Source organism: Chroicocephalus ridibundus, chromosome 6 (assembly GCF_963924245.1).
Source record: "Chroicocephalus ridibundus chromosome 6, bChrRid1.1, whole genome shotgun sequence".
Classification (NCBI taxonomy): domain Eukaryota; kingdom Metazoa; phylum Chordata; class Aves; order Charadriiformes; family Laridae; genus Chroicocephalus; species Chroicocephalus ridibundus.
In genome coordinates this window covers 69843376-69906435 of record NC_086289.1, presented here as the reverse complement: position 1 = coordinate 69906435, position 63060 = coordinate 69843376, and the positions used below count along the sequence as shown (strand labels likewise).

Sequence of the window (63060 nt, the reverse complement as noted above, 5' to 3'; positions counted from 1 at the left end):
TTCACCCTACCTTTCTCTGTTTGAGCAACCTGATCTAGTGGAAGATGTCTCTGCTCATTGCAGGGAAGGTTGGACTAGATGGCGTTTAAAGGTCCCTTCCAACTCAAACTGTTCTATGATTTCTATCATTTGGTGTTATATGCCAGCAGGTTGCTTCTTCAAAAATCGCAGACAAAATAAGACAGATGTGTCAAATGCAAAGATATTAAGAGACCAGTTTCCATAGCAATTGTAACCATGGTCTAAGATCTTCGTTCCTGGGTTTGGAGTTATGTTGTAACAGCTGAGCAGATAGAAGGTGCTAGCTATTAGTGAATCAGTACTTGGTAACATACAGGCTGCCATCTAGTCCCATGTGTGGAATAAATACTAAATTGGCTAAAAAATACAAAAGTACAGCATTGTTCACACATTAAGGAAAAGTATAAAATCAAGAGGCTTCTGAGGTAGAAAATAGCCGCAGCTGGCATGAAGGACACAACATCTGTGGTTCCCTGATAAGCTACATGAGGTACGGGACGGGATGCAATTATTCCGTGGCTTTACCTTATGATGTATAGCGGATACAGGAATGGGATGATACCATGAAACAGATAAGCTGCCAATTAGCTGCCCGCTAGATGCTCAGAGCCAACATTTTGTCAAATTTTGATGAAATGCTGTCCTTTGTGCGAACTTTGCTCATTATAATGTCATTATAATACCAAAACACACCTCCATCCCGAAGGCTACCCGCCTCCAAGGTGCGACCACTCCTTCTTGAGTCTGCGCCCTGAATTTCTCGTAAACTATACCTTTAATTGTGAAGCGAGAGAAATTTACACCAATCGTGATAAAAGTATGTATGACTAAAGTCACTCAAACTCCACCTTGAAGATAACAAATAGTATAAAAATAGCCCAAGAGAGGGGGGATACCCAGGGAAGACACCATCATAAAGAATTACATCACTGACTTCTGGGATCAGTCGACGGGCTGAGCCTCTCTTCCCCCCCATAGGGACGCCTTTGGGTAAGACTTAGATTATACCGAGTGCTTCCTCGGGAAACTTAGAAACTTCTCTAGAGACTCTCTTTTTTCTACATTTAAAGCCAGGCTGTATCTTTATAACTTTGTCGCGCGTTTTGTATATGTAACAATACTTTCATTTGCACGTGCTTTGCAGACAGTGTATTTATCACCGGCAATCCTAAGAACCTATATATCTGTTGTTTAAATAAACTGCACTTTTTTAAGTAGCTAGTCGTTTTGGTTTCTCACTGAACGCGACCAAAGACTCGAGAGTGGCCGTGCTAGTTCATGAGCACGACTAGGCTGAAGGTGCAGTCCACTATTAGTGTATCCAAATCGTAATAGTTTAATACATATTAAACGCGATTGGACTGATAGTGCTGAATTGGGCATCACTCAGAATTTAAACCTAGCCGCACCTAGCCTCCCACCTCGGTGAGGAGTGTTAGAACGCAAGGGGGTTTATCTTCTGCTAAAACCGCTTTGCCCCTTTTCACGCAACACCATGTTAGTTTGAATGGAGATGATCAAGTTCAGATTTCTGAAATTCCCACTAATTTTTATGGCATTCATAGAATCATAGAATTGTTAGGGTTGGAAGGGACCTTAAAGATCATCTAGTTCCAACCCCCCTGCCCTGGGCAGGGACACCTCCCACTAGATCAGGTTGCTCAGAGCCCCGTCCAGCCTGGCCTTAAAAACTTCCAGGGATGGGGCTTCCACCACCTCTCTGGGCAACCTGTTCCAGTGTCTCACCACCCTCATGGTGGAGAACTTCTTCCTCACGTCCAATCTGAATTGACCCATCTCTAGTTTTAATCCATTCCCTGTAGTCCTACCATTACCCAACATCCTAAAAAGTCCTTCATTCCATTCTATAATATAGCTCCAAAAAGGCTATCTCATGAAGATTGTCTAAGGCTAAGTTAAGGCTATTGACTAAGTTAAGAGCTTAGAAAATATTATATTTATCATTTTGTATAATATGATTCATACATATGTCATACATAGGGAATATAATATATAATAATATTTTATATATATATATACACCATAAATTAGAATATAGTATATAACAATATATTATATATATACACATACCATATAGGTATATGTATGTATATGTATAACAATACATATTATTATATACATATAACAATATATATTATTTATGTATTGCACAATATTAATATACAAAAGACATGTTAGATTGCCTAGAAAAGTACTGTTTCAGAATTCAGGGCTTCATTTGGAAAAAGAAAACAATATAGAAGCTTTCCTGGTATATTTTTACATTCACTTGCATTATAAACTCTTTGTGACAATGATTCGGAAATTGTCTATATAGAAGTATGCTCGCATACATCCACCTTCTGTAATGTGGATGTTACATAAACAAAAATAGGAATAGATAAAAGTAGCAGCCTCTTCACTGTAGCGAAGTCTGGGAGTAGATGAATTGTTAATTCAAATTAAATTGCTTTTATGAACTTCCTGTTCATTTATATTAATTGCTTGTACTGACCTGACCTAACCTACTTAGGTGGAACTGCAGAAATTAAAGATGCTTCCATTTTGCATGCACAAAATGCACAGAGATTTACTTGCTTAAATGCACTCCCATACACTTTCTACATAAAAATTAACAAAACTCATTGATATTGTGGCCCAATAAGAGCAGAAGTGCCTTTGGGCTTTCTTCCTATCAGGATTTGGGTTGTGCTTCATAGTGTGGTAGGCTGGAATGCTTTTGCCTTGGGGTTTGAGGTTTGATCGTCTGATGGATTCAGAAGTATTCCCACTACTTGTCCCAGGTGTGCTGGAAGAAAGACCAAACTTCAGAGATGTGGTTTAATCAGGTTGCCACTTTATTAACTTAGGTCAGTAGGGAATTATGCAGCAATAACTCATACAGTATTAATTCTCATCCTTCCTCATCTCCGTATATTTATTTGAAGGCTTTCATCATTGCTCTTGAATTTGATTTGTGCTGGTTGGTCTCACAGTATTACAGGAAGAGGTTTCGTTCTTGAGAATGGTTAGGATGAGGAGGGAGTGGAAGAACTTAGCCAAAGGCACAGAAGGACTCGCAATGTATTATGTGAGCAACTAAGACTAGCTCAGCTGCCTGGAAGTGTTTTTATCTCTGCTTCTACATAATGTCTCCTTTCTCTAAGGCTGGGCCTATATAGTAGTGTCCGTAAAGAACCGAGGGAAGCTGTCATATATATTATGAAATTTTGCTCAGTTATATAAACTTAAAAAATTAATTTAAGAATGTTCTAAGGTACTTGGAGAGGAGAGGGAGCACATATTGCAGCAAAGCCCAATATCCTTAAGAGTTCTGTGTTTTCATATCTGGAGTTAGAATAGTTCCTGTGTTTTGTATTGGGCATAAGGCTTCGTGTATTATTGCCTTAATTGTGAGTCTGATCAATTCTGTGATAACTTCAGGAGAATAAAGATTGAGTGGCTTCTGTAAGTAGGTCTGAGGTAAGTAATGAATATTCTGTATTTTACTTTTGTATTCTATCTCCTTTGGACTTGTATCCAATCCACAAATAAAAAGGAGAGGGGGAAAAAAATTATTTGGAGTCTTTCATCAGATAGCTCAACATTTTTTAATCTCAGAATACCTTTATGCAGCATTTAAGGAATAAAACTATTATTAATTTTTTAACCATATTCTGTGTGGTAGTTGGCTATTTTCTCAAAGTATCAGTCTGTAGAGCCCCATGAACCAGTTTTATTTCACACTGAAGTACACTTCTAGCCATTTTGGCTTCAGAATCAGTGTGGCAGCCTTCATCCCTTGTAGGATCAAAAACCAGAAAGCAAATACAATAAGACTGATAGTAATATTTATGATTCTCAGGTTTAGAGTCACTCTCTCCATTTTTCTGAAGCAGGGAAATTCTCACTGGAGACTTGCTTGTTTAACCCCTTGTGTATGGTTAAGGTTTCTGAAAGGCTATGGACCTTCCAAATAAATATTTGTAAAAGAACTACTAGTGCTTAGAGGGAGCAGTGTTGAAAAGCTAGTGAGATGACAACTTAGCTGAATACACAGGAATTATAGATCTTCTTTCCAAGACTTCTGTCACACAGATGGCTAGTTTGCCAGGGGGGAAAAAAAACCCCAACAACAACTCTTCTTCCCCCCCCACCCCCCCCCCCCCCCGCAAATATCATGGTGTTAGTGTGTTTTTCTATTAGTCAAAGAAAGTTGCAAGTGAAGAGCATGACGAGGTGCAAAGAGAGTTGGTAGAGAACGGATATAGGCTTTAGTAAGCAAAGCTCACAGGTTCTATAAATGCCTGTCATCCTTTGTGCTTATGGGTTAATAGGTGCTCTCTGTAGATTTTTCTGGTAGGCATTGTGATTTTTGATTCTGTGATGAAAGCCCTGTAACTACAGAAATGAATTTGTGTTTAGTCTGCCCTATCCTTGAATAACAACTCTTTGCTCTTCTGTCCAGCTGATAACACCCATTCTGAAACTTCAGGGAAAAAGCTGCTGTTGTAAAGTCATCTCCAGAGACCGGTGAGCAGTGCAGAACAAAGACTGTCACTGTTCTTCAGTCTGATTACTTCCATACCTTCAATAATGCAAATTCTTGGCCAGGATCTGGATTCTAAATAACTAACAAGCGTCAGAGGGTGTCTCTTACTTTCATAGCCTGGAATGATTTCCAGAGTCTGGCATTTGGAAGTCAGTACCTTGGAAAGGGAGAGAGCTCTGCTTTGTTGTATAATTGATGCATTGAACATATCAGGTGCATGCTAATTTGATGGCCGCTCTTTTATTTTTTCCACGTAACTCTGGACACAGATGATTAGCCAAAGCAATACTTAAAAGACTGCAGTAATCCAAGGGTGTTAGCTCTTTTTTCTTCAGCCAGCAATATAGGAAACTAACAAGTAGATGGCATTCTATCTCTATTTTTAAATAAAGAAACAACTGCTTAGGATGTCATATAGTCTATTCCTTTCACTTGTTATGTTACATTGTTAGTCTGAACAAAGTAATGTGTGTTTATTTAATTTACAGTTATAGTTTCTGATTCTAAAAATATAATGATCAATATAAACATCAAATTAAAATTGATCCAATATGAAATAAATTCACTTTTATGTTGAAGAACTCTGGTTTTGTTAAAATACCTGACAAGAAATGACCTCGTGTTGGAAATGGCCAAGTAATGAAATACCAATTTCCTGAAAATGAAAAGTATCAATGGGGCTTAAAACTGACAAGGAGAAAAAGGGCTAATCTTTTCTGGCTGTAGTTTGCATCTTCAGGTTTAGCATCAAGGAAGGAATCTTTCTCCCTTCAAAAGTCAAAGGAAAATGTGAACTAAAATGAGACTATCAGGATTTAGGTAACAGTAGCTGAGTCCAGCTGTGGTTTCAAAAACAGACGGGTAAGAGAAAAAAACAAAAATATTTGAGATATTGGAAAAATTGCTATCGTGATGCGAAGAAAAGTCAAATACTTTCAGTTTGTCTTAAAAATTCAGTGAAACCAAAGAACAGATATTTCACTTTTCAAGTGTTTATTGCTGTCTTTGAAAATGCTTTATTTATTTATCTTAATTAGTTAATTAGGTATAATGTAATTTTCCAGATATTTTTCCTGTTGAAAAATTTTTGGTCTTTTGTGTATGTTCAGGTTTTTAATAAAATATCGGTTTTGAAAAATGTCATGATCTGTTTCAGAAAATTCCATCCGAGTTCCTAATAGCTACCCAATACTTGCAGTTTTTTTACTTTTCTTTTTCTTTCCTTTACCTTCTCTCCTTTGAGTTTATTCAATATTTGTCAAGAGATTATTTCTTTATTCATGATCTTGTATTTATTTCTGTTGTACTGGAACTAGAAATCTCACACCAGGACAAAGGGAAATTAAACCTGGAAGAAATATGAGTAATTGAATCCAGGTGCCTTCCCATTCATTTATCTGTCAAATTTCACCTTAAATCTTGCTCCTCAAACTTTCCCTGCTTACTCCTATTTGTAATTTTGTGTACTGTTTGCCATCGTTGTTGACCTGTATAGATTTTTGATGGAGCAATGAATGTATTTAGGAAGTTGTACCTATCTTTTTTGTGTCCCTGCCACTCCTTTGTTGCCTGCTAATTCAGCCCACTACACACGAGGGAAGTAGCTGCATATTTTCTTACTAGAAGATAAAACATGTAAGGCATGCAAACCGACCTGGATCCCCAAGTTGCTGTTGTTAATAGTATGGCCACGTGAGTAACACAAACTGACATGAGACTGTACATTATGTAGCCTGAAATGCAATTGCAAGCGCAAGGCGTAATGGATCTGGCTGGCTGGCAGCCAAAGGTGTTTGTGCAGTTTAGGTGGTTCAAGTGGGTGTGGAGCCAGCTATATATAATACGTATACACATATAGATATAAATATACACATATAGAGATAAAGATGTTTTGCTTCTTTAAAAACCTTCCTTCTACAAAAGTAACATAGTGAGTAACTGTAAACAGTTTCCATGTCTCCTGAATAGTACAGCAATCCCTACTTATTCTGCAAAGCTTTGCCCTCCTTTCAAGGAGTTAGCAATGGTGGACCACTAAAGGTTCAAGGTCGCTGGGGTTTATTTGAACTTTGATAGGAAAAAGTCATTTTAGATATTGAACTGAATTTGGCAACAGATAAATACCTCATGCACCTTGCAGCACTTCATGTTTCTGGCCAAGAAACCAGTCAAAGCCTTTCTTATAACAGAGCATTAGTTGTTGTTGTTTTTCTCAGGAAAGGGCTGAAAAAACCCTGTTGTAATACTCTAATACTTTATTCCACACATACTGCTAATGACATGCTCTCTATGACACCTTGGAATAGAAACTTGAGGTTAAAGTTGTCCCAAGTTCAAGTTACAAGATACAAGTTGTCCCAGTTCAAACTCTTACCTTGACAAAAAGGTTTCCATAGTGTGTGATGGGTCAAGGACACAACGGTACTTGAGGAGTGCTGCAGTGTTGCTAGATGATCCTGGTTGCTATTATCAGCTAAGTCTTGCAGAGAACATTCCCATCCTCTATCCCAATCAATTCACCTACCCAACCCATTTATTTTGCCTTTACAGTAATGATGTTCTCATTTTTAATAATCATTACCATTTGAGAGAGCAAATCTAAAGTTAGCAAATCAGATAAGCATTGTGAGTTGCAGTCTTCTTTTTGCAAAGTAGCCTACTTTCATTTGAAAGGAAAAGGTGTTCCTTCTTCGAATATCATCAAAATATAAATCCATGAATTTCCAGAGAAGTGTAAAAAGACAAAAAGCACAGCACAAATGGAGTGTTGAAATTACAGGCTGGTTAAGCATGACACAGAGACTTGTTTAAGTCAGGGAATAACCTGGGATGAACTATTTTCAGCCAGCTCCTATTTACTTGTCATTGTTTCCTTAAGATTTAAATTGTTAGGTATACTTTGAAGAAAAAAACAATTCAGAAGCTCTAAATATTAAGCACTATACAATGGGTAACAGTGGTTGCTGTAAGTATATGGCATTTAATTATGCTCAAACACACAGGAAAAGTTATTAACTTTAAATTTTCTTGTGAAACGTATGTTTCCTTTTTATTTTCCTTTGTAGGCATGCCCAAGGTTGTTTTTATACTTTTTATTTGCATTGCATTAATGTCTAAGACTCCTATATGTTAGTTATTGCAGTCATATATGCAAGTATGGGATATGGCCATAATGACCATGCTCAACTCAGAGAATTTGCTGTCTCTCGTCTCTGACAAGACAGGTAGCAAGAGTAAAGGAAGAACAGAAAAATTAAGACTAAGATCCATACATAGCTCATTTTGTGTGACCCACCACTACCTAAACTCCCTTTTTAATGTGAAGAAACAGTGAGTTCTCACAAAAGCCAACATGTGAGTGCTGAGCAGCTTGAACTTTGCCAATAAGAGTGCAGTGGTAATTCTTGAACCCCAATCCTTATTCTGTTCAAGTGGAAGGTCTGTAGCTTAAGGTCTGATTCTACTCAGAGTGCTTTCAGATCTGAGCCTCCTACTGAAATTTAAATGGCTTTATCACAGAATCACACAGAATCACAGAATGGTTCAGGTTGGAAGGGAACTTAAAGGTCATCTAGTTCCAACCCCCCTGCCCTGGGCAGGGACACCTCCCAATAGACCATACATTACTTTATGTAATAATAAAAGCCATAGTTTGTCCTAGTTACCAGTTAATTCTTGTAACTATGTTTAATGATATTTATTAGATTTTTTTAAAATCTTTATTTTCCAGCTAACATCTCTATGCCTTACCTGTATATAGATTTTACAGAGCAGGTGCTAATTGCAGACTGTCAGGGTCATGACTTGCTGGAGCTGTGAGAGAGAAAGGCATAAAGCCCAAGGCAGCCTCAAGGAGCAGAGAGTCACCTCGAACATAAATCTGTGCAAAGCTTTAGACAACTGATCCACAACCTTTCTGAGCTTTCATGTAAAATTGAATTTAAAAAAGATTGGCTCCTAGATGGTAAATACCGAGGTGAGTGCTTAATCCCACCATTGTTGAAATCAATGACAAAATTAACATTGTAATCAGACCCCAAACCGTACTTAGTGACAATTTTGCACTTTGCTCGGGTCCTGCCTGCTGGAGAAAGAGATGCTTCAGAAATGAAGGTAAAGGTGTTTCCCGTAACTAGATTGCCCTTATTTGCTCTGTCTTAAGCAAGCAGACTGTGTCTGTTTTGATGCCTGTTCTAGCCATCCTTAGCTCTAGCTGGATACAGTGTGCTCATCACAAGGAAGGGCACGGTAAATAAACAAGATACTGATTCAAGTTGTCTAGTTATTCCCAGTAGAATCTAGGGTCAACACCAATTTTTTCTTTAGGCCATAAGTGTGGCCTGAAGTTTCTGACTTTTCTCTGGGGCTCTGAACTGATTAACCCATCCATGAAAGATTGAAATTTATGGACCTTATGAGTAATTTTCTGTGGGACTGTGCCTTTCATAACATTGCTGACTGTAATGGCAAAAAAATAATTGTTGGAAAAAATAACCTTACTCTTTAAAAAAAAAAAGTTAAACTTAGCTTTTTCGTGGTCAAGATTTTCTTGGTATTCTTACCTTTTTGAGAAGATTTGCTTGCCAGAAAGATGACTGCAATTTGAGAGACATGCAGTTCTTGCCTGAGGGCTTTCAAGAAACATTAAAAGGCAAGGTATCTAAATGAGAAACAAAAATGTATTTGAACTATAGTCCCATAGTCTCATTAAAATTGTGTTAAAGTTATGTCTGTATGAAAGATTGTCCAAGCTGCATGGGGATTTGCAGCACTGATAGACACGATTACATCCCTGAATTTGGTAGAAAACCTTTGCCTGGGTAATGCAGTGCTACCATGCCCTGGAAGGAAAGGTAGATTCCAGTGTTCAGAAGGGAAAAATATGATCAACTATAGCTGGAAGTTGCATGATATTTCAAGGCACTGGAGGAAACAGACTCTTCTAAGGATTTCATAAAGCATCCCCTGTCCTCCTCCTCTCTAAAGGGTGAGATTTATAGAGCAGCAATGGGACTGTAATATCAATAGTAAAGTAAGGGAGAAAGGAGCAGTGCAGTGTTTGGACTTTGAGAGGCTACTGTCCTAATTGAATAGGTTAACAGCTCCTCAGCCTTCCTGGTAAATCTCTGAGTGCAGATATATTAGTTTTGCTAAGCCAGCTTTTAATATTATTAAGTGCAGGGCTTTTATGAACTTCATCAGCTGCACTGGCTCTGAAGAACCAGATTCTTTGCTGGATGAGAGGTTTATCTGGACTGAAGCTGCAGCTGGAGCACTGGGTTCCACTGGCCAGAGCTTCAGCAGGTATAAAATTGAGCAACTCTTTCCTAGGGGATGTTGTGTAGAAATTTGTGTCAATGTGGAAGATCTACAGCTTTCATTGCAGGGAAATAAAGAAATCATCAAGAGCAACCTAATTAAATAAGTTCATAATGCAAAGGGATTATAAAATGCTATATAATTAGTAAATAAAATGATGCATTTAAGTTCGGTCTTACAGCCTGTGTCTATAAGCAAATTGAGTTAATATTTAAAAAAAAAACACAAAACCTAAATCCCTATAACAAGTTTTCTAGGATAAGTATGATAAAATATTCAGCAACTGTCACAAACATGATAAATTTTGGATTAAGAAATGCACGTGGTTGGTGACTGTCAGCATTCTGGCATTGTTACAAATAGTGGCCAATTTATTTTCAACTTGTAAATCCTCAGTAGATTATTTAATATTAGCAGTAAGGAACTCTAGGCAGAGAAATGATGGCTGCAATTTTATTAAAATAACACTCTTGTAGATTGCTTCAGTAAATCTAGAAGATCATCAAGATAAATGAAGAAATTAATTAAAAAACCACAAAGGCTATATCCCCAGTGATTCTAGCTATTGTGCAAAGAAGTGGTGCTACTTCAATAAAAAAGTCCACAAGTTGAAGGATTTAGTACAATTTATTGTGAAATAGTCCCCTTTATTCAAATTCTTATCCCAGGAGCAGTCATTTCAGGGGTTATCAGTTTCATGTGATTCCATTCTTTTATTACACAAGTATCAGCAATTATTATAAAACGAACATTTACCAACAGTTGTAGTCATTGATATTTGAGACTGAAAAAAGGAGGAGTATATTTAATGAAAGGAAGATTGAAGTAGCTCAGATCACCTTCCATAATAATAATGGAAAAAAAATAAGAAATCTTAGCAATAACGGCTGCACCCGTATTAGTAGAGGTTGATATTTCCTATATTTGGATACTTTTTCAATGTTACAAGTGCATTAGAGCAACAGGGTCAGTTTGTGAAGTCTAATAACAAAATACACAAATTTAATAATTCTTTTTTGTGCACGAAGCATCACAAACTATATCACCTTACTTCCTTTTTTCTATATGTGCCTGTTTCGAGTTTGTCACAAATACATGTGTTGCTCCAGAAATAGGACTATAATATTTATCCAGCCCTTTAACTAGTGTCCTTTGAGTTTTGGCTTTGATACTAACGCTGAAAACTTCTGGCATTTGACTAACATATGTTTGACATTTGACAGCCACATATTCACTCACCCCTAATGGAATTTACTGCTCTTTCACTGGAATTCAAACTGTGTCTTTTTTCATTCCAGCTGAGAAGGCTACAAGCATTCACACACACGGTCACAGTTGCCACAGCTGCTCTAATATATCCTGAATTTGTAAGCCATTGAAGTGTCTGTTTGAGCCTTCCTTAGACTGATGAAGGATTATGCTTCATCACGTCAAGAAAAAACACGATACCTTCATTATATAACACTTGCTCACTGAAATAAAATTAAATCAACGAATGTGAGTTACGTGACTACATGGATCATCAATCATGTTCTTCATTACTGCTTGCTTTGTAAGAATTTAAATATATAAAACATTCTTCATGGAATGGTCTACAGAAAATACCTTCTTTGGATCATATAAATGTCTCAGTCAGCTAAGTCTAAAGGCTTGCTAGACTCAGTCTACCTCAATCGGCCTAAAATTGCCCGATCTTATAACGTAGAGCACACTGGGCCTACTGGGTGACAAACCACACAGATACCGTTGACAGAAAGTTGAAAGTTGTGTTTGATTACTTGTCACCATAGAACATGAAAATTATATGAACCAGAACTATTAGCTGTTCTCCATCTTTAAATAAACTTAGGGAAGAGAAAATAGAAGGAAGTTCCAATGAGCTAATAAAGACTAGTGATAAGCTAATAAAAGAGAAAAATTAAACTCATAATATAGAACCTAACTTTGTATTTCTTGTAACTCATAAAATCTGCGTGCCAGAGGACACCCCACCTAATCTGCCCATGATTTCTGCTGTCCAATTTTAACCTCATGACTAAAAGCTGGGTGAAGTGTTAGTGTGCTGCGGAGTCCAGGGTGATAAAACATGCCAAACAGAAAAGTTTCTTACCTCAGTTGTGTGGTTTCCACACTGAAACTGGCTTGGGTCTGGTTTACCTGGTGCATAGATTGGAAAATGGAGTATTAAATTTCCATATTGTGTAATTTTAAGGAAAAAAAGAAGTAGCTTCTCCATTTTTGCAGAAATTCTTTTAATGTCATGGTCCATTTTACTAATGTAGTGATCATTAGCGGTGTGTGAACCTGTGGGGAAACTTAGATATTCTCTTGTCTGAAGGAAAAACTAATCACGAAAAAAAAATGAAATTTTTTTTCTTATGATCCAGAAACTATGAGAATTTTCAAAAGAATTAGAAATACAGTACAGCTTACTGATAACGTATACCTAATTTATATTTGAGAATTTTGTTGTCTGCATTTTTCTCCACAAATGCACATGGGATGATAACCTACAACTAGTGTTAGAGATGCTGCAGGCCTTTGATCTCCAATTCTGAAATCTGTAATATAAACTATGGAATTATTGTTATGTTGCTGCAGCTTCATGTTATGAATATAGACGACTATTCCTATTGGAAGCACTTCAATTTAATGGATGTTTTCATATCCCACTAGATTACTTTCTGCTTTTTTTTCTGATTGTATAATCTGCATTTAGATTATATGTGTGTCTTGTGTGTCCCACCCCCGCCTTTTTTTTTTTCCTTTTAAGAATATAATGTAAGCCACAATAATATTTTTCCCCCTTAAGACATGTGTCTTATTTTCTGGCAGGTAACTATTCATAGGTTTTAGTATATATCCAGACAATGTAGATAAAAGGTTGAAGCCCAAATGTTTTACTTGGCTTACATTGGCCATATATGATGGCTTTTGTTAAATGTTTAATTATGAACTAGAAAAAAAACCAACCTGGAAATGACAAGATCAAGCTAAGTTCAAAACTATATTGGATTGTCAAATTCTTAATGTATTTGCCCTGTAGTAAAGCAAGTTTTTCTACAAATTGGAATGTAACTTGGTGCTTGATCTACCTGGTGTAATTTCCTCTATAAGGACTTTTTTGTCCAGGTTATTCTCTTGCTTGTATTTTAAGCATATATACTGCACTTTCTCTTTAGCTATTGTCACTTTGTAAAATCCACTCTAATAGCACTTATTCTTTTTCAACTTGACAGGCGGCCTTCCTTTCCTCGTGCCCTTTGCGTGCTTTGAATACTGATAGATAGGGTATAATTTACCTGGTATGTACAGGAGAGAAAAATCTTAACTTCTTGTTACAATTGTTATTGATATTAAAGGCTACAAAGGTCTCCAGTCCTTAAAGAGGATGCTTCAAAAAGCTGCAGCAAGGTAATGTCTCAAGACTTGACCCTTCATTTTGAATTTCTCAGCAGAGCTATGTGCCCATGTTGTTATTCAGTGCAGACATTTTATCACATCTTATATTTCGGTAACAGAAAGGTATAACTTTCTGTATTTAAGATGCCTAGAATTTTATCTGTAGCTCTTTTGGGTTTGTTATTCAAAAGCATCTCAGTGACTTAGGCATCTAAGTCCCAATGAGAGTCAGTGGAACTTAGATAAATGGATTTTAGAGACAAGATTATAAGCATTTGCTATGAATTTCAGCATGCCACTCTCCACGGAATCTTAATTACTAACTGAGGTTACAACACGCCTCTAACTTCTTTTTGAGCTATAATTATGTTTGAAAGATAACAGTCTTGATAACAGTCAGCTGGGTACCTAGGCTGCGTGGGTGAAAACCTCACTATTTATTTTTTATTCAATCCTCTGACTGCATCTCTGGAAATCTCTGTCACTTGCTTTGGCTGGCATTCTTCTAATTTAATAGACTATGCTTGTCAAGATGGTATATCAAACACTACAGACAATCAGTTAAGTCCTTAGTCATCTGTCAAATAATGGGGTCTTAGGTGCACCGAGAATAAGTTGGCAAAGTAGGGTATGTTGCATTCTGAAGTTTAAACTGGAGCCCTGTTTACTCATAATACAATAAGAGCATTAAGAGATTGATAGTCTATTTGAAATTCCTTTGAAAATATATCCCAGACTGGATCTTTTTTACTGCTTGTCTCTTGTGAGCCTCTTCTTTAAAAAAAGCCATTCTTTTAGATCCACACTGCTATAAAACCAGAAAACTGTCAGAGCCCTGCTGATCCAATTACAACTTTAAAACTTTTAAGCTTTTGATTTACAGTAAGCTCATTCCAGTTAAATACAAAGGAATCTTTTTCTTAAACTCTACATTGTTTAACAGTGTATTTCACAGTACGTTTCACCTCTTCTTCCCTTCAATTATGGAAAAACAAAATACTCGTAGAATCATAGAGTGGTTTGGGTTGGAAGGGACCTTAAAGATCATCTAGTTCCAACTGCCGCGCCGAGGGTGGGAACATCTTTCACTAGTCCTGGTGGTTCAAAGCCCCATCCAGCCTGGCCTTGAACATCTCCAGGGATGGAGCATCCACAGCGTCCCTGGGCAACCTGGGCCAGGGCCTCACCACCCTCACAGTAAAGAATTTCCTCCTTATATCTAATCTAAATCTTCCCTCTTTCAGTTTAAAACCGTTACCCCTTGTTCTATCGCTCCACTCCCTGATCAAGAGTCCCTCGCCATCTTTCCTGTAGGCCCCCTTTAGGGACTGGAAGGGGCTCTAAGGTCTCCCTGGAGCCTTCTCTTCTCCAGGCGGAACATCCCAACTCTCTCAGCCTGTCCACACAGCAGAGGGGCTCCAGCCCTCTGAGCATCTTTGTGGCCTCCTCTGGACCTGCTGCAACAGGTCCATGTCCGTCTTGTGTTGGGGCAGCACTGAAGGGGGGGCTCACCAGAGCAGAGCAGAGGGGGACAACCACCTGCTGGCAACGCTGTTGGGGATGCAGCCCAGGATATGATTGACTTTCTGAACTACAAGCACACATTGCCAGATCATATTCAATTTTTTGTCTGCTTCGTAGGAACTGAAGATAGGGAATAATTCATTTTCCTAACCGAATTAGAGCTGGACTATGAGCCATGCGCTGTTCTTCTGTTGAGATAGACAATGTTCTACTGTTGGTTAGAATATGAATATGACCAGCAGTGTGCCCAGGTGGCCAAGAAAGCCAATGGCATCCTGGCTTGTATTAGAAATAGTGTGACCAGCAGAAGGAGGGAGGTGATTGTCCCCCTGTACTCAGCACTGGTGAGGCCACACCTTGAGTATTGTGTCCAGTTTTGGGCACCTCAATACGAGAGAGATATCGAGGTGCTGGAGCGAGTGCAGAGGAGGGCAACGAAGCTGGTGAAGGGCCTGGAGAATAAATCTTACGAGGAGCGATTGCAGGAGCTGGGACTGTTTAGTTTGAGGAAGAGGAGGCTGAGGGGAGACCTCATCGCTCTCTACAACTACTTGAAAGGCCATTGTAGAGAGGTTGGTGCTGGTCTCTTCTCACAGGTAATTAGTGATAGAACAAGAGGGAATGGGTTCAAGCTGCAGCAGGGTAGGTTTAGGCTGGACATTAGGAAAAAATTCTTCACGGAAAGAGTGGTCAGACACTGGAATAGGCTGCCCAGGGAGGTGGTGGAGTCACCATCCCTGGATGTGTTGTAAGACTTGTTTAGATGTGGTGTTGGGGGATATGGTGTAGGGGAGAACTTTGTAGAGTGGGGTTGATGGTTGGACTCGATGATCCCAAGGGTCTTTTCCAACCTGAAGGATTCTATGATTCTATGAAGGATAAAAGGTTATTTCTGTTTGGTTGGTTTTGTTTTTTTTTTTCTCTTGTTATGTGAAACCATCAGTAAGACCCTGGTAAAGACAGTGTAGGACTGTGTAGTGCAACAGACAGACCAACTTTGCAGTAGGTGATGTGAATATTTCTTTAGGTTTTATTTACGTATAATGCAACTTTTAGACAAAGCATTCAAGATAGTTTAGGCTTGTGCTGCTGTAACTGAACTATGTCATTAATCTCTGTTTTTAGGCTGTCTAGGTTTCTCTTAAACAACACAATTCCCTGTCTCCCCAGTTGTGCATTCAGAGCTTTCTTGCTAAGATATACAGGAGGAGAATGCCAGGAAATTTGTATTTTCCAGTTTTTCCCAATACTCCTCAGCCCACCAGGAGCTACAGAGCCATGAAGCGTGGAGATTTTGTAAAGTGATTTCTGGTGAAGTCTGTTGGAGATATTTGTGTATGTAGGGTTAGTTCTGTTGCAGGGTAGCTGCTTTTCAAAAGCAATGAAATTTCATGCCAAAAAGTAGATATTTGACTATTTCAGCCTCTCAATAACAAAAAGGCTGAGGGGAAGAGATAGTCTCTAATGTGTAAAATGCTTTGTGATTCCTCAGGTGCCAAATGTTAGGCTAAAAATCGTATTTTAAATTTCCTAAATACTTGTTCTTGTTTCTGTGGCAATTGTTTGCAAAATAATAGACCTTTTTTTGCTAGGTCTCAGTGGGAGAGATGGAGCTGAACATGGAGGTAACCTAAAACTTTAGTTCATTACAGTGGTTGGTGTGGGTTGAAAAGAATCCTTTCAAGAAGTTAGTAAAAATGATGACTGACTCTTCTTTTAGTGAGTTTTAGATTAGGAAGTAGAAGAATGGACTGCAGAAAGGATAATTTTTGTTTCTTAGCAGGAGTCCCCTGAAAGCATTATGGAGGACAGAAGAGGTTCAGTAAGTATTTTAGGTAAGCAAAAGACCTGATTACCTACTATTAGCTGGGGAAAAGAGCTCCAGCAAAACCTGGAGTTCAAGTTTCACTGGTTTTGCTGGTTTTTATTTCTTTCAAACTCTGTAAGGGCTCAATGCAGAAAACAGTTATGCATATGAATAAACTGTCTTGCAGTTGATTTAGTACAAAGCCAATGAAATCAATAGGACTACTCATGTGAATTTCTTCACTCATATTTGTGACTTTTTACCAGATCAAGGCTATACTTTGCTTGGTGGCACAGGAGTTGCCTTCTTCCCTAAGTTTGAACTGTGGTAATTGGTTGATCTGTGAAAATTACTACTGAGGAAAGATGCTTAGGGATTGCACAGCTTTTGATTCCCAAGTTTAGGAGACAGAAACCCTATAAAATGTTATATTTTTGTATATATAAAATGTGTGTATATATATATAAGGTTAAAATAAGAAGGTAGATTTCTTAATTCTCAGTTTTTACTGAGATTCAGTTTGGGTCTCAGTAAATGTTCCTCATCACGTCTCAAATATGCTGGTTTTTAAATTCTGTATGCTAGGTTAGTGGTAGGCACTTGTCCTGCTCCTTCCCTATTATTTAAAAGCTGAATAAATCACAGTCCATCCCTTTCTTTGTGGAATATAGTTTTTAGTATTCAGATTGTTTATTTCTTAAAAAGAATTTAGAGTATACAAAGTAAAAATGACTGTGTTTATGAAGTACCGGAGGAGCATTCTCATAGATTATATACCTGCTGTTTAAATGTTTCAGATATAAATGACAGCGTGTATTTTTGTTTACAATGTAATGTTCTTTAAAGCATCTGCTCAGTTTCTCTTAAATAATGATATTGTTCTCAAAAGAAACATTCAGAAAAATACTATTTACTATATCTCATTTATGTAGATAAATTTAGTGAATTAATCCCATTGGATGACAATGGCTACTTTACATATATAAAGTGCCGAAGCTTTACGTGAATGATAATGTTCAGTAAAAGGTGTCTGAAGTGACAATTCCCCTGAGCACTAATGAGACCTTCAATGAAAGCTGTGTTTGTGCTAATCGGTTTTGTGATTGTAGAGAAGCTTGCTGAATAATCATCTCTGAATCTCAAGAGCAATTCTAAAGCATAGTAAAAATGCTCACATGACTGATGCATTGTTTGTATTGATACCCATCCGCGGTTATTTTCATGTTAGACACATCACAGAGGGAACATATCCAAACCTACTCTTTTGTGGGAGTAGTCATGTTGTCACATCTTAGGCAAAATTCCCACAAAGCCCAGAGGATTATGTGTAATGACACATTTGGAACTAAAGGCAGAAATGACAAAATTTCTTCATGTTGTAAGAAATTTTGCTGTTTTGACATCGTTAGTCCTTCCAGTGTGTGTAGGGCTAGGAATATACGTTACACAGTTATGTGATAGGTGCAGATCAGTTTGACAGCTCTCTAATCTCCTTAATCTTCATGAAATGTGACTGTTGAGTAACACTGAGTCCATTTCTCTAGAGGATATCTTCAATTCCATTAACAGATCTCTTCTGCCCATATCTTCCTTGGGCTTACACAGTCAAAAAAAAAAAAGAAAAAAGATTGTTCCTATTTTCCTCTCTTCACCACTGTTTCCTCATCCTACTTCTCTTGGCTGTACAATTTTCTGAACGGTGTTGCCTGTGCACTTCAGAAACATTGTGGTCTCATTGCTTTTATTTTTCCAATGTAATTCTTTCTTGTTATATTCCTTTTAAGATACAGTTTGAAAATGCTTTTGCCCCTGTGATCTATTTCAGTAAATCTTGCTACGGCCATTATTGCTATTGTTATTTGTATCTCATTTGTAATTCCAAACAACTCAGCTGAAGTGCGTGCCCTGTTGTGTTTCGCATTGCGCCTAAATATAGTGAAAGTACAGCAGTTTATAAGGCAATTTGAGTGAAGAGTGGGAGTACAAATGGAGAGCGCTAAAGTGATAGTCCTCATGGTCCTACCACTGAACACAGGATGGAAACGGAAGAGTCCTGAGACATCTGTGTACACTACATCCTAGGTTGTCATCTTCTATTGACTTGTCTGCTCTTTTGACTAGTCTGACAACCATTTCTTCACTGTGCTATCCCACAAATGTGCCTTTGCTCTAAAACCCTATTCCTCTGAAGACCCTGCCATCTGGAACAGCCTTTCTGAATTTCTCTGCCTCATTGACTTGCTGTATCTTTTAAAATCTCATTGGAAAGCAGCTTTTCTCACTTGTCTGAGCATCTTAATACCATATTTCATCTCTTCCATTATAAGCTATTTAATTTAGTGATTACGTTATTTTAATCTGTAAGGCACTTTAGAATACTATCTGGGAGAAAAATGCCCCATGTTTTAATGCTATATTATATTCTACATTTACTTTACAGAAAAAAAAAAAACCACACCACATTTGAAGTTATTGATCACAATTAATTTATTTTAATCTTTTTTTTTGCCCGTATGTCCTTTTTGAATCAGAGTTGTCTCCCAGAAGCTGAAGGGCAGCACAAAATTATCTTTCCTTAGAGACTCATCCATTAATGATGTTAATGACTGTCAGTTGTGTTCAATTTGATACTTATCATCAGAAGTGATTGATAGTAGCTATGCTGCACATGGATATAGTTAGCAAAATGTCCCTCTGCTTTAGTTATCCCTAAAAGATTTTAACTTATTAGCATTATAGTTTGATGGCAAATGTTCTTGTTGATGCTGTACACATTACTCTTATACATCAGGCTGGTTCTTACTTGACATATGCGATGGGAATATTGGACTGTGTTGTGAAGGGAAAGCACTTTGCAAATCTACATTAGTTGGTTTTCTGCCTCTCTCTGAAGCTGGCTTTGTTTCCCAGCTTGAGCTCCATGCCTTATCAATTGTGGAAAATAGGCTACTGGCATCCTCAAGCCTTTCAGGCCACAAAGGCTTCCAGCTTTGTGCCTATAAAGAAAGAAGGAGATACTCGAGCATAAGTGTCAGACTGGATGCCATAGTTTGCCTGGCACATCTGTATGGGGCTGACAGGTATGACTAAAGATCCACAAGAGTCTTGTTCCTCTGGCATGGAGAGGACAGGTTTGTGGAAGCTGAGCAGGAAGCTTCAGCATGTTTACAGCACTGGTAATTTGTGTGTAGGTAACTGAGTCGCTCCTTGGATTTCTCTCGTGGGAATCTTTACTCATCCCGTTATTACTGGTTAAATCTTGGAAGCACTGCTTGGTCACACTGGGCTCAGTTAAGTAATATAATTACCTATTTATGTAAAATCTCAGTCTTCAAGTTCAGAGGGAGACAAATACAGATTCTGGTTTGGCCTATTGCATGGTGAGACACTTGAGGTGGAAAGCTTGAGTTCAGATTAATTTCCATATCCAAACTTCCTTGAAGATTCAGGTCTGGAATTGGGACTCATTATCATAATGCATTGCGTTAATGCTATAGATGACATTCCAATTCAATCTTCTTCATAAGAAAGCCTTTGACATGATATATTAACCATCAGATTAGAAGTAGACTGACTAATTATCATTTAATGCAATTGAATGCCAGGGTTTGTCATTTGATGAGGCTGGCTGGGTGGGGAATATAAATCTGTTAGTACCTATATCGTTATGAACTTCAGATGGAAGGAAGATTAAAATTCCGTGAATGCAATATTTATTCACAGTCATTATTCACAGAGTGACATACCACAATGTCATAAAAATGCTAGCACCTACCTTTTCATTCATATATAGTTTTAGGAAAAAGATAATGTGATCCCAATCAGAGTTTATATGGACCCACATGCTCTTATTTAACAGTAATTCATGGGCAAACATGTCTGCACATCTCTTTATTTACCTGAAAGAATTCTGCAGATGGGGAGTAGTTTCCTATTATAAGAGCATAAAGAATGACAAAGGAATAAACCCTCTGAGTCATTAAGTCTAAATCCTTGCTATCAGAGAGAAATTTAGCTTAAACTCATCAGTCCACTTTTCTGTCTCTTTCAGATAGTTCTCTGGCTATCCTCATTTTTTGTGCTGATCCTCATCTAGACTACTGTAATGAGTAATTTGCAGTGTGACAACCAATCAGATATTTTACTGAAGTCCAGATAGATTAGATTTATCTCATTTTCCCTTCTAAGAAACTAGTTCGTTTGGGGTGGGCGGGAGGAAAAGCCAGTAGGTTGGCATCACTAATCTTTCCTTGGAAACCTAGGCTCCATTGGATCCTGTTTTTTCATTTCCTTCCTAGGTCTTCATTTCCACCCCCCTCTAAGTGCGTTAAAAATCTTACATGCAGTAAAGCTGTAAGAATAGGTCCGTGATTGCACTCATCACTTATTTCTCACTTAAAAAAAAAAAAAAAAAAAAAAAAGTAATTATTTCACTGTTCTCTAGTGTTTGAGGACTAGATGTTCTCAAACCAGGACATCTAGTCACTTGGACAGTCATTTCATGTCCCTTAGCTAAAAAAAAAAAATAAAAATCCACAAGACTTCAGAATTTATATGCCAGTTACTTTAATACTTTAGGACGGTGATTCTCTAATCCTGCTGAGTGATGAAGTTAGTAAGTATTTCATCTCAACTTTGGTCATTTCTGTGACTGTGCTCTCATTCTCACTAGCCATTTACTTTAGCCCCAGGTTCAGTACTACTGCTATTAAAAATTCACTGTATCCATTTACATTTCTTACTGTATCTATTATGTTTTATCTCACTGCCTAACAGCTCCACTGTGTGTTTTCCTGTTCTTCTTTTATTCGCATAATGAAACGTTCTTGTGCTATTTGTTTTCAATTTCATTGTAAAATCATCTTGATTTTGACAGTTTTCACTTTCTAACTTCTAAAATTCAACTTCTTTACTGGTTGAGTTCTTTTTTTCATTCTCTGTGGGCTTTTTCTCAGTACCTTTTCTGAGGTGGTTGTTTCTCCAACTAAATGAGGAGTAGGTGTCCAGTCTGTATCTGCATATTTTAGAATTTTCCATAATTGTATTATTCTCTAACTTATTTATGTCCAAATTCAAATAATGTGTATTGATATGCAAATATGACCATAGGAACTTGTAGGAAACTTCTTAAACTAACCCAACAGAAATTATTGTACAATTACTTCTCAAAATCATTTCAAAGCACTGGTTTACCTGCACTAATGTTTCTATCTCCTCAGAATTTCTTGCATTATTTATGTACAAAGCTAACTACTGTTTGGTTCATTATATTTTTTTTTCTGAATAGCCTTTAAATACTTTTATTTTAGTAAAGATTTGTATACTTTTACTGAAGTTTTTATTTTGTTCTCAGCTTTAAGACCGACAGTAGTTCTGACCCTGCCTTCCCTCCACATCGTCTCACTGATTCCAGATAATATCAGCACAAGAAGGTGAAGAATTAAATGTGGTTGGATTTTGCTAGTGGTAATGTGTATCCTCTGAAATGTGTCACTTGTAAACTGTACCAAGGAATATTATGTGTGCATACTCTATCTTCATATCAAACAGGTCTTTTATTAAGTGGTGTGAACTGCTAGATGATGTGTCACTATTTTTTCCATAGCTGGTTTAACTCCCCATTTCTGGTAGCTTGTAACAAAAGGAGACACCTTTAATTAAAAAAAAAAAAAACACAACCCAAAACAGTCACAAAAAGGTGGTTCAGTATCTGAGGGTGCCTGTCTCGGAACATTGAAAGGATCCTGGTTTTCCAGCAAGGGAAAATTTAACAGTTATTTAGATGGCGGCATCTAAACCAGTTGTTGAAAAAGCTAGAAGCCATTGTTCTTCATTAATAGAATGTGCAATCTGCAGTCAACATTATACACAAATTAGAAATTATTGCAGTTTTAGCAATGTAAGAGTTTTTGACGCAAATACTTTCATAGGTGAATCAGTATTTTTCTTAGCTCAGTATGTATGAACCGCTCTACTGATCTTTGTGAAATTCATATTTAATTATGCAACATTTAGTATAGAGGAAATATTTTGGGATAATAATGTTGTGTAATACTATACAATATGTATATTATGCACCTGGAAGGATATAAATCATACTTCTTCTGTGGGCGATATATGTACAGTTCTTCACAGGCACATATCTGTTTTGGAAGGGAGAGCAACGTTTTAAAGCCAGCTCTGAGCAGTTTAACAAAACGCTCAATATTTCAGCAAATGTCTCATAATTTTGAGACAGTTTTATTGAATGATAAAGGAAGACCCTTTAACAGATTTGAAAAAGTTTAAATTTATAACCTGCTAAATTTTTAACCTAGAAATTATTTACTGCAGAGAGGAGGGAAGGTTTCAGAATGTAAGGGCTAGTCTTCAGCTCCTAATTAGGTATTTGATGGGGGTTTTTTTCCCCTCTTTCCTTCTGACCCCTGATAGCTGCACCTCTGTGTGAAAGAACTCAGGGGTGTCAGCAGCTTTGGCATCTTTCTAGTTTGGCAGCTGTCTTCAAATCTTGTGTGCTGTAGGGCATCTGTGAGGTTCAGAAAAAGAGTTTGGACTCTTTTCCAAATGATATATAATCCAAAAAAGACTTAGCTAAATATGTTTGCCATAGCTCAACAGAGCCACTTCCAGACCTGAATAACCTTCGGTGTCACCAGAGGACTTGCTGAAGTATAGCAGCAAGAATATGAAATATGGTGATGTGGGTTAACAACATGAAAGCATATGCTTTTTGTCTGGTTAAGGGAGAAAAGTCTCTGAAAAAGGACTTTCAGGGCATAAGAACTGAAGCTTTGTTCTCTATAGTGTGATTCTCTGATCCATTCCTTCAGAAAACAGAACTACTGAGGAAAGCAGAACTTTATTCCCATGGAAAAAAATGCATATGGCACGATATGATTGATTTCATTGTTATTTGTTTTGTTGTAGTAGTTTACAGGTAGTAAACTGGCATTATCTATCCACTTTCTCTAGCATTACAAAATTTCCACTATTGTTGGCAGCAGGACCGACTTTTTGTTTAAGCATAATTACCTGATTTCTTTTATATTCTGCAGTGACAGTTCCTATGTGGGCTGGTCTGTGTAGTTAAGTTATTACCAGAAAATTTTTAATGCAACTGTCCATGCTGCCTCCAGTGTTGTCAAACTAGTGCTTCTTTTGAGCACAAAAGGGGGAAAAAGTAAGTTAAAAGCTATATACATTATAATTTACAGGAGTATTTACAGATATTTTAAAATATCTATGATTTTTTTTAATGAATCATATTTGTGTGTAAATGCTAGAACCAAAATGTCCTCTACAAAGTGTTCTATAAAACAACAGTCTCTGAGTAATTAACATGCCACAGGCTTTTGCAAGAGGACATACGAATTTTACGGGAAAAAAACACCCTAGTTTTCATTTATGGCAAAATCTTGCAAATGCTTTTCAGTGAGGTCTATTTTTAGTAACTATCTATATTTCTGGGCATCTCTCTCTAATCTCATGTGTGCTATAATACCACCCAGTGGATTAGGTCCTGTCAAAAGAAAAAGAAAGGCAAAAAATATTGTTATTCTCTGAGCACACGGTGACATATTTTTATAAGCCTTCCTTGAACAATTTAATTTCTGGTAATTAGAGTGGTTGCAATCTTTCAGATTAGAAGGGTTTAGTGTTTATTAAGAGGTTGCCTTCTGTGTTGCAAGATGGTTATCAGCATGGGTCCAATCCGGTATTACCAAAGACATAATATTCAGGGATATGGCTTTTTTTTTCTATCTATCTCTTGCCTTTTTTAACCTCAAGGAAGAAATCAGATATGTAAGGGCTCCTGATCTTATTCATGCTCTGTTGATCACAGATTTCCTCTACAACTTAAATAAGTAGGTAGTGACATACTTTATGGCAATGCAGACCAGATCACCCCAAATCAGTATTCTCCCTCTTTAATGAAACTCAGTGCAAGTTCTGGGAAGCGTGCCAGGCGCGTGAGGGGATTTCACAAGCTGGGATGGGAGGAGGGCAAGGATTTAACAAAAAGGAAGGAGATAGCAGGTTACATGATGTAATCTCTTCTCATATCAATTTTGACATAGTGGAAAAATCGGGTGTATGAGCTCAAGGTGCCCTCAGGCATCTTGACTTGCCAGTGGTACTTACTCAGCACATCACTGACCTTGGCATTGTTACAGAATCACATTTGTTCACAGATGAACTGCTCTTGAAGGGTTTATCCAAATACCAAAGCACAAAGGCACCTGAGTGCCTTACTCTTACTGACTTCCAAAATTGATCAGAATTGACAGTGCTCCACAGAACATTCTGTTTTCAACTGTCTGTCATTTTACTTTGCAAAACCAGCAGGTAGGGAAATCTCACATCAGCTCTAGAGCTTGCTGTCTAATGTTATCTGACTTGTCTAAGGTGGCCCTTGGCAAGCAGAGAATTGATTGTTAGGCTCCCGGGTTTACTATTGGCTTCCTATCCATGGGCCGTTGGTACTGTTATCTTCTCGCAAAGTTTGGTAGTTTATTCAAATTCAACAAATTTCTGAAGTTCTGAGAAGGACATCTCTTAGGCTTTTGTCAAAAAAAAAAAAAAGAAAAGTCTTCCACCTTACAGCGTATTGAAGTTACCTCTGTAAGGAAACTTCTCCTAGTCTTTGTTCTTATGCTTTGTTTGGTGGGCGGATGGGGAAAGTAGCATGGCCCCTGCTATGTGTGAAGTGGTTTAGAAATGTCAACTGCGTATGTGTAGGTATTTTACTGCTAGTTAATAGTTGTCATTTTGATTACTTTCGGAATATCTGAATTTGTAGTTGTGCAATCAAGTGGTATTCAAAAATACATTCAAAACTCTGTTTTTAAAAATAGGATGGAAATTTTTCAGAGCCATTTCTGTGTTTATATCTGTAGTGTTTCGAAATCTTGGTACATTACCTGATCACACTATTGACAACTTCATGGCTATGGGATTGTTGCATAGACAATGTCTCTTTAGGTGAGCTTTAAAAAATATATGATGGTAGTGTTTACTGTCTCATCTCATTAAAAGGAGAGCTTTATAATTTCAGAATCATAGAATGGTTTGGGTTGGAAGGGATCTTAAAGATCATCTAGTTCCAAACCCCCTGCCCTGGGCAGGGACACCTCCCACTAGACCAGGTTGCTCAAAGGCCTATCCAACCTGGCCTTGAACACCTACAGAGAAGATCCAAAACAAATCAACATCCTAAAAATGTTTAAAAATTGTCCTCCCAGATTTAGTTCCCAAGATTTTTTCTTACAGTATATTTCTTATGTTCTTATTACTGAAGTATTATTTTTGATGTCTGGTTATGATCTGAGAATACTAGATATGTAATATCTAGGACATTGATCTAAAAATATTAGCCTTGGTGCCTGCAGGGTGGGTGCCGTGAGGTCTGTGAGACTCGTGGTTGTAACGTGCTACCAAATCTCTGCTCCTTGCCATAATGGTTGTTCTACAACGGTTGTTCAGGATTTATGCAGAATTTCCCCCCACCTCGCAGTGGTCTGGGCGCTATATCTCCCAGATCTGCAAACATTGTTTTGTATTTCCTTTTCTTGCTCGCTGTTTTCTCTAGTCACAAAGTCAGCCAAAGTACTAGGTAATGTTAAGCATCTCATTAGCATTCAAGGGACTGTCTCAGCTCTCACCTAGGGATTCAATTCCAGTCCAGGAGTCACTGACAATACATTTTCTACGGTCTCCTTTCTTGATACTCCCTTTGTTTCAATCGTCAGCTTCAAACTTCTCACATTTCTGTTCTTTGAATAATATTCCCAGCATCTTAAGCTTTTCCATGCATATTATCATTTTCCATATCTCTGTTTTTTTAGTATGAAAAAGTATTTATTGGGTCATAGTAGGCTTTTTCACTAAGGAGTGAGTAAACTGCTTTTGGGGGGGGAAAAAGGTGCCAAGTTGAACCAGAAATCAAAGACAAGAATGAGCCATTTCAAGGAAGGGTAGGGAAAATGTATGTAACCTTTGCAATAAAGGAACGAAAGGGCTCACAGAAGGCTGAGATGCTTTTGATCAGTCATCTACACTGCAGTATTTGGCTTTTTCCAATGGACCTTTGCCAGATAAATATCTTTCTGCTTCTCTCTCTACCTAGGCTGGCAAGGTGTAGGTTTAGGCTTCTAAAAAGTGAGTCCCTTCTTAACCAGCTGCCCATGGATTTTCTTTTGAGTATCTGTTGTTGCTTTTTGAAATTCCCGCAAGTCTTGCTTTCCCTTTAGGTGGCAGACCTGGAAACGTGGCACGGTGTGCAGTGAGGTGCCAGTCTACCAGGCATGCTAACATCCATGCTGGATCCTGTCTGGAGTCTGACATCGGAAGAGCCTGGTCAGGGAGTAGGTAAATCTGGGAGTCTGCCAGATTCCTCCCAGCTGCTGAACTGCATCTTAGAGGCCAGTGTAGACAGAGATAAGTGTTCTCCAGCTTTGGCAATAATTGTCAAACTGAGTGGGGAATTGAGCTTCCTCTATGTAGCCAGTTGACTTTTATGATTTTATATTTTATTTTTAATATTGGCAATATCAGAGCCCCTTTTTCAGTTTTCCTCTGTAGAATTGATGTAACTCTAGAATTTTTCTTACTAGACTGTAGTTTTTATGCACGATATCTGCCCAGATAAATATGTTATTAAAAAACCCCTCACTTTATTCAATAACAAGTACATAATTCTTTATTGAGACAAGTGTTAGTAGAGAGATTCCTGCATGGCATTCATTTAAAAATTGTCAATTCCCTTCCGAGTAATGCCTGTGCATACAGGCACTGTGAGCACCTGACTCACCTTGAGCACTGTGTTTTTAATGAATTAAGAGGTCTGTTCATTAGAATGACATAATACAATGCAGGAGTCTATCTGACTGTGATGGGATGTGATCTTCACCTCTGTGTTATGGAAGCTGTGGCTTTGCTAACCCTCTGTAGTATTTAATTCCTGTTCTTTGGGTAGCTGAAATCCATTCATTACTGCTGGGTCCTTTTTAGAATAACTTCAGAGAATTATCCACTACTAATAAATTCCTGAAAATGTTGCAAATTTGAAGTAATTTTATGTCTTCTGGATAGTATTTCTTCATAGGGATTGGTGCATCAGACAACTGGTGTGCAGACTGCAGACTAACAAAGGTTAAATCACAAAAAGTGTTATGAAAAAGCTAAGATAGTGAGACAGCTTGGAACAACAAAGGACCAAGTGACCTGAGGACCTGGAACAGAAGTGAACCCACCTAACTTCTGGAGGTGCTAGAAATAATGGTGAGTAGGTGCAGAAAAAGTTAGCAACTCCTAGTTATTCTGCCAGTTATTGTAAAACTCTGACTTCTAACTTTTTATAATGTCACTAGAGAAAGCTGGCCAATCTGTCTTCCCTTTTCACCCACACCAGTACTGCTTTTTCCTCTAAGACTTCTCTCCAACTGCGGCTCTTGCAACCTCCTCTTTTTTCACTTTTTTTTTTTTTTTTTTTTTAGAGGACCTTCATTGCCTTCAGTTCTCCTCTTCCTCTTGGCCAGGACTGCCTCCTCCCTTCCATGGGTACAGAAAACACAGATGACAGCTCTATTTGACACAAGTGAGTGTACCCAGAGTCACATAGCCCTCGTTTATTCTTCCTCGGTCCTTCCTTGGTCCTTTTGTTGTTGGCTATTCCCGGCCACCTTGGCCCTTTCTTGGTTTCTGATCTTAGTTGTGTTGATAAGTCAGAGTTTCAAACTCTTGGGAATGAAAGCTAAGATCATGGCTCATCCTTTGACAGTGGAGATGGATAATGGGCACTTCAATGCATTTCTTTCAATGCAAAAACAGCTGAGCTAACTGTTCCCATAAAAGTCCAATTGATTGCTGTAGGCATTATATTCATTCTGACAATGATAAAATGATTGCTTTAGTATCTGGCTGCGTAACCCACTTACAGCATGTGCACCAGTATTATGAGAATGTTTCAATTGTGAAAATCATTGAGATGTAAATGTCATGATTATAATTTATCTTCATTAAAAATTCCATCGGAAGAAGGAAAATTAATACATGTGCTGTATAGAGTACCAGCTACTAAAAAGTAATATGTTATACTGAAAATAGGGACTTAGGAATGTAACTACATCAGAAAATAACTTAGAAGCATATTCTAGTGATGTGACAGGTGGTTATCTCAAGGGCATTGCCAGAAATATTTTATTGGCTCTCAGTTCTAATCTGGAGTGGTGTAACATTTCATCTTTCTCTAATAGCAATCTTAGCACTTCTTTCCCCCTCCCCACCCTGCCAACACAGACAACCAGCCAAACAGAAGGGGCTGTCATTATTGTGTTTTAATGCTTGAAAATGATTGTAGCACCTAAAACTGCCATCATCTTTGAGCACAAAAGCCAGCTCTGAATTTTATTAATGTCACTGGAAAGACTTCCATTAAATTCATTGATCGTTGACTCACGTTTTTTCTCCTGTAGTCATTCATGGTTCTCTTATATTTCACATTTTCATTATTTTATTTACTTGCTGATTTATATGATGACAGTGAAAGTTTTGGTTTTAAGTTCAACATATCTCAGCTCAATCTACTATTACACTTCTATCATAGATCCAGAATTGTCTGACTAAATATTTATTTGATTTTTTTTTTCCTCTTAGCATATATGACTTAAGCTATTCCCTTCTCGTACATACAGTTTTGGGATCATTTTTTCCTTTGCTCACTAGTTGTGTGGTTTTGTGGGGTGGATTTTTTTGTGCTTTTTTTTTGTTGCTTTTTTTCAAATCTAGTCCAAATAAAAATTGTGATTTGTGGTCCTTTGCATTTGACTCCTCTTTTTGATAAAATAAGTTGTGTTTGGTTTAAAATCAAATATTTTTATTAGAAAACAATCGGTAGCCACTGAATATGCATAGATTTAAGCTGATTAAGTGTAATATGTTCTATTACTCTGAGATTTTTTTTTTAATTTTATCTTTTCATGGCATGTAAGCCCCTTCTCTGTGGTTCTCCTATAGATTAAATGTTCCATCTCGGTGAATTTCTTCTCTGCCAGATTTACAAAAAAAAGGAAATATTCATCGTTCATGTTACATATTCTGTAACTGCCAAATCTCTGTAAACACAGAATAGCTGCTGAGTTTGTTATTATTTTATTTGCTTTTAAGCTTTAAGGAGTTCTAATGATTGTCCCAGTATGAACTTTCTTTGGTTGTCTGTCTTTCTACTTCTACAATTGTAGTACCGTTGCCAGTGCATAGTCAGGTCTTGTTGCTAGAGCTGATACCAAAGCTCTGTGATATGGTAAAAGACATTTAATAATTTGAGAAGTTGGTATTCATTGCCATATTCTGGATATTACAGAGTTGAGAGATATACTTTTTTTCTGAGCTGAGTATCACTCTAGTTCATTAGATATCCCACATTTTTGTCTGTGAGATAGGTTTTGCTTCTCTCTTGCATTGGTTCTTTAAAGCAAAGCACAGTGGTGAAAAACGTGTTGAAACAGGAGAGGGAGCTCTCAGCCTGGCTATGAGGGGGCATCGCTCCCCCAGGGCCGAGTGGGAAGGGGAGCTCCCCTCTGCCTTTAACAGCAGAGGGAAGAGGGGTTGGTTTTACCTGCCCTGCTGTGCTTTAGCCATAGTTATCTGTTCCGCTGAAAGGATGGCGAGGACTGAGTTGGAAAATTAAACAAAAACAAATAAAGGTTAGGTAAAAGATGAGGAAAGTTTAGGGTAAATGACTGTGTATGTAATGGAGCAGCTTGGGGTCCCGTCTACTCTCCATCCGCTATAAAAATGGAAATGTTCCCCAAGATGAATGATGGGGAGAAAACATATTTGCAATGAGTGCTATGAAGAGCCTTGACGTTTCAAGTTTTAATTAACAGAACTTTTTCATGTTTCTGCTGTCAGTGATGCACGACTTCAAATTTGCTTTCAGTGGTCTTGTTAGAGCTGTTGCATTCTCTTTCTTACACATGTATACTTACAGATATAGGTACATGAGCCTTTCTTACAGGCAGGCAAACAAAATCTGGTGGCTGCTGGCATAAATTGGCAGTACTTTTTTCAATTGAAAGCACGGTGAAAAAAAAGCTATACAGAAAAGTTTAGGCTGCTTTGTCAGGGCTTCTGATCAAACACTGTCTATGAGGTAGTTTGTCTTCAACTCTCACTGACTATAATTCAGAGGGTGGGGAAATACCTGTCTGCATTGTCTGGCTTGAACTGATTGTGACGGAGTTATTTCACAGTTAAATATTTTACTTTTAACAAAGACTGTGGAGGTTTTGAAGGTTGCCATGAAAATAGGAAAATACACCAGTATTTTTTCAGGAAGCACAGTAAACTGCTTCCGCTGTATTTCAAGTAGAAATATTTGTTCATGGTTAAATTTTTGTTGCTTTTCATACGCTGAAGGTTGAATTGTATCCTGAAGAAGAGTTGTCTTTTAGAACCAGGACTGATACTTTGTAACCTCATAGGATCTGTCATCTTGAGTTTAAAAAAAAATAATAAACTACTCCTAGCTTCTCAGTGGGCTTCATGAGTTGGTTCATATGTTTCCCTAGCAGAAGCTACAGTGCAAAACCAGGGTACTGCTGGCATATAGTCTAGATTTGTGCTGGCTGGGCTATGTGCACATCTGGGCAGCTGATGTGGACACTGTCAGTTCCCACTGGGAATAAGACTGGGGCTGAAAGGCTTCCCTGTGCGAGATGAATGAATAGTTGGAGCTGGGGAACCACCACTTTTTACTTTGGTGGTGCTTATACTATGCAATAAGTTGTTGAACCATACAAAGAGGCTGTTTGGAGCTGTACCTGCAGCCTATTACTTGCAGACTTTGTGTGCCACAGACTAGTAGTTTAGCTTGACCAACTCTTAGACAGCTATCTCAGATTTCAACTATATAGTATGTTGAAATGGTTAAGGTTTTGGCTTTTACATCATACAAAGAAGTAGTAGGATGAGTATCATGAAAATAAGAACAAGGGTTTAAAGACTGTTGAAATTTTAATTACAGAAATGAATATTTTTTTTGTTTTTATTTGCCCCCATGTAGACAAGAAGGAATCCACGAAAGTCAATTGACTTATACAGTTGGAAGCCTAGGGTAAATATTCATGACATAACCTTAGCGAAAGTCTTTCTAAAACATGAAAATTTTTGATGGAATGCTAAAATACTAACATTCGTTATCAAATCTGATGAATGGAACATGATTTTGTCCAAAGGGGCAGGTGACGTATCGTTCTTTATGGTGGTAAAGGTTTTGGAAACATTAACGTGCTTTGGATATGCATAAGATTTTGTTCTTTTTGTTTCCGTGTTAGTCTGTGGCTCACATTTATATCTGAAAATTGTGCAAAAGGTAGCTGTCAACTAAACTAAGATGAGAACATAAATGAAAGCTGCTGCTTCAGAAAATAAGAAAGTCAATATAAAATGTTTTAGAAGGACTCCTAATGATCTGCTTGATCTTTACAAAAAAGTCCCTCAGGATCCACTTGTACAGAGTCAAAAATACCTTACTTGTAACAAGAGGTTTTAAGAATGTTGCTGCATTTGTTGGTATGTTTTACCAAGGAAAGAACAGTTCTTTTTCTGACATTCATGTGAGAAAAGCATGCCAGAGAACCATTTTCAACTTAGTATAAATGCCCATTATTAAAGCTTTAATAGAATAGGGCAGCAAGTAATAAAATCTGTACCTTTCAGCCGTGTTCTTTCACTGCATAGTTCAGGCACTTTTTTTTTTTTTTTCAAAACTGTGTCAGAAGCACATAAAAGTCTGTTTCAAAGGAAAATCATTCAATAATATGAAGTGTTGTTAGTAGCGATGCCCAAATCTAGGGACTGACTGACAGGTTATTGCCTGTCCTTGAAAAGCCTTACACACAAAGTGTAAGAGGAAAAGATGTAACTGAATGAGGTTCAAGAGCCAAACCAAGCTCCTGGATCAAAACCGTAGAAATGCAGAAGTTTAGAACCTCACTGGGACGTGGCAGCCCACATCCCCATGGCATTCCACTTTTTGAGAAAAGGTGCTTTACCTCCCCTTGTATGTTTCGTTGGATTCACCATCTGGACTCCGAGTTTTGTAGAAAGGTTTAAAGATCTGTAGACCACACCCACGCCTTGCAAAATGAGGTGATGTGATGAATGTGCCCTGTGCTAGTAATAATTGGATTATATTAGAGCAGGTGAGGTATTAGGTGTTCTTCTCAAGTGAGACAGCATAAATAAGAATGCATTAAAATCACTCAAACAGCATTTGATTATTATTATGAACAGGTCAATTTTCCACTAATGTGTAATGTAAAATGGGAAGAAAGCACAAATCAGGACTGTAATGCATATGTACAAAAATGTATTTTTTTAAGTAATTACTAAAAGTGAATGTTGCATAGGCTTTTATGCCCTTCTGTGTTCTCTCCACAAAGTAGACTACCTGCTTGTGCCACTTATCTTGATAGGAAATCACACTAATCTGCAATATGAATTTCAATTCTACATGCGTCTGCCTTGAATTAAAGCTTAATCACTCTTTAAAGGGAATGATCCAAACTGAACCCTTGCATAAACGTGCTCAGTTCCTTAGGACAGTTATAAAAGCTGACCCTATTTTTCTGGCTGCATTTTGTCTACTTTCTGTTAAACACCTGTCTTTTGTACTCGAATATCTGTTATATTCTCCTAGAAGAAAAATGAATTGCTAGAAAAATTCTAACCTTGTTCTGTGGAAGTTTAACCACTTACAATAAAGCCTATAATTGCCTTCTTTATCATCATTTTTTGGTCATAAAACCAGCAGTTGTCCTTGAATAAGGAAAAATGTAGATTTTAGAAATGGTGGAAAGTTTAGGAAAGTGAATTATTTTGGAGCTTATTTATTGAAAAATGCGTTGTCCTTCAAAAATGAAGCATTTGGTAATGGTCAGACCATAGCTGTTGCTACCATTAAAAGACAAGCATTTATGAATGAAAAATTTTGGGTCAATAACAAACTGCAATCCTGACACTATACTTGAAAAAGAATATTTTAATCCATTTTGAGGTCTTAATCTCACTTTCAGATAATTTGTGGGTTTAAAGGCAATAAAAAATTGATTCATTAGTATGTTGTACTGTGGCTCATTGTGAATATATAACAATGTATTTTAACAAGTATCCTGTGATAAGTTAAAAATTTCCCTGATGTCCTTATATATTAAAAAAACCCCAAACAAAAAAAGACCGGCTAAATGAGTAAACTGTAAACTGTGGCAGGACATGTTTTCATGCATATAGAAATTATTTTTAATATCTAAAGGTACTAAGTTAATTTACATGTAGATTTATTTGACCAAGTATATTTTAAGTTATCATGTTGGTGGCCATAATAATGATTACTATAACATTGATTTTCAGATCTTTATAATATAAAGAATATAATCATGTTGGAACCCATAGTCTCGATTAATATTGAGAGGTGTTTGCATAGTAAATATCAGGACTGTGTGTGGGTTAGAGGCAGATAAAGTACTGGGAGAAAGCAAAATTGATGTCTTCCTCAAAAAAGCAAAGTACAGGAGCTGTGATTTGCAGACCAGCTGGCTTCATTTCACTTCTCATAGGTATCTATAAGATACCAATATTGATGAGAGCCAACACATGTTTTTAAATAATGATCCATGTCAGAGGGATTTGATTTCTTTATATAAAAGACAGAAGATTTTGTGGGTACAGTACAATCTTTGTTATATACCTTTTGATGCAGTTAATATTAGATATTAAAAAAATATTACAGAAATATTGATTAGGAAACCATGCTAGAGTTGTACAAACGGACGAGAATACAGACTGATCTTAACAAACCATAAAAAACGCCATTCAGCAAGGCAGGAGTGCCTAGGCAGAATTAACTCCCTGTGCAAATACAGTATGGAAAACACCACTGAGACATCAGCTCTATAAAAGAGACCGCAGTATACAAAGAATCTCTGTCGAACCATGTAAACTAAATTTTAAACAACTGGGTCAAAAGATGCAAGAAGGGGCAAACATAGTGTTCTCAGAATATGATAAATAATCCTGTTTCAAAGAAGCTGTACATAAGCATAAATACATGTTCGGTTAAACTTGTTCTGTTCAACACACAGGTCTCAGATTGTGTCCAATTTTGAGCACTCCATTTCAAGGCAGATGAATCAATTGGAAAGTGTGGCGTAGAGAAGCAAGAGTATCAGATTCTAGAAAAGATTTTTTTTTTTGTAAATTTTGTTTGTAAAAGGCTGAAGGGAGGCATAGTAATACTTTTCAAGTGTGCAAAATAGTGACAAAGAAAAGAATAAAATACTCTGTATTTAGATAGAGTGGGTACAGTGGGCTTAAATTGCAGCCAGGGAGATCTGGATTAGACGTTGGAGAAAGTAAGACAAGGCAAGAGATTGCTTAGGGTGCTTGTGGAGTCCCCACTGCTGAAGGTCAGACAATGGTGGAAGGCCAGACGAATGTCAGTCGTGACAGATCCTTCCTTTGGGCACGGGGAACGGACCAGATGATCTCTGAGTGCCTGCCTTCCTCGTGTTCTACAATTCTGTGTAAAATGTGTCCAGGACCTTAGAATAAACAAAAATGAATGCTTATTAACGTGACAGTGGTTGTTAGTGTTAACTAGACTTAATCAGGCCTACTGTCCCTTTCTGCAGAATAATAATGAAATGATACAAGCCGTGCCTGCAGCAGTTACTTATGTTTACAAAGAAGAGAAAGATGATCATGTCATCTACGGAGAGTGTGATTCTTTAAGAAAATGAAGGGTGTAATGAAGACTAGACATCAAACTGACGTTTAATTTTAAATTAAAGCCTCCAAAACGTAACATAATATGCTTTCGGGTAATAAATAGGAATAGTGAAGTTTGAACATTGGCTTTTTTGATTTAGCTGATGGTTGAATGGGGCAGGAGCTACTAGTTACTGAGAGAGTGGTTGAATCCCGTCATTAGTCTGTCTTGCAGAGCAACGCAGCAGCAGCAGCTTAAAACTCGCATGAGGACTCCTCCGAATCCGACCCTTATGCTGCCACGAGCAGAACAGGTTTAATTTTTTCCAAGGTGGAAGTTCTGGCACTAGGCTAACAGTATGAAGGACTATCCATACCCTTTTTATTTATTTATTTTTTCCATTCTAATTTATTTCCAGTTTCAAAAAAACCAAGCCGACAAACCATAATTCTGAAAAAATAACGCGCTTACTTTGCTGATAACTGTATCTTTAAGGCTACGCAATGCAAATGAGCTAAAGCAGATTTGAGAGTCTGTCTGTTGACTAGATTAGCATCTTGATTTTTCATAGATTTTTAAAACAGAAAGGATTTGCCAGACACCATCCATACCAGGGAGAATAGGATAACTTTTTGTAGTGAGCCCATTGTCTGGGTATCATTCTGATTGTTGCAGACTTGACATCTTAATATATGAGAACTTAGGAATTTTAAAATACCAGAGCACTTCTGGCCTTTATTCAAACAGCAAATCCACTCAAAGTCAAACATCTGTGTATAGACAATCTTGATAGAACAGTCTTTCAACATCTTCGAACAATACTTTTTTTTTTTTTTTAAACTTCATTTAATTTTCATCTGTGAATACTCAGGAAAGAGATTCTTAAAGAACGCCTGTTTGCTTTCCTCTTTCATAGGCAAGATTAGGCACTTTTTTATTGTTATGACTGTTTCATTATTACAGAAATGATGCTGTGCTGAATTCATTGACATTTTTAAAGTATGAAGTCTATCCTTGAGAAAACATTTGGATTTCATAAAAAATAAATTAAAAAATAATTTCAAAATAACTTAATAAAAAAAATTAGCCTTTTTAACAAGATATGGTATGTTCTCATATCTTTACTAATATAATATAATTACTTTTTTATCTTGCATTGGAAACTGTAGTTCTTATCTATATCAGAATTTCTTAGAAATCTAGAATGTTTTCGTCGTGCTATTTAGTTTGCTTATAGCGCTACACAAATACAGCCAAACTCCACCTAGATATGAGATGGACTCAGTCTTCTCTCCCTCCTACATTTGCCCGTACCCACCATATAGTGAAGCCCAGAATATTCTAAAGGCAGCATGAAACTGAGACTCAAGTTTTCCACTCTATTTGTTGTGTTAGCTCGATAGTGATGCCTAAGTTCTTGGTGAAGAACTTTGATATGGAAAAATGCTACAGAAAAGTCTCTATTTTATCTCATTCAGCTTTTACAGGTGGATTACAATTGTAATATTTTATTATAACATGTCATGTTTATATCATAATTTTTTCATCTGTACATATGATCTGATTCTGTTCATATATGCTAAATACGAACATGTTTTGTTGGAATTTTCCATATTCTAGAAATTTCTTAAGCTTACCCTAGAAACCACCAATAATGACCTTAAAGTTCCTCAGACTGCATTTCTCTTAGACAAATGTGCCAGCCAGTATGCATTACTTTTGCTCATCAGATAGATGCAATGCTAAGGATAATTGTGACGCAGCACATTCTTTCTACTTTTATAGAACTAAAACATGTAATGGATCCACTATACTAAAGGAACAATATTCTCCACAAGCAAATTTTTAAATTTTCCTTTTATACTTATACAGCAAGGATAGATACCTTTCCTTTTCAAAAAATAATTTAGCTGAAAAGAACCAGCTCACTAGTCACATAGTATCAAAATCTCATGCCAAAATATTAAAAAATGTGTCCCTGAATCTGCTTAGTATGAGACATCGAGAGTTGCTTTAAAGTACCTTTATACAGTCAGGCTCGTATAAAGGGACCTTAACATAGCTGAAAATAGGGCTTTGATCTCAGTAAGTTCGTACTTCCCTAATAAGAAGTTGTTCCTTATATAATTCAAAAGAATTAACAGTGCAGTGGAAAAGAGAAACCCACATATATTTTATGAAAGTCAGAAAGAACCAATATTTCATTGCAAAGAGATGAAGCAAATGTGCTTCATATTGTGCAAAAGCATGAAAAGGTAAATGTTTCAATGAGGCGTCACAGGAGAAGCCTCCCTGAGCTGATCTAATCCAAAATGTCTTTAGGGAGGGATAAGAGGGAAAGGTATATGAGAAATGATGTCCTGATGTTTTAGACCAAAATGTTAAGGGAAGAGTCCTTTGAGTGCAATTCTTGTGGCGATTCACAATTTAAAAGCCCAATGCTGCAGAAAACACAAGGAAAGGAAAAAAAAAAAAAAAAAGAAAAAAATTCTGTTGCATTGTAGGGAAGGATTACTAAAATGGTGGGTAATTACTCCCCATTCTGTCATCTAGTTCATAAGAGAACAGAGTGAAACTCCGCAATATCTAATAATCCGAAATAAACAGCACTAATGGTATTTGCGCAGTAAAAATTACCAAGTCCCCAAAAGAACAACAAAAGAATCCAGGCAAGTTGTCATGTTGAGAAAGTTATTATTGCTGCCAAAGTGACAATAAGTAAATAAAATTAAATTAAAACGGTGAACAAATGTTGCTGCCTTTGAGACTGGGATAACTCTGTGGCGTATTGTAATCACAGAATCATAGGGTTGGAAGGGCCCTCTGGAGATCATCCCAGAGGTCATCCAGAGCAGGCGGCACAGGAACGCGTCCAGGTGGGTTTGGAATGTCTCCAGAGACGGAGACTCCCCCACCTCTCTGGGCAGCCTGTGCCAGCGCTCTGCCACCCTCAAAGGAAAGAAGTTCCTCCTCATGTGTAATGAGGAAGCCAAGCAATATACTTCAATGCCAATTAACGGACATGCACCAAGACCCCCAGTATTCCCTTTCAGTACTTGCTGGCATCACTTGGTGGGCAAGTGCTGCACAAGAATCTTCTGGCTTTAGTGGCTCTGTCCTTATGGAAGAAAGGAAAGTTTGTTTTCTTGTTCCTGCCAGTAATGGGATGTGTGATTTTTGTGAAGTCATGTCATCTTATTCCCACATATTTCAAGCCACTGTTTAGAGTAGCAAATCAATCACAGGCTGTTTCTTCCTATGCATTTGCAAAATACTTAGGAAAATAATAGGTTTTGTGTTATATCATAGTAATAATCACTTACAGACTATTCTCATAAGCTTAAATCCTAAATAAGCACTATAGGACTTGGCCTAATTACCCAATTCTCTCTCTACCATACTCAGCAAAATCTTTGACTTAATTGGAATGAAGCTCAAGTCATGAGTCTTTGTGGAATGCACGGATTTCCCTATGTGGATATAATGTATCTGATTTTGGTTTTATATTCAATTCACAACTGAACAGATTTTTTTTCTATGAAAAATATAGTTTATAGATCAAGATGTCAGGAAAATTTTTAATTCCATCCTGTACAATCTCTAAAGGAAAATCTAGTTCAGTATTTTTGAATAAATGAAATGCCGAAGAGAAATCACACCAATTTCACGCTTAACTTACACAATGGCTCATTTTTTATATATTAGTATTACATAATCTGCATGTGTAAGTGCAATAGATTGATGACATCATTGAACTTGGATGCATTTGTGGAAAAACATTCCAGTTTTTATCCATTGTTAAATGCAATTGTATCCAGTGCTTGATGCATTCCCTTCTGTCTGATATCTGAAAGAATATATTTCATAAAAAGTATGTTGTGTCTTTTCTTCATAGCAAGTCAAAGGAATGGTCACCAGTAGCATACCAGTGTATCTCCAAACGTAATTTTGATTGAGTTTGGAAGTAGTTAATAAAGTTTATTTCTTTCAATGACATTGGATTTAGTTTCTAAGTCTTTGAACATAGATCAAAATAAGGTGGTTTAAAGTCAATATAAATCAAAGCATGGTCTGAAATGTTAATATACTACCCGTGTCACTGGTAGCAATTCTGTCAGAAATTCCCTTAGATATCAAAAGAAAAAAAATGTTCTTGAGTATGTTTCTGGGTGAAACACATAAACTTGATGCAAGGTAGAAGTTCCTCTATATCAGTATCATGCAGCTCGTTATAAAATTGAAATAAAAGTTTGGTATTGGAGTTGTACACGCTCACAGTAGATCTGTCAGTTACTGCTTTAAAATATAGGGAAACCACCATATTTAATTGTTCTGAATTTCAACAAATGTGTTTCTTACTATCTTATGACATAATTAATGGGGAAAAGCCCGTTTGGAGCACAAGAAGTGCATACTTTTTATCCAATGTATTGCTCGGTTAAGTTATTAAGGAAAATGCTTGGTGGAGTCATAAGTAAAATATGTTGATATTCAATGGCAGTTAGTATCTTGGCCAATTTGGATTTGCATTTGGTGGATTACAAAAGGAAGATAGTGACAAAACTAGAAAAAAAAAAAAGGCGGGGGGGTGGGAAGAAGAAAAAGCAACAGTTAAAATGAATAGTGATCATGTAGAATGCTTTTTCCAAGCCATATTCCAAGATTCAGTAACTGTCTTTGCAAAGAGCATTCAGGAAAAAGTATTTCCTTGGAAAGATTCCTACTGACTCTTGCACACTCTGTTATTTGAGCAGGGTAGCTCTGTTATTTGAGCTGATTTTATTATTTTTGTCAGATTTTTTGGTTTTTTGTGCAAACTGTTTTCAAGAGCCTCAGGTGGCTGCAAATATTCTCAGAGTGGTCGAAATTTCGCACATATTTTTCTTCTTTTCTTTGTTGCCGGTTCAATTTAGTGGTGCCTGTTTCTGATTTTGAACTTGTTTTGGTGGGAAGAGTTGTATTCCTTCAGTAATTTCTCTCTCGCCAAGAATGAATTTTGATTCTCTTACTTTTTCTCCTTGAAATCTTTTGGTCTGTCTTGGATTTACAGTCTCATGTTTGTCCACCTAGAATATGTCTGAGACGCATCTACTGGATTAACAGAAAAAAAGAAAACAATAAATTATCAAAGTCTCTTTAAAAAAAGGGATTTCTCCTCTACAGCATACTTTAAATTCTCTGCCTCCTGAACTTGATGCTGCCTTTAGAGATAGCACAGCTGTATAACTCCCAGGTGTAGTGCGTATAGTGCATTTGATCTGTTAAAAATAACATCATGCAGATACCCATTCTGCAGTAAAGTGGGGAAAGTGCCCCACCGCTTTCAACATCCGCAGGAATGCTTTCAGATTGGTGCCAGGTTTCAAATGTGGAAATCTAGCACCAAACAATACACCGTGTTTATTCTGGGCATGTAGGGTTTTGGAGATGTTTGTTTGGTTTTGAAGAGCTGTTCTGCTGCAAGGGAAAAGTCACTGGAAATCCCATTACTCTGAAGTCATAGGCTACATATAGCTTGATAGATAACTTCTCTTTGAGGTACGTAGCGTCCACTAGAAGTGTCCAGGATTATTTATTCCTGGTTCTCTAACAGAATTGCTAACTGGACTTGTGCATAGATCTTAGCTTTATTGCAATTGTTTCTCCAGCTATACAATGCAAAAAAATGAATACATACCTTATGGGGATGCAGGGGAGGTTAATTCATTAATATTTATGTAGCACTTTTAGACACTTTTATAGAAGTGACTATAAAAATGCTTATACAGATGAGGCTATAAAAATGTGAAATTGCATTCCTGCTACTTGTAAATTTTTTGGCAGTAATAGCATGCACCTTGTTTTCAGTACTGGCTCCGTTCTTTTATGCAAAGCCTTCACTTAGATTTGGATAAATTAAATCTAGTTTTAGTCATCTGAAATTTAAGTATGTAGTCCAAGCCAGTAATTGGTATTCCAGCTAGAGCTAGAGGACTGAATTGCCATTGGCTAATTCAGCAAATCTAAGAGGCTAGCTTATTGCTTAATTTTTAGATGCTGAACATTGTAGATAATGAAAGTAAGTCTTATTTCACGTCACTTCATAAATAGAAAATAAAAATGCCCCTATTATGTAGATAACAGAAGTATGTCTTATTCCACGTCATTTAGTGTATAGAATACATGATTGTATGGGCTATTTATCCTTTATATTTTTAAAAACACTTGTGCTTGTTGCCACGCGAAAATAGACTGGAGCTTGCCTGTGCAGAAATGAAAGGATGCAATTTCTTCATGAAACCTGAGGAAATTTCACTACAAGTCTTTGTGTGCTAGCAATATTAAACCTCTTAACTGTCATATTCATCACTGAAATACTTTATAGTGCAGCCTTTTGCATGAGCACTAACTAACGCCTGATTCTAAATCTCTGAGTCAGGGGAGACAGAGGGATGAATTCTATCCCATGGCCTAATGACAAGTATTTTACAATTGTTTGGACTTCTCTGAATGGCAATATTAAAGAATTTGAAGAATTCCAGGAGAATTTTTCTTCTGTTCATTCACAGAACAACTTGTCTTTGTTGCAGAATTTATGATTCATCATTGGGTACCATATAAAAGGTGAATGTGAGTTATAATCATACTGAAAGAAAAACAAACCTTTTCTGTTTGTTTGTATCCGCCATTAGGAAGTTGACTGGGTACCTACCTGGTAAAGGAAGTGCATGATCTTACATTTTAGTTGATGAATTCCCTCAAGTGTGGGACAGAGCTGCTTTAAACCAAAGAACTGTTCTGTAAGCAAATCTAAGTCATAATAAACAACAATTTACTTCTTGGAGGAGTCAGTTTTCTAGTATGATAATGATCTAACTGTAATGAACCGTGTCTTCTTGTTATGAAAAAGAATCAACCACAGTTGCTGCACAGACCTCCTGTGTATCTTGTCTGACAGCATGCTTTCTTTTTTTCCCAGTTGCATGGTTTTGCTTGTAGGGAAATGACAAAGCATATCTCTAGCCTTAGTGTCTTACTGTGATAAACATGTTTTCTTTACACATAGTAGACATAAGTGCATTCCTGCTTTTAGTTTGTTCCAAAAGAAATTCTAGCTTTATAGTAGTTCTCTATCCTTTGGAAATCAATAGCATTTTTCACAAAAAAGTGAACTATACATCTGTTCTGCTGCATTCTGTACCTTTGCTAGGTGAGCACAGCCTGCATGGTGGGTAATTCACATTCCCAGAGGCTTTCATGATTGAGCATGATAGGGATTTCCATAAGTTAAATTGTTTTGGAGAAATAGCGCGTGTATGATGAATGCTATTTACTTGTAATGACTGTAAACTTAAAGAAAAAAGAAAAGGAGACATATTTCTTTTGATATCCTTGAAAGTCTAACACAGAATTTGATATTAGCACTGCGTTCTGGTAACTCTTTTATGAATGTACTGTAATCGTAGCAATAAAATGGTATTTTAAATTTCTATTCTTTTACATCTTTAAAACACTCTTTCTTCATAATGAGTTTATGAATATGTCTGTATTTTAGTAGCCTGAATTGATGAAAAAAGCAATTTAATATTGATTTCCAACCAGAGAACCTCAGTCAGTCAAACAACTAATTCATCGCTTTTCAGTATTAACAGAAAAGCTGTTGTCAGTAGCAGCCAACTCATAGAAATAACTATGGTGCGAATGCAGCTTGGCACGGCCTTAAGCGTACACAGAGTAGAACTCAACAGCAGAATGGCATCTACATTACACCACTATTGGTGAAATTTGTGAAAAAAAAAAGGTGCAAAACGGTAAGAGTGCGAAGAGGTTTTATGCAAGTATTTTCTGAAAATAGAAAGGATGATATGTCTGAGGAGGTCAAAATTCAAGATAGGCTCAAGATGTCAACATTCATGATAGGCTCAAAGATGATGCCTTTTAGCTCGAGATGTGATTTATAAAATCCTGAAAGATACGGGCTGTGTGAAAAGTAGCTTACATCCTCTAGAAAGGAGCATACCCCAATGACATCTGCTAGTGTCTGCTCTCATTTTCCATCCAAATCAATATCTGGATGGAAGGCAGTTATCTCAGGGAAGGCAGTTTGGCTGAACCTGGTGTAAAACTGGTGAATGGTCAGAATCAGTCCCCAAAGTTTAGAACGTCAGTCCCTAGAAATGGTACCGGTGGCAGCAAATGAGTTGCTAGTTAATGAGACTCTTTCAGACAGAATAATCTAACCTTATTCTTGATAATATGAAGGATATATATCGCATAAAGAGTAAGCAGAAGAGGATTGACAGTTTTTATACAAACTTGCCCACCTGGGAATTGTCAATAATACTTTGTAGCTTGCTGACTCATGCCCATAGCTTTCTATCCCACCAAGTTTGTAAATGTGATCAAAGACAAACTTGAGATATCCAAATTGTCAAGAACCCTTGGCAGCTGAGGAAGAGACAGCATTTTCTGAAGAAGAAGCCAAAAGAAAAATACAGAAAATTCCTCTATGTTATCCACATAAGGCCTTCAGTTTGCCTTCTTAGCAAAGACAAATTTTTTCATCCAGAAACTTTTAATTTCTAGGAAAGGAAAATGTATATTTACTTTCCGACATAAAGTTTTGAACTTTAATTAACTTCCTTTCTATAAAGGACTGATGCCTTAGATACCAAACTGAAAGCCTGCGTAAACATATAATGGCTAATAGCATACTTGCTATCATATGTAATCTTTATATCTATGCCAAAAAAAGATTTATGTTCTTGTGAATAAATATTATTTGGTTAGTCTACGAAAATCGACTTCTAAAGGGAGCTAAGTTGAAAACTATAACTCACTTATATTGCTGTTATTCACCTAGTGAAAGTACTGTAGGAAATACATTTCTGGATTATTCAAAAAGTTCAATATGGTGTTCAAAATCTGGTACTGCTTTCTATCAGAAAACACAATATCCTGCCCAAATAATTGAGACCTCTATATAAAGGGGTTAATTTAGTTATATTCTTATGCAGAAGTTATACAGAAAAGCGCCTGCCTTCAGTATGAAAACAATAAATAAGCAGGGACAGGTCCAACACTTGAAATTACGCAGAAGACAATAGAAAATATAAATTAACCAATTCTAAAAAGAGGATCAGTATGACGACTGAATCAACAAAAACTAGTGAGACAATCTGTGGAGAAAATTACTTTCCCTGAACTGAATTCAAGATAACAGAACAATTTGAGAGATTCAAATCCGTTGTAGATATTGGGGCAAGGTGTACTTTAAACATTGAGCTTCTCTACAATTCTGAAAATATTTTCTTCAGTCTTCTGGGAAGGAAGGTTTTCTAGAGCATGAAATGTGAATCAAGACTTGATATGAGCCCCAGACTTTCTTAACTTTAAAAGGTGCTTTTTCTATTAGATAAAAAAAGATGTGATGAGGACATATGGTAAATAGTCACTAAGCAATTTTTACATCCTATAGATAAGATTATTGAGACTTGAGATTCCCACATTTCTGTATTTTTCTCTGTCTCTTTCCTGGAGAAGCACAATGAGCATTAGGCCAAGCCTGTCTCTGTCCCATCTAGCTTTGTGGTAATTTTGACATGAATTTAATTTGATTAAATTAATGACTTTTTGTGATCAGTTTCATAAATATGGTGTCTGTTGGCAAAGGTCTGGGCCAAAACTATTTTTAAGTACTTGTCACGACATATTTCCAGAGCGTATATTTCAGATATGTAATGAAGACTTTGTTCTGGATATTTGATTCTAAGGGTTGATGTTTATCTGCCGAGAGAATAACCCATCTTATGTGCTTTGTGTCTGATAGCTGTGGTTTAACACTTGGAATAGCATTTAATACCAGAGTGTTAATAAATCCTTTCAACAGATTGATTCATACAGCTGATGGGCCAAGGATTATTTGGTGTTCAGTGAAAAAGTATTGAAAATTAATACATTTAGATGATCAAGTTTGATCATCTAATTGTAATTTGATCATCAGTCATGATCGATTGTGGTCAATTCATGAGCTGAAAACGAGGTGAAATTTTTATTACATGTGTTATCCCTGTAGATTATTTGCCATATGCCACAAATAATGCTTCTTCAGTTTCTCTAAATTTAAAACACACATCTTTGGAAAATAATGAGCACATTAGTTATGTACTGACAAAAGACCAGCACTCTGTAGCAATAGGAGTTTCTCTCTCTCGTTACTGATTGCAACTATTCACATGTCTTAATGTAAGCATCAACAAAAGTCTCCAAGAGTACTTGAATTAGTCTTTTATATTGACAGATACAGCAAAAGAGACTCTTGCATATGAAAATGTTCACCAGGTGGCACAGCAGCTTTGCTTGTATTAACGAAAAACTTTGGTATTACTTTGCAGCTAATTTAAGTTCTGTGGTCCTCAGATCACCAACACCACATGGAAGTAAGAGTTGGTGACATTATGAAATTTGCTTTCAGAGCTAGTGCTAGCATTCAGGATTCCAGTGGCTTTTTTTCCCCCCCTTGCTTCACTCTGTGTTGCATTATTCTGAACAGAGATGCATTTTTTGACATTTTTTAACCTACAAGATCAGAAGAGGGTCTGTGCTGAACAGCTCTATGATGAACAATGAGCTATGACTCAGAGCTTGAAATTTAGGTCCTTGGCATTCTCGAAATGTTGAGTCATCTTTTCCTTTGTTTCTTTACACTCAGTAATCATCCCTGTTGTTTGCACAGATATATAAACATAAACCCACCCCTATATACATGAAAGTATAGACAAACCAGTAGAACTGCATTTAAAGTAACTAAACTAGGCTTTTGACTGTTTATTTTTCAAGGGAAAGGCCATCATTGTAGTCACATTAGGGCACCATTGCCAGAGATATTTAGCATTTTTTAGTAACCATTTAAACCACCTGTCCCATTTTGGTGACATACTTTGAGATGAAAAGGATATTAATTATTGTGGCAATTCAAAGGAAAGCTGACAGGCTGCAACTGGGACTTGGCTTTGCTTCTCAGAGTAAATCCAAACTAAGAACCTGCAACTCTTATGATATAATTAACTACTTCTTCTTGCAGTCATAGTATATGCAGGTGTTTATATTATGCAAAATATATTGAAGCCAAAGTATCTTGTTGCAGAGAAACCAGTAGCAAAATTAAAGAGGATGTTACAAGATTTCAGAGTGAAGTGTTGTTTTGCAACCCATTATGTGTCAAAAGGCTTGGTATAGCTCTGGAAGATTTTAAAAGTTATGGAGTCATTGTAAATCTCAAAAGAATTTAGAGAAAATGCAGGTGCTGCATTTCACATAATATAGAGTTAGATTGTCTTCATTAGGCAAGTGACGGAATTTATTAAAAAATCATCTATTAGTAATCTGTCTTCTCTATAATATTAAGTAATAAATCTTCTCCCATCCTGCCATGTGACAAGAATACATAGCACATTGCCTATGTAATATATGTACATATGTGTGTGTGTATGTATACGTATAAACCTCTTGTTATTTAAAAAAAAAAAGTAATTGGCACTCTCACATCAGCACTGATTTGTCATGGTTATGTTGTGTGACATGCATCTTTGAACTAGCAAATATTAAAATGTGCGTACCCAGGACAACTGATATATTTTGATCCAGCACATTTTTAAAGAATGGATGGAATTTCAGGACAATTTCTTTGTGTCCTGAATCCATAGGCTCAGATAAAGTGGTGACTAATATTATATTGCTCCATATTCTTAAGCCCAGCCTTGGAAAAACGAATGCAATGGATGATTGTAAATATCCAGATGACTGTAATCAGTCAGTTCCCAGATGACTGGAATCATTTAGTGAGGTTTCATATCAGCCATGACTGCTTCATATGTAAAGTTCAACCCTGTAGGCTGTGGAAATAGAGTGTCTGGAAAGTTTAATTTCAAGTTTTTACCTGGAAATGAGCATCTGCAACTTTTGGAGTTCTGTCAACTTCTCTGTTAAGGGTTCTGTCCTGTTTATTGCTTCTGTGACTTCAGTGTTAATTTTGCATTGAAGAAAGCCTCATATCATACGGTTGTTTGTTTTTAATTAAATTCAATTTGCTTTTCCAACTATGATGGAGAATCCACCACAGGTAATACTGCGGCATGACCTACCTTCAATTTTTAGCTACAGGAGCAGGAGAAAAGGATTAAAATGTCAGCAGGAAGGGTAACATTTGTTTGGGTGGATTTAAAAATAAAAATACACAAGCAGCCTTCTGCGTCACAGTGCTTTTCCTCTTTAAGGTCTCCTCCGTGTTTTGTTCCTACTGTCTAATAAGTATTTAAGAACTAATCTGGACTTGTATGTAAATAACCATAACAAAAATGAATATGTGTTGACAAAATTAAGCTGAAAACAGGAGTCCTACCCTTTCAGCTAACACTAAATAGTAACTTTATTCTCTATCCATTTTAAGCAAGCCACCCCTCTCTCAACCAGTTACACTGTTAAAACAGTCATTCTCTAACCTATCTTGAACTAAAATGTTAACGCATATGCGATTTAGGAAATATGTCAAAAACTGTGTTCTCCTAGACAGTGTAAGAATTAATAAAGAGTAGACTATAAGAGGTTAGAAATACATTGGAAATGTAAATTTCCCTCCTGCGGGGAGCAGCAATATAAGAAATGAGGGTTGCGGTTGTTTCTTTCCCCAGTTCTCAAATGTAATGCATCTGCGTGGGAATAGTTCAGAAGCCTAACGTGTGCTGAGCTAGCTTTTTGAAGTGTTGAATAGCTAACAGTTATGAACAACTGAGCGCAGGCATAGAGCCAACGAGTGTTTGAAATGGCAGTTCTGGATAGCACACAATGTATTCTGTGTGAGGGAGCGGAGGAAACCTTTCCAATGGGAAAATTGTTCAACACCTGTATACTGCAGCGTGTTTTGTATGTCTGCCTGAAATGCCCCAATGACTGGCCATTCTGATAAATAAGATGCCAAACAAACGAACCATTCATCTCATCAGTTTGTTAATTGATACATTTCTGTGTTCCTTTTTGTCAGTGAAAAAATGCTGGTTGAGATAATTGTGTAATTAAGTAAAATGATTTTCCATACAATTTAAAAGGAAAATATGGTTGGCTTCCCACCTGTTCCTTCAGAACAACTGTGCATATCTTATTAAACCTTTTCTCATTTAAATGCAAATATGATGAAGCATAAGATGCCGAGAATTTTTGCTCTTGAACAATGAGCGTCCTTTTTTCCAGCCTGTGTACTGGGCACAAGAACACAGGAGCTCTAAGGCTGAGATCAGGCCTCCAGAGCCACTCAAGTACACGAACCACTTCCCTTACTCGATACTATTCCATGTTAGTGTTTCATGGGCTGGATTTTGCCGTGGCTTATGCATAGATGATGTTTTTAATTTGTCCAAAAGGAAAAAAAAGATAGTTAATTTGAGTGAATATTATCTTAGAATCATAGAATTACTGAGGTTGGAAGGCACCTTTCAGATCATCTAGTCCAACCACCAGCCTAACTGAGAAAAACCATCACTAAACTATACCTCTAAGCGCTATGTCTACCCGTCTTTTAAATACCCCCAGGGATGGTGACTCAACCACTTCCCTGGGCAGCCTGTTCCAATGCTTAATAACCCTTTTAGTGTAAATATTTTTCCTAATATCCAGTCTAAACCTCCTCTGGCGCAACTTGAGGCCATTTGCTCTTGTCCTATCGCCTGTTACTTGGGAGGAGACCAATCCTCACCTCTCTACACCCTAATTTCAGGTAGTTGTAGGGAGCGATAAGGTCTCCCCTCAGCCTCCTTTTCTCCAGGCTAAACAATTCCAGCTCCCTCAGCCGCTCCTCATCAGACTTACTCTCCGGACCCTTCACCAGCTCTATTGCCCTTCTCTGGCCCTGCTCTTATTCAAAATAAAATCTGAAGACTTAATAGCTCAACAGCAAGACTGACATTGATTTCTTCATCTGACTTACTACATTGAGATTGTATCAGTGGCTTCAAAGCAGTGGTAGAAGTAACATAAGCAACTGGCTTCTAATGACCTTAGGTGAGTGGTAATGATTCTCTACATTTATGATGTTATAGTAGAAAGTTGATCTATAAATACATGTTAATACATAGTTACAGCAATATATTATTATTATGAGTTAGGATACTTTCCTATGTTTAGCATTCAGATTCCAGTCATTATGTTTCTGGTTTCTATAATGCTTTTACGTTAATACTTGGGGTTTTGTGTTTAAGTTAATCCTTCCTTTTCTTTGAAAAGGAAAAAAAAAGGGATGAAAAAATACCCTTGTAAAAAAAATAAAAGAAAATTGGAGAATAACAGCAGGTAGGGAAGAAACATAAAGAGTACAGTGGCACAGATAATGTTTTCTTGTGATATAAAGCTGATACCTCTTATTCTCAAAGCAAACCATCTGGTGAGATATTAAGAGTGTAATGGGAAAGAGTCTCAATTATGACTGGCATAACCATCAGATGCAGACTTGCTGTTAGAGCAGACTGAAATGAATATATATAACATCTGTAACCCCACATAAAGAAGGATATTTAAGGTACTGCTGCTTGTTAATTACCTCTTTAATGAAATATCATCCTTTTTTATCATTGTAAAAATATTTCAAAGAATACTGTAATTATAGACGTGCAACCACTGATGGTGCTGTAAGAAGAATAAAATTGTCTGGAAGAATGCTTCATATTTACATGCATTTAATATTTACCAAGGTGAAGAAAATGTATTATGCTCTTAGGAATTATATTTATCAGCTTATATTTATATCATATTATTTTATTCAGTGGTACGTGTATCTTTATCAGAGACAGCTTTTTTCCTGCTTATCTCAGAAACCGATCCATCAGGTCTGGTGCTCTACACACAGCGTGGCAGACAAATCGCTTGATCTGCAACCAAATATGGTACCAAATATTGTTAAGATGCGTTGAGTATATAAAAAAGAGTTCACAGGTAAAAAGAAAATTGTTATCACTAATTTCATTTTGAGATATTTTTCATTTAATCACATTGCAAGGTATTTTTCTTGTATTTCGTTGGGGTTTTTGTATAAATAAACACAGACGCATAAAAGACAGAAAACAATATATGCATAATTATCCCATTTGAAGAACTATATTACATGTTAATTGGAAAAATTGCCATTTTGATAGATCTTGATTTCCCAAGATGTTTACATTTTCTTTAGTGCAATTCTATACTAAACAGATGACGTTTAATAAAGCAGCAAATCATTATTCATCTGAATGAGCATAAACAAACCTATTATAAAATATAGCATATTGTATACTCAACTGTTTTTTCGCTTGTTTTTCTTTCAAAACAGGCCTGACAAAACCCAAAAGTCCTGAACATCTCTCTGGGAGCAGGACAAACAAGATTTAAAAAAGGAAACCCCTCTCCATGTCACTCACTTTAAGAAGAGATGACCCCTTAAAAGGTGAGTTGAAGTCTGTCACAATGTGAGCCACAGTACAATGGTCACACTTTTCTTCTTTTTTTGATATCTATTTCCTTTTTTCTCTCTTCAGTTACCTGCAGAATCAACAAAAAATGTACGGTCAGAGCCTCATCCAGTTTATACCGAGCAAGGATACATCTCTCGTATTAAGGCTGCGCCAGTAAAATCAGAAATGCAAATATTCAGGTGCTTAAAATGTATGACGAGAACACACAGAATTTTAAATGAAACTGTTGTAAGTTTATCCTCCAAACCTTGATCTGCAACAGGAGTTTATAATTATTATGTCTACCTATGTAACTTTTCAAATGAAAAACTGAGAATGTTCTGCATTTATTAACTTGCTTTTGGCCAAAGTGGCCAAGAAGAAAATGGTTTTCTCCAGAAGAAAAAACCCAGAAGAAGAAACCCATTTTCCTATGTTACACTTAAAAGTGAAGAAATAATCTGATATATATTTTTTCAAGACGCTATCTTGAAAAAGAAGACACAGATAATTAAATGATCACAAACTGTAGTGCAATTAGAAGACTGTGATGAAAGATGTGATTTAAGTAATAGAAGTTTTAATGGCAAAAAGAGCAGTTCACACTCAAATGCATATTAATCATCTCAGTATGTGTGCTTTGTCAGCTGCTGATAAACTTATTACTTCTTTCCTCTGTTCACTCTGAATAAACATCTATTCCCATATGCCACTCATAGCATTGAGTGGAAAGAATGAATCCTTCTAGAGTCTGACAGAATGGCATCTTGTACTTGGCATAGATATCAGTAGTATCTCTTTTTAAAAAATAGTTTCTGGTGGCAAAAGGTTGAAAAATGCTTGGAACCCGTAGACAAAGCTGAGAAATTTATGATCATGGTGATTGCATTTGTATGCAGACTTTAAACCTTTTCCTTTTCCTGCAGCATCCAGTATTTATTTAGTTACTTGTTAAAATGTGATAAGCAAAAGAATTTTTGTTATTACTGCTATTTTAGCAGTTGCTTGAAGTCTGAGGGCAGGGTGCCTTTGTCAGGAGAAACATCTCGTGAGTGGAGATATAGTTGTATGCTAGCGCATTTAAGTGCTCTGAGCAGAAAAGCTGGTCTGAAACCACCAAGTTGGAAGAGATACAACACAGACCGGCTTTGTAGATTTCTCCCAAACCTATAAAGTTTGGCTACTGTGCTTTGGTGTTTAGACAAAGCAATGAGGTTCTGTTCTGTCCAATATTGTCACGTATCAATGAGGAGAATTTCAGTCATCTGTAGACAATTCTCTGAAAATGACATTTTTTTTCCTCTACAGTTTTACACGTTTTCTGAAGTTAGATTTTACTTCTCACTTTCTTACTTGCTTTTCAAAGGACTGTTTTGAATTAACACCTCCATCAATAGTATGTGTTTGAAAGTAAATGTTCCATAGAAATATGAAAAAAATATTTATTGACCTCCCGTAACAAGAGAATAGTCTTAGATCTGGGGGCTGATATTGTAGCCATTACACTATATGAGAGAACAGTCTTAGCTGTGGGGAAAAGACAGAGACATCTGCAGTCTAATACAAGTAACAGAATTAAACACAATGGGAACATAGAGAAACTGGTAAAAATTATGCTGCTGTATGGCTCACTGGAACTAAATGTTGCATAACATGTTTTTTGTTTTTTATTTTTGCAGTGCTTCACCATTCAAATTAATTAAAGAATTTTCCAGAATGAGGTGCAATGTTGCTTTGGAAAATATTGCTTTAGCAAGCTGTAATGGGCAACTCAGCATACTTCTGTAAAATAAGCCTGTAAACTTGTACCAATTATAGTTGCTGTGCTATAAATGAATTTTTGAAGTTCCTTATTTCTAAAAGCCATTTTTAATTCCCCCCATCATTAAAGCTTTTTCACAGAGTTACAGTAGCACATCACTGAAGTACATTTCAGTTTGTTATCAAAGGCTATGAAGAAATAGATGATGAAATTTCACACTGCTTTTCTTTTTCAATACACAGTGTAACGAAGCTATCTTATTTTACTCTCACCATCAGAAGAAAAGGCATTAAATTCACCACATAGCATCATATCTGAAGCTGATGCAAACATCTATTTCATTGAAGATACAGCTAAAGATCTGACTCCAACTTTTAAGGGTGCTGATTTCTAATAATTAGAAATTATATATCCATAAATAATGCAAATGAACTTGTAGTTAAGAAAATATCTCGATTTAGTAACACAAGAGAACAAATCAAGTTACGGTAGCCATTTGGCACCTCCTAAGGCCAGACACTAAAACAAATAGAAGAGTAACATGCCGCTTTGATTTAACCTGAACTGTGGTAAGCATGGAATCATCTGATTATTTTGTTCCAACGGAGAAATAAATGGTATCCTTCATGAGAGGAAGATTCTTTGCTAATTTAAATTGCCAAGGAAACTTTCAATTTACTGAAACAGGGATGTCTTACATCAACTGCACATAAGTTCTCAGACTGATACTGGCATCTTTACCCCATTCTGGGTTGGGCACAGGTAGGGGGAAAAGTAATTTTAAAAAAAAAAAAAAAGCAGCTGCAATTTGTGTACTGGATTCACAGATGTCTGCTTTTCTCAGATAATTGTAATATCTCAGTAAAGAGAGGCTTTCACCATAAATAATCAAGAGGAAAAAAGATATTCATAAGCATTTCAGCATGATTCATTCAAGCGTTCTTAAGCGACTACCCACAAATATTGTGTAAAGAAGCAGAAAAGGAAAGGCCACTTGGTCTGAAATATGCTCAAAGGAATATGTGTGATCACGAAAGATTTGCACTGCATTGGAATTAAAGGAATTTACGACTTACTCTTTAAAAGCTGCACTTTCTTTTTCTTGAGATGTGGGTAAGGCATTTGACAGCACATTGAGGACAGTAAGTCTTTTTTTGTAGTTAGGACACTGAGGACAGTTTAGAAACTCTTAAAGGCCAGCATGGCGGCCAGCATTGAACCTAGAGTTCGTCTTTCAGCAAGTGTCTCAAACTACAATCGTATTACCAAAGTTTAATTAACTGACTGAATGATGAATTTTAAACATTGTTATTTGTCCGTTCACAGAAAGGAGCTTTTACTTGGCATTTGGGATGCTTTTTATTAACTTCTCACTAGGAATAGTATTTGATGCTCTATGCACGACCCCTTTCATGGAGTTGTCTGCCAACAGTTTTGGGGACTCTCTGCTCAGCCAAGCAGGCAGTGTGAACTCCACTTTCAAACTGCTGAAAATGGGAGCATTAACTTGCTTTGTGGTTTCTTCTTACTAAGATTTTTGTAAAGGTTGAGCTGAGAATTGCCATACTTGAGTGACAAAGGCCTTATGGAAAATTTATTTCACTGGACATTTAAAAGTTAGATATCTACATGTAAACTGGTCATTGTGAGCTCCTTTCATTGACTAACGGAGAGGGCTCATCAATGTGAAATTAATGTGCCTCAGACAAGCTTATTTTCCTCTACTGACTATGGCACAGAGCTAGGATGGCTGTTTTAGGTGTAGGTGCCTACAGCTTAGATACTGAAGAAGAATCATACCTTCAACGTCATTGAACCTCTGCTCCTACTTTGTAAAATTTTGATTTCATGTTTTAGTCTGAATTTTTTATATTGTTTTTATTTATCATTTAAATAATTATTTGTTTAAATGTTGTTCTCAGCCATTTATGATAACTTTAGTAGAATTATGGTTCTATACAATCCTGTATTTCATTTTTACTGCTCTGGACCTTCTACCTGAAAGATGTATAACTGATTCCTCATCCCCTGGAAGCTCATTAGCATGAAAAAATACAAGAACAAGAAAACCTACCATGGCATCACAGCTGTGAAAGAGGAATTCAGCTTTTGCATTGTTACTGAATATTTTCAAGCACATCAACATTTCCAGGGTGAGGAACTGGTTTCTCAGCACTTCTAACACAGTCAGACTTTTTGTATGGCATCCTTCCCTGGCTCCACTTGCTGATTTGACTGTTAAATGCCATTCAGAAGACCACACGAGGATTGGAACAAAATTTTTGAATACTTTACATTAATACTAGTGCTTGTAATAGTGCGTCAAGTAAATCTTAGCTAAAGCAAAGGTCCTCTCTTCGCTCTTCTGAGACGTGGCAGCAGAAAATATAGATCTCTCAATCTTCTTGATTGAAGGAATTACTTAAATCACTTCTTTCCTCTCAGTGTCTCTCAATTGTAGTGCACCCTTCAGCACTGAAGTTAAGACGGAAGAGTGCCGCGCTTCTGGTGCCTTTTCAGCCCAAGAGCTGGATCTTATCTCTCTTGCTTTATCTCCTTTTAGTGAATATTTATTTCCGTGCTTTCTTACTAAAATTGGTTGTGACTGTTTTTCAAGGGTGCTAGAGCTCTGTGTCATGCCACTGTAGGCCTGTGTCTGTGTGGTGAAATTAGCCTCCTTTTCTGTATTCTGATAGTGCTACCCTGCTGTCCTTGGTGGACTAAACATGGAACTTTGGAGTGTCTAGGAATTTGTGTATTTTTGTACACTGTTCTACTCAGGATTCAGGGCAATGGCTACTGAATTGCTACTTCTGAAATGTAATTTTCATTTGATTCATTTTCATTTGATCACCACTTACCAAGTTTGCTATTGTGAGATTTGGTGAGTTTCCTTAAGATCATCCAAGACTCCCTCACACTGATGCGTAGTGCTCCACAAAGCTATAAAATAATCTTTCTCAAAGCTTATGTGCAAGAGGGAACAAGTTAATGCGCATCAAAGCAAGCATGCGTTTTATGAATCATTCACCTCTAATGTATGTCATATACAAAATAGTCCAGCTACAAGCCTTAACAGGAGTCTCTTTCTACGAGAAAAGATCGACTTGCCGTGCTTCTTTTGGGCAGCATTTCAGAGAACATCACTAGCAGAGACTCTGTTACATAAGTCTTAGAGAAGATCTGTTGTCGTTTGTTTGTATTCCACAGCCATTACTCTCGTAGCTACAGTTCTTAGTTTTTTACAGGTACTGTTTCTAAAAAGTGGATGTTGAAAGTACTGACTAGCTCCTCTTGTGTAACTTGTTTGGAAAGAAAACTCAACCCAGAAAATCCATAAGGGCACCACAGAGTTTTTGTTTTTGTTAATGAACTGGAATTACAAGTCTTCAGGGGTAGAGAATGAGCACAAAATGTCTTGAAAGCAGAGGCCATTTAGGTGAAATAGAAAATCATTTGTTTATGTAAGAATGTATACCATGTTGGGTTGTATAATCCCAGAATTACAGAACAAATAGATGAAGAAAATCTATACTGTAGTGTATAGTCATGCTGTATTGTATGTTAGGTATAAACCAGACTGAAATATTCAATTTTTTTAATTCATCTTGCCTCGTCAACATCTTATTCATGTTTTGTCCATTTGCTCACTAATCAGTGTCTAGTGTCATTTATCTTCATTTACGTGTTGGTTGAACAATGAGACATTGCTCATCCTAATCTTTTTGGAAATCACTGTTTGACATCGTTCATTATTGTTTGCCTTTCATCATGTCACCATTTCAAGCTGACATTGTTTATCTTTGCTCACCATGCATTTATCTGGCAATCGTTGTCTAATATCATTAGTCTTGGTTCACTCCTGTCCACTTGACAATCATTAGCTGACAGAGTTCACTTCTGGTGGGTCAACTGTCATAATTCAGTGTTAAAATAAGTAGGAAGAACTTTCTTGAATGTTTCAGAAATTTAAACTGGAAGGCCAGACTCACAAAAGGGCTTGGAAAGCATTGTTCTATCAAAAAGAGAGAAGCTGAGGCCCCAGATATAGTTTGAGTTTGCATGTGTGTCTCATGACCGTTTGTATGTTCACACATAGAGATGCAAAGCATAATCTGTCGGCTATGGCTCTGTTTAACTTTCAGCCCTCAAGATGTTCTGTTAAGTCCAGCATGAATATTTACATACCTACCTACCTGAATGATGGCCTTTGAATATAGGCCCATGTTCAAAGAGCTAATTGCTTTGCTAACTGGGGACTAAGAGAATGAAGAAAAAAAAAGAAAAAAAAAAAAAAGAAAAAAAAAAGATGAATGCATCTTGCACCAATCGGACACAACTTAAACATAGAGACGTGTTATTTCTTCTCTGGACTTTCAATGTTATGTATACTTTTCATGATGAGAATGTGTCTATTGCTGGGATCCTTTTGCAAAGTGATTGAAACAAGTGAAGTTTGTTACTCAGAAATATTTTTTTTACAAGATTTTAAGGACTCTAACATCACTTTTTTTGTTGTTTTAAATTCTTTTGGCAACTGATTTGGTTTTACCACCTTAGAAACTGAATGTTGCCAATGTCTTGGTAAAAAGCCTCGATTTCGGAGTTTCCCAACAGGATTTTGTATCTTCAAAGGAATTTGAAATTACTTTGCATCAGTTACAGTGATGGCTGTTGTTGGATAAGAAAGACCTGAAGGCCAACACATTTCAGAAATGTCCTTCTTTTATTACATAAGAAGTGAAAATTATATATAGCTAATATACATATATACACAAATATAGCTAATACAGTTATGCAAATTGCATATGCAAGTCAAAACCACCTGCTGCCAATGAGTCCAAACGCAAGCCAGGGTCCTGACATATTTAACTACAACGAAAAAACGTGCTGGGTGTGGGTAAATTCACTGTTTGCAGGCTGTGCTATGTCTTGGCAAGGTGACAAGTACACCTTAGTTAACAAAAATCTGCGTCTCTTTTGCTATTTCAATATATATACCAGAAATTTCCTAACTGGCATTCAGTTTTTTCACTCAGAATTGTCAGAAGAGTGTTAAATGAAATGGATCCAAAATCTTGGAACTGTAAGTTGTATCACCTCCCTATGAAATAAAGGCTAGCTGACCTCCATTTCTTTAAAGTTACTCTCAAGGTGAAGTTGATGACAAGTCACAAAGCTTTAATTGAGTTACGTTAACAAGCTTGTGTATCTCTGAACCACAAGAGATAGTGCCACCTACTTCATTGTAGCTACACTGTGAAGCAGAATAAGTTTTCTTACGTTTTATGTGTAATAGAACACAAAAGTATACATTGTTGAGAAGTTTACATGTGTTATCCTTTTAAAAGGTGGCATATGACAATTTGAGCTTTATTTTTATTTGCTTAAGCATTGTTCTTTAACACAAAATAATATTTGTGTCATCTGTCAAACTGTTGGTATAATTTTTGGTATAAATATTCCCTGTAGTATCGCAGAAATATATATCAAAATTTAATCTTAAGAAATAAAAGGACACACTAGTGACAGAGATTGTAACAGGGTTTTTTTTGTGTGTGTATGGTTGGACTCGATGATCTCAAAGGTCCTTTCCAACCACGAAGATACTATGATTCTATGACTTCTCGGGGGGGTGGGGGTCGTGGTGTGCGTATGCGTGTCTGTCTATACTGCGTACTTGCTACAGGCTTCGTATTTTATACATGTCATTCAAAATATAAATAAGCAGGCTCGGAAGAATAGAAATTAATGAATAGACTTGATTACTTTTCAAATGTCAGATGCTATTTCTTATCTACAGTTAAATACTGTTCACATTGTTGATTTGTTCTGTAACTAACTCTACGCGCTGTAACTAACTCTACTAATTTAGAGAGTTTCAGACACCAAAACCTTTGTTTTTCTTAAAGGAAAAACACTTTCCATAAAGATCTGCGTATACAAATGTGTCCAAATCTTTTTAAACAGCCTCTAATTTAATTTAAGAGAGCAGCAGGATTTTTATTGAAAGTAAAAATGCACATTTGTTTTGTAATATAAAGTACTCTGATTTAAATCAGGATTATGCAATTACGCTCTTATTCATGTTTGAACAAGTAATACAGTGATTTTAGATACTGATTCCAAATTCATGCAAATAATGAAAAATGAATCCATTTTCTTCATATATATTTGTTTTAAGGTAGGCATCATATCTCTTGAGTCAATCTCATTTCTACCAAAACTGAAGCCCCTGACTGCTTTTGCTACAAGCGTGCTAATGATGCAGAAACTAGCCCTGCATCTGCTGGTACAACATTATCCAAAACGTATTTTAAATTCTGAAATAACTAGAAATACCACTTTAATTATCTGTGTCTATACATAGTAGTAAATATATTCTCATGCTCTGCAGGCAGCAGGTGTATAGAAGATGTAACGGAGGAAAAAAAAAGCTTTATTTGCAGTTGGAAATGTCAGAAAATGATCAATAAGTTGAACAGAATTTCACAGAATATCTTTGGAGTCCATTAATCAGTAAGTTAACCTTTGTGACAGAGGCAGTCACATGAAATAAAAAACCCCAAAAGTTGCATTGGTTGATATTTTATGTCCTTTACACTAGGAAGTGCACTAAAGGTTACTGCATAAGAAATACCTCAGTGTCTGCAAAGTATAGTGTCAGGAACTCTGTGCTCATCATAGAGTAAACTTTATTCTTTTATAATCTTATTCAGTTCCCACCTCATTTTAAAGACTTCTTTTCCCTAGCAAAGATTAAGTTCATAGCTGTGAATGGCTCCAGGTAGTCTAAACTGCAGAAACAAGGTTGTCTGAATTTCCTGAGCCTAAAAATCTTTACAGGTAAGAATGTTTGGAGGATGCATAGACACCCGTTGAGGAGTTAGGATAGTTGTGTATTAATGCTGCGTATACGTGGCCAACTGACTGATCAAAGGAATCTCTTTTCAAAAAGAAGCTAATATTTTGCTCATCAGTTTCGCTAAACACACCCAATTAAAAGACTAGATTATCTGACATGTGTCATTATGTTCAGGTGTATCACTGAAGCAGTTTAGCCTCTTCACTTAGTCTCCTGAGCGGTAAAGGTCAGGACACGTAGTAGGACTTAGTAGTCACTGGGGAATCAGGTGGAACCCCTACAAGAGTGAGTCTTCCTGCCTCACGCTTCATGTTTGGGATCATTTCAATGTCTTCCACTGCACCTGCAGCAATATCTTATATTGTTTTCTTATCCTTTATATGCAGTGACCTCCTCCTAGGGCTTCATTGTGTACAACGGTCACCACAGCTAAATCCTGTTGTCCCTGGGTTACCTCGGTGCTTTGGTCTGTCACTGAAGGTAAGCGCATAGTGTGTCTGGTCGTGTAAGTAATGATATTCACAGTCTCTCAAGGCAAGAGGAAACATAACGGTTCAGCAGAACAACAAAAGTAGGTCATCATGCGAGTTTTATTTTTAAGTCACATTAGCTATTTCCCTCCACTAATACACTTCCCATTTCCTTGTAATAAACATCCTTCAAGCGTGAACAGTAGCAACTGTTGGAAAGAATTCTCTTTTTTCACTTAGATGAAATTCACCTCAATTTTGTCAGAGTGGAAGTTGCTGAAGTACACATAAGACCATCTCCTTGTTTAAAATCATTTGATTGTGGGTATGCTGAGTGCTACAATAGGCTCTGCATTCTCTTTTAATTTTGTTGCAGCTAAAGTGCTGGAAAACTGCGGAGCTTTTACCATGGCGGTTTCTCCTGGCAATCTGGTGATACTGCCTGTGAAAAATAGTCTTAAAAAATATTGTGTATGGGACAAGCAAATGGATAACACAAAATGTGTCATTTGTCATAGCTTGGAGATTCCGTAACCAGGGGACATTTCTTTCACATGCTTCACAGAAGCTTCACAGAAGAGTGGTATAATGTAATGCAATTTATAATCGTTCTGCGAAGATAGTACATACAATTTTTTTTCTGATTGCACCCATATGGTTGTGTTGACACTAGTATGTTACTGAAGTGAGAAGATGACTGTATTTGATAGTGAAATAAGTTTTGTTCTTCTCCTACTGTCTATAAAATAAGTCTTTGATCCCAAACCTCTTAGAGTCAGTGACGGCTTTCCTGTTCCTTTCGTACACTTTGAAGTACACCCAGTTAAATAAACCGTTAAATTACGTTAAAAAAATTAAAATGCTCATTTTTTAAAAGCATGGGTGATAGCAGGAAAGCAATTTTATGAATCTATAAAGAAATTAAGGCATTTTTTCTCAGTAGTTCTACCAAGGCTGTTAATTCTGTATTGTCATAATAATTCTCTATCTTCCAGTTCTTGTTAGTAACAACTTTTTTTTTTCCCTTCTTTTTCTTACTACTACAGAGATAGCATGACTGTGTAATATTGTTGCCATAGTGAATGTTGTCTGATATCAAGGGGCTGACAATCAGGAGGAGTTATGGAACTAATGATGTGCTGTTCGTATCATTCATCAAAACAATTATTACTAGGGAAACATGATAGTATGTGCTGGAATATGGACTGTGAAATGAAAATCAGTCTGTCCCTTTGTTTTAAACTAAAAAGGTTTTTGTTATAACTGTGTGTATATATACATATTTTAATGAAGAAACCCCATTTTTTTAATATTTCTTTTATAGTATTCTCAGATTCTTTTCCTCACTCTGTTCATGCTGTCACACTGATCTAGTTAAACCGTCTAAGTGATAGTCTAATTAGCAGACAGCACTAGGCCACTTATGGCAATTGACATTTATTAGCTGAGGGAAGGCAGGAAAGACATATAAGGCTTTCATCCCTCTGGGGGAATCAGTCAGCCATCGTCCCTCTCTTATCTTAGCACAGTACAAAAAACTGAGTGAAAAGGAAGAATTAGTTGTGGTGCTTAGTTTTGAATACCTTAACTGAAATGTTCAGCCTAACTATGAATATAATATTGAAGTCTAGGGGGACTTTTGTTTTCCTGCATAACAAGAATGATGTCAGAGGACTGAAGAGGAGAATGAAACTATACCTTAAAAACCTCATCTTGTGAAGGGGAAGACAGGGAGACATTCCAGGATCTCAGCTCCTGATCTGGAAAGGGAAAATCTCATCAGTTTCACTCCATATTGCAACTTATAGTACCTTTCCATTAAATGATATGTGCAATATTTAGCAAGGTTTATAGTAAGCTATTTGAGTAAAGAAACCTAATTCTAGTCTCACTTCTTATCTTGTGTCATTCTTCAGTACATAAAAGAAATCAGCATATGTGGTCTTGCATTACTATTAGTCATTTAGGCAGAAGGACCACAAAGAATGTGGGAAAAGACAGAAAAGCGAATTATTTTCTTTCCTCCTTCCATCAAAATAATATACCTGCAGACTTTGCAGTCTTTGAAGTTCATACTTTCGTGATGTTTCTGCAGCTAATTCACTGTAACATTACCCAGAGTCCATATGATTACAAATGTAAGCAGGGCTTCGTTCTCTTCTTGAGTTACTGATTAGATGTTAATTTTTTAGTAAAGTGGAAATTATTAACCTCTGATGTTGACAGATCTTAGTCTTCAGTTTGACTATGTATACAGTAAAATTTTATTTCACTGTGTTTGATCAGTTCACATTAGTGCCTTGAAACAATCGATATCACACTGTGTTTGGAATTATCTTTTAAGGGACACAAAGTAGTCAGGTGGAAAAAGTCTCAAGAGACCAGCATGAAACTAATAAGATTTACTAATAGCTTTTGCTTTCGTAATTTGAAGGGAAACCAAAGAGTAGACTCTGAATAGCTAGACTCTTAATTGGATATTGATCTAAACAAATATTCTCTTTCTAAGTACCTGTTAAAATCATTTACTGCTATTTGTTAGGACACATTATATTTATCCTTATTTCTGTAGAAGTGCTACTGCTGTTCTAAGTTATATAAAGATGCATTAGCAGTACACTTTTAATAGACCTATTAAATTCGCTTTGCTTTGATTTATTCAGTATATGAGCATAGGCTGAATATTCTATAGGGCTGCAGAAAGAGGAGAACTGAAAATAATGTAATTATCACCATTTATTCTACTATTAGTTTCGTTAATTTGCATGGAGCTGTGGTTTATGGAGCACTTGTGTTGTATCCACTTTTAAACGTGCCTTTTATGTGGCATAATACAATTTCAGTTTCACTGAAAGATTCTGCTTTCATTGGCATTTTCTGGTTTTGCTTTTACCTCCTTGCTTGTTTTTTGCTGTTGTAGCGAGACAACACAGCATCATTCCAGAAGTTGTATATCATTCTTTTTCCAGACAGACTCTCTTCAAGTTAAAATTATACAGTCACACAGGCTGAACTGTGCAAAGTAGACAGAACATATCAGTGATCTTTTTTGTTTCCCTTTGCCAAATTTCTTAATAATGAAAGAAAACAAAACAAAACAACAAAAAAACCTCCACA

General features: G+C 36.7%; 1 long non-coding RNA gene across 1 annotated transcript; it reads left to right on the top strand.

Moving 5' to 3' along the window:
- The first annotated feature begins 21976 nt into the window (after positions 1–21976).
- LOC134517356 (uncharacterized) lies at positions 21977–52729 on the top strand. The gene is made up of 5 exons (XR_010071603.1): positions 21977–22057; positions 27717–27905; positions 28121–28221; positions 50726–50839; positions 50931–52729. It is a non-coding gene; the product is annotated as an uncharacterized LOC134517356 (long non-coding RNA).
- The last annotated feature ends 10331 nt before the right edge of the window (positions 52730–63060 follow it).